We start from the raw sequence: 72,089 nt of genomic DNA on the forward strand, positions 1-72,089 counted from the left end.
GAGAGTTATGTTTGATATGAAATTTTTATGAATGTGATTATGGCTTGCTTTTTAAACATTCATGGATTATGATTTCGAGATTCATGCATGTTCGCAGGAGGGATGCACCTTATGTGAAGTAATTTTTTTTTTTTTTTGTATGCTAAATGTATCGTGGGCTTGAGGCTTTCCATTGTCTGTGGTAGCCTTTTCTGCGTGATGGAATTGCTTCACTGATGTAATGCTATTACTCATTGAATATGATAAAATAGTGTGAATTAGTATATAAAAAGTCGATTTCTATCATTTTTCAAAAGAATAATTGCATTTAGGGATCAAACTGGCAACCTTTATATGAGGTAAAAGACAAGTAAAATAATCAATAGTCCAAAGGTAAGATTGAATTACATTTATAATCTTAAAGTCTAACTATGAATTGAAGAAACAAGTCAATTGGTGAATTCTATCATTTATTCGTTAAAAAATGGAAATTTTGTCGAGAAGAGATGTAGTAGTGCAATTGAATTGTGGTTTATTAATATGATCTACACATTTTTTTTCCTTCAAATAAGATGTTTCGCTGATTCTAATCTTTCTTCACTTCTTTTAATAATAGCCTGTTTCGCCAAGCTTATTTTTTTTTCAAAAATGCTTATTTTTTCTAAGAAGTGCTTATTTTAAAAAAGTGAGGTGTTTGTCCAAGCTTTTGGACTATTAAAGTGAGATGTTTGACCAAACATTTTCTAATAAATGCTTATGAAAAGTTCTACGTACGCCATTAATTTTCGCTTGTCATGATGCAATGCAACTAGGGACCATGACAGGCACTAAGTGAGACCCGATTGCGGTATATTTCCATCTTCAATTTTCCAAAAGAGAAAGGAGAAAATGTTAGCGTCACATATTTTATCTAATCTACAACTTTTTTAGCCGGGGACTGTGCTATCACAAATTATGTAATCAAATTCCAAATATATAACTGAAGTATCAAGAGAATCAACTTGACTACTTGAGATAGGGGGGGACCATTGCCCTTTTTCAACTGTAAGCCAAAAACAAATTGAGGGGCTGTTAATTCGTTGTCAAACTGGAGCTTTTCAGTTTGAAACTCTTTAAGGATTTTTTTTTTTTTTTTGCTTTTTTATTTTTAAGAGACTAAGGTTTGATACTTGTTCTGTATTTTGCCAACCAAATAATTGGATTGATTCATATACTAATTGGTGTGGAGGGGAAAATTAGCTCCAGTTAGATTCTCCAGTTATGGTAAGGTAGCCACAAGCATTTGCTTTCTCTTGTTCAGTTGTTTAATGTTTATCATTATCAGGGGCGGATCCACCTTTGGGGTGGGGTGGCACGCGCATCACCGTATCGATAAATTTTTTATATACTTATTGCAATTCGCTTAAACTGGTTAAATATTCGATTCCGTCATCCCATTTCTGCAAATTAAACAAAGGTGTGTACGGGTAGACACGAGTTTGAATCTATCTTGAACATTTCCGGCTCCCATTTTTCTTTGTGCTTTTTAGTTCCCTTGTACCAATAATTCCCTTTTCGGCTCTCCTAATTTTCTATTTATCTTTTTATTATTTATATCTTCTTTCCTCTATTCTATTATTTTATCCGTGATCTCTAGCGAGACACACACAAATAGAAACTTCATAATCGCTTAAATTAAGCATTTTTCTTAATCTCAAATCCGTGAGTATTTAAATCGAAAAAACTTGGGTCTCAATGGAAATTTTGGATTGAGATCAAAATTCAATTTATTTTTATTTTTTATAATTTCTTTTGTTTATTACTCCCTCCGTCCATGTTTACTTGTCTATATTTGACTTGCGACACTCTTAGTAAGCAACAAATAAAATGAGAAATGAATTGGAGTACTTAAAAGTAAATTATGTCTTGATTCTTCAAACTATACAACTTACAAGTAAAAGTGGACATATATTTTTAGTATAGTGGACAAATAAAAATAGACGGAGGGAGTGTATTATAAAAAAATTGTGTTATTCTATAATTGTTAAATTCAATTTAAACCACTTTACTACTTAAATTATGGTGGAATTTTCACAAGCATTGCTTAGAAAAAACATGAAATTTATGATTTATTTTTGAGAACTTGTAGTTTATCTAATTTTACATTTACTTATGGGGTGTAATTACCTATTGAAGAATTTTTGTATTATTTTTCTTATTTTAATTGGTGTAATTCCCTTGTTGAAGATGTTATTTTACTTGTGCAAGTTGATCTTTTAATATACATAAAAGATGCAAGTCCCTTGGTGAAAATGTTGATTTTAGCTTGTTGTTAATGGGTGTGATTCCTTATTTAAGATGTTAATTATGTTCGTTTCTTGATTTTTGAGATGTAATTTTCATATTTGCAAGTAAAAAAAGGTCTATTAAATTGATCCGAATAAACTAAAAAGAGATGGACCCTCCTAACAAGATGTACATTAAAGAAAATTATGGCACCCGGCACCTTCAAATCCTAGATCCGCCTCTGATCATTATTGATGGAAACGAGAATGAGCTATGACGAATGAACACAGACAGGGGGTGGACTCGTTGGACTAGGACCCCCAAGAGTAAAATAATACTAGGAAAAAATATATTACCACTTCGTCACATTCATGTGACGGTATTTGACTGAACGCGAAATTTAAGAAAGAAAAAAAGATGTTTTGAGCTTGTGGTCTACAACAAGTATAGACGTTTATGTGGTTATAAATCATCTCATTAAGAGAAATTAAAAGTTAAAACTAAATAAGGAAAATATGACTTTTTTAAGAGAGCAAAAAAAAAAATGATAAATATATTCTCTTCTCTTGGTGCATATGAAAAAAGAATTGCAGGACACCAAAAGTCGGCTATAATCAAATCAATTTTCTTAAAATAAATTAAACTCATAGCTAGTAAAGCATCTGTGTCTAACACATGTACGCACACACACTTCAACTTTAAACTATTGTGTCAACGGTGCATTTTGATTAATTAAATATTGAAGTTTTAAATCCAAGAAGAAAAGATATCATTGAATAGAAAAATTAGTGTTGTTTAAAAGTAGTACGCCATCTGTTTCATAATAGGTGGTGTTTTTAGCTTATGTATCTCCTTAAAAAGTTACTCATTCCTAAAAAATTAGAAGTATTTTTACTAATTTACCCCTAATCAAATTTTACCTTTAGTTCGATCCAATTTCTCCCGTAAATGGCTTATTGAAGGTAGCCTTAATTACTCCCCAAAACACAAAATCCTAAGGTACCCATCAGAATCGGGATTTGTTGAACGAATAAGTTCCAAACCGTACGTGTTACTTCAAGTGCAGTCCCTGAGAACTGAGAAGATGAATGTATTCTTCCCAATTGAGGCAACATCTTGCATTAAAAACGAAGGTCCCAAAAATGTGGGATAAAATTTATAAATATCTACTTTTTAACTTCTGTAATTAAAAAATAGTTATTATTATGGCATTTTATATTTAACAAAATAAACTCAAAGGGTTCTTTGATTTGAAGACAAGTTATGTAGGATTAGTTATGGTGGGATTATTTTATTATTCAAACTTTACTATTGTATTAAAAAATAACATGATTGTGATAATTTCCAAATTAAGTCATTCTTTTTACGTAAAATACCATCCACCTTATTTACTAGAAAAAGTGTTCGAGAGACCTCATGGGTACTTTTGTCATTTTCACTATTTTTTCGAGGGATTATTCCATCACATGGCAGGTTGCCAAGAATACCTTATCTCAATACTATTTCTAATTGTGGTATAACTTATTCCAAAATTAGTAACCAAACAACGAATACTAAATTTTTATCTCAATATTATTTATGCTTGTTCATCATACAAAACGACCCTAAGACATTGACATTGAATTTCACTTTTAAAATTTAAAATTTGGCTATTTTTTCCGAAATTTGACCATTGAAGGCTACTGTATCTGTGACACTTTTTTTGTGCGGATTGCTCTTCAAACGCACTGATCTTTAATTTTTACCCCTCAAATTGCTGGTCTTTAATTTTTGTCCTTCGCTTAAAAAAAAAGTGGCGTAAAATATCCCGAGATTCCGGGGTTTGACCGCCCCCCCCCCCCTCTCCAACCTTTTAAAAAAAAATCGCAAGGCTAAGCTTTCGTGAAATCTCTTCCTTAAGGCCTAACATTTGCCAAAAATTAGGCCTATTCAAATGTTAGGCCTTAAGGTAGAGGTTTGTCTTAAGGCCTAATTTTGGGCAAACCTCCGATGAACCGCCGACTTTTGTCTTGACAGGTCTAGTTTTGGGAAAAAGTTTGTCTTAAGGCCAAACTTTTGCTCGAATGGGCCTAATTTTGCTACGAAACTCTGCACTGTGATTATTTTTTTTTTACTGAGCCGGGGTTCGAACCGAAAATCTCAAAGTATTACGCGAAGGAAAAAAATTAAAGACCTGCAATTTGAGTGACAAAAATTAAAGACCACCCCCGAATAAGCACAATCGTGCAAATTGCCCGATCCGGGATATGTGCTTGCTGATGAAAACCCAAAAGGCCAAAACTAAAGCTCCGGCCCATAGAATACCTGCTGATTAAACCCAAAAGTCCAAACTCCATAATTCTTGCTTCTGGATATTTCTCATTAAAAAAATTCAATTCATAAATCTCTCAAATGTAAATACAACTATATTCTAATTGTCTGTCTTTTGTTTTGATTATAATTATATTGATTAATCATAATAATATCATTTAATCACGTTTTGGAACTTAAAATGATTAATTCCAAAACTTGTTAAAATTACAGGAAAGTTAAAACTATAAATGTTGGTGAAGTTTAAGGACTACAATTGTAATTAACTTAAAATTTATTGTCATAATCTTAAGTGGTAAACTAACATATTTGATGTTTAGTTTTTTTTCCGAAAAAAAAAAGGTCAACTGATCTAATTGGTTTCATTAATAAGCTTGTAATCCAAACAAATTGCATTCATTTTTTCAAAATGCTCCTATGCAATGACAGCACATCATTGTTAAACTTCTGGCCTCAGAAAAATAAAACTACATGTGACGTTCTGCATGTTTCTAGCTAATAAACTCACAACATTAAATGTGTTATTCATATTTACACAAGTATTTGTCTGTATACGACGCGCTAGGTGTCAATAAAAATTAATCATAATAATTATTAACTTATTTATTTAATATAATAAAATTTGTCACATCACATTAACATATTTAAAATCAATAAATTTGTGAAATAATAAATATAACTATTAATATATTAAATTTAACATCCGATGTATGCTTAAATAGAAATTTTGTATTGAAAATTTAACCCGCCACTTAATACCATATCACGATTGCAATTACTTAATATCATAACACGATTGTATATATATTAAAGCTACATGTGTCGTTCTGCATGTTTCTAGTTAATAAGCTCAAAACATTAGTTATTTGTACACTAACAAGTAACATGTGTTATTCATATTTATCTTCTGTGTAACATGTGTTGCCTATACAACTTAATTATAACTAAGAAAACTTCATATTTTAATTTATGTGTCTTAATTTGACGGGTCACGATTTAATAAGTAAAAGAAATATTTAAATCTTATGAACTTAAACTAAAAATATATTAACTAACTAAATATAATTAATATGTTATAGTCTTAAAACGTTATGTATGACGTTGAAATTATATATATATATATATATATATATATATATAAAAACAGTGACCTTCTTTTTAAAAAGACTGTATAGGGTACTGGACACATGAAATTAGACTAATGAGTAGTTTGTTCATCGATCCTGAATTGTCTTTTCGATAGAGTTTTTATTTCAAAATATTTGGCGCATTAAGAAATACTAAATCATTTATTACTTTTTAAATATATATATATATATTATCTATATATACTAAGCGCGGTGGGGGTGCGAACACGGCTCCCCCCGCTTGTACCAAAAGCTGCACGAATTGTACCCGCATTAAATTCTTATACCATAAGCTATATAACTTAGGGGAGAAGTATTCAAAACACACTCCAACTTTGGCCAAAATTGCTATAACACACTCCAACTTTGCGGGAGTCCTATGACCCCCCGGACTATTTTTTTGTGTATTATTGAGGGTATTGGGTGACGTGGACAAAAAAGTGAGTCCCTCAATATTGGGTATTATTGAGTCCACGTCACCAATAATACCCTCAATAATACACAAAAAAATAGTTGGGGGTCATAGACTCCCGCAAAGTCGAGTGTGTTATAGCAATTTCGGCCAAAGTTAGAGTGTGTTTTGAACACTTTTCCCTATAACTTATACACTTTATCCAACTATTTTTATATCTCACGTAGACATGTGTCATAATACTTAATATTTATTCCCTTCTCATGTATAGACTTATGCACTTCAAATTTAATTCTCCGACATATTTATTTTCTCCATATACTTTTACTTGTTCACTTTTGACTTTTCGGGTTCTAGCTGAATATTTATTCTCTTCTCATATATAGACATATGCAGTTCAATTTTAATTCTCCTACACAAATTTATTTCCTCCATGCACTTTAATTTGTTCACTTTCGACTTTTCACATTCTTTGAGAATTAATAAATTCCACGTGAATGTATGTCATAGTACTGAATATTTATTCTCTTCTCATGTATACACGTGTGCACTTCTATTTCAATTCTCCGACACATAATTATTCCTCCGTGCGCTTTTGGGGGATGAACACGACTCCCCTCGCTTGTACCAAAAGCTGCACGAATTGTACCCGCATTAAATTCTTGTACCATAAGCTATATAACTTATACACTTTATCCAACTATTTTTATATCCCACGTAGACATGTGTCATAGTACTTAATATTTATTTCCTTCTCATGTATAGACGTATGCACTTCAAATTTAATTCTCCGACATATTTATTTCCTCCGTACACTTTTACTTGTTCACTTTTGACTTTTCGGGTTCTAGCTGAATATTTATTCTCTTCTCATATATAGACATATGCAGTTCAATTTTAATTCTCCTACACAAATTTATTTCCTCCGTGCACTTTAATTTGTTCACTTTCGACTTTTTACATTCTTTGAGAATTAATAAATCCCACGTGAATATATGCCATAGTACTGAATATTTATTCTCTTCTCATGTATACACGTGTGCACTTCTATTTTAATTCTCCGATACATAATTATTTTCTCCGTGCGTTTTTACTTGTTCACTTTTGACTTTTCGCGTTTTTGCTGAATATTTATTTTCTTTTCATGTATGAACACAACTGCCCAAACTTGTACCAAGAGCTTCACAAATTGTACACACAATGAATGCTTGTATCATAAGCTATATAACTTATACACTTTACCTAACTATTTTTTAATCCCACGTGGACATTTCTAATATGTCATAGTACTTAATATTTATTCCATAGACGCATGCACTTCAATTTTAATTCTCCGACATATTTATTTCCTCCGTGCACTTTTACTTGTTCACTGTTGACTTTTCACGTTCTTGAAAAATATAATATGTGTGTGTCCAAATTACTTGTTCATTTATAAAATCAAAATAAAATTAACCCTTTGTAATAAATGTTCTTAAAAATAGTCTATTGAGAGAGACTATGACAACTATCTAAGTGAGATAAAAAAAAAAAGTAGTTGGTTAATATGTGCAATTTATATAACTTTTGGTACCAATTTGCATTGCTATTGTTCGTCCTCTTTTATGTGTGTGTCCAAATTACTTGTTCATTTATAAAACCAAAATAAAATTAACCCGTTGTAATAAATGTTCTTGAAAATAGTCTATTGGAGAGAGAATATGACAGATGTCTAAGTGGGGTAAAAAAGTAGTTGGTTAAAGTGTGCAATTTATATAACTTTTGGTACAAATTTGCATTTCTATTGTTCATTCTCTTTTCACGTTTAAAGTATTAAGAAAGAAGAAAAACGGGGATAAAAGTCACTCCCTCATATCACGTTCTTTAAGAATTAATAAATGAAATATATATTTTATCATAATATCCATATTTATTGGTGTATAATCTCAAGAGCTTTACAAAATGATTTGAAAATAAGTAATTAATGTGAAGAGTAAAATAAGACGAAAATTCCTTTCTCTTCATATGTTAACGTAGAGAGACGAACACAGCTTCGTCAACTTGTACCGTGAGCTTCACAAATTGTACACGCAATGAATACTTGTACCATAAGCTATATAACTTGTACACTTTATCCAACTATTTTTATACCCCACGTAGACATATGTTATAGTACTTAATATTTATTCCCTCTTCATGTATAGACGTATGCACTTCAATTTAATTCTCCGACACATTTATTTCCTCCGTACTTTTATTTGTTCACTTTTGACTTTGACTTTTCACATTCTTTAAGAATTAATAAATCTCATGTGAATATATGCCATAGTTTCTATTATATATAAGCGTGGAGGAGGGACGAACACCGCTCCTCCAGCTTGTACCATGAGCTTCACAAATTGTATACGCAATGAATGCTTGTACCATAAGCTATATAACTTATACACTTTATCCAACTATTTTTATATCCAAAGTAGATTTATGTTATAGTACTTAATATTTATTCCCTTCTCGTGTATAGACGTATACACTTCAAATTTAATTCTCCGACACATTTATTTCTTCCGTGCACTTTTACTCTCCTTTGCATTCTCTAATAATTGTTTCTTTACATTTATAAAATGTATTACTTTATATTTTCATTTCGGAATTAAAATTTGGACACATCACATTTCTAATATATCATAGTACTTAATATTTATTCCATAGACGTATGTACTTCAATTTTAATTCTCCGACGCATTTATTTCCTCATATTTTTTTAATTAATTTAAAAAAAATATTTTATTAGTTTTGCTTTTAAAAAATCCAATATATACAACAATGGTTCTTATGTTTGGATCTGAACATTTAATTGATTGAAATGGATATCAACTTGTCAGTATACATATAAGATATTAAGCAATTTAAAAGAAAAAATCTAGAATCAAAATATTAATTTTCCCTCACCTTCTTACTAATTTTCTTTGTCACATTGATGAACAACTTTCATTGTCACGACTATGACAAATTTTTAAAGGTTATTTATAAAATACAAACCTTAAAGATTGGTTAATTAAAGTGAATAAATATATTCGGCCCGTGCATCGCACGGGCATATATGGCTAGTATATATATATATATATGATTCGAACTTAAAACATAAATGATATGAATCGAGGTATATATTCTACCTTAGATTCCAGTTCGGTCATTTTAATCAAGTGTTTAACTATAATAAATTATTATGACTTGGTATATGTAAAAGTTTTTTTTTTTTTTTGGGGAAAAAAGAAAAGAACAACCCCTAACGTCATTATATTGTCATCAAATGTAAATACCAAATTGATTCGAAAAGTACAGCTATCGGGCCTCACTTTATACTCTTCTCGGGAGCAGCAAAACCTTGAGTTGGACCTGTAGCACCCATCCCACTTAACAAAGCTAATTAAGCTTACTAAGTTAAAAATAGTTTCAAATAGATAAAGAGTTCAAGTATATCAAAAAGTTTGTAAGAAACTAATTTAAAACATAGTATTTATAACTCAATAGCGGAAGGTCCATATGTGTAAAGTTCAAAATACAACATCTCAACATAGTAGAATCTCATAAAACCCCCTTAAAATGTAGATATGCAATTAGGACAAAAATGGAAAGCACCTATTTTGAGTTAAATCAACACGAGTTAAATGAACACTTTAGAATTCATCAAACACGTAGTAGAGAAATATTTTTCGCGCTACAACATCCAAGGCTCATACCAAGCATGAAATTCAATTCTCAATCTCAATTACAAACTAATTAAGTTTCCCAAGTTCAACATAAGTACTGAATTTGAAATATTACAAGACTTGGGCATGGACACTCCCAAAATAGTCAAGTCATTCAGCAAAATCAAGTTACAAAATATTAGCATCGTGACCCAAATTTCATTCAAAAGTGCATATCTAAGTGTATCACATGGATTATGTACAAGTCCCCAAAAGTATTCAAAATAAACATGCTCATGCAAATGTGATCTTCATCTAAGCTTCTAAATAGTCTACTTCAAATGACCATCTTTAAGTCTCCCTCAGAACATTACCTACGATGGTAACAAATTATCACTAAGCATAAAGCTTAGTGGCACATAAACTTAACTAACATTTCATATAAAAAAGTATGCTATGTAAGGAGTACAAAAATAAATTCTAGAAATGAGCATATCAAAATCATCATCAAGTACTTAATGAAGGTACAATTGTTTCAAGAGAATCAACTATCAAATAATAAAATAGTTTAATATATCAATATTCAAAATCTCAAATGTCAAGAAGCTTTCCAAAGCTAATTCAAAAAGGTCCACCGATTAGTTAATTGAATAGTGAGCTATGTATCAAATATGAGTGCAAGAAGTAAATTCAAGACATAAGCTTCTCCGATTTATCATCATGCACTTAATCAATGTACGACATTTCAAGAGAACCACAAACCATAAGATAGTTCAAGATACTAATATTTCAAATACCAAGTGTCAAGAAAGCTTTCGAAGCTAATTCATGAAACGTCATTCAATTAGTTAATTTAATAGTGAGCTACGTATCAAAAATAAGTCCAAGAACTAAATTCAAGGAATAGACTTATCAAAGTAAGCTATATACGATATTCAAGAGGATCAAATATCAATCCAAGAAGTAGTTCCAAATAACAATATTAGAAGTAGTTCCAAATAACAATATTCATAGCTCTAGTGTCTAGAAAGCTTCCCAGGATAATTCGAGAAAGTCATTCAGTTAGTTAATTTCATCCAACACACACGTCATGCCATCATATCAAGCATAATCAAATAACAAAAAGGACCGAAGCCCAAATCAAGAAGGGTCGTCACCCAATAATTAAGAGAATGATGAGCCATGTTGAAAGTGGCTTTCCACTCATACTCGAAAATGGACAAAAGTTCATCATCAAGACGAAATGTAAATGCAAAGTCAAGATGAGCAAGATTTGAAATCAAGAAGTTTCGTCACCTAATAATCAAGAGAATCAAGAGCCATGTTGAAAGTGGCTTTCCACTCATACTCTAAAATGGACAAAAGTCCATCGTCAAGATGAAATGTAAATCCAAAGTCAAGATGGGCAAGATCCGAACAATACCATGAGGTATGTCATTATAAGTGACAAGGTCACTATCACAAGAAGGACAATGTCCCGACAAGAATGCAAAAATGCTCAAGCAACCCGTATGTGTGGGCGAATTAAGTCATCTTACAAAAATACTTCACATAACACCAATGTGATTTTAACATACTTATAACTCAATTACAAAATTATACCCTCAATGATAATGTTATCATATTTAAGTGTCTCAAGATATTCTTTCTCAACCAACAAAGCAAGTAAACTATCAAAATAGCAACAAAATCAATACGATAACAATTTAAAGTAGATACTAATTCACCAAAATTCAAGCTTCTCACAATATCTCAAACAAAATAAATTGAAAGAAAAGTTCAAGTTTAGGTGCAAACCTTGGAGCTTTAGTGCTTCTAAAGGTCAAACAAACATCAAGAAGTTATAAATCCTCAAAGCAACGATCAAATAAATATGTCGACTTCCTTAGCCAATTTCCCTTGGCTTGTACACGAGTATATATATACCTTAAATACACAATCAAATATCTATTTAAGTTCAATGGTTTTAGTACGTTGAAAATAAATATGATATTAGTGAAAATCACCTTGAACTATCAAAACAGAAATTCTAGACAGTACTACTGTCTTGTATTGCGGCTAAGTTTCAAAGGGGTAAACAACAAAAATAGACTTTGTGGTATTAATGAAAGTGGTAGATATATGTCTTGGGGTTCCATAGAAATTTAAATCACCCCTAATATCAATTTTGTACAAAATCATATGCTCAAAATACTAACAGTAGTACATGGAGGGTTTGTAAAACAGAATCTGGGCAGCACCTTCCCTGTACTTCATTACCCCTTTTCGAGTGAATACAAGAAAAACTAGGTTTTATAGCCTGAACAAAAGTTTTAGATCTATGAAATAGTTTTCCAGATCATCTTAGCTCACTTAAAATGAAATTTTATACAAGGATATATGCTACAAATACTAACAACCGTCCAGCTTAAAAATCCAAACGGGGTAAACTTACCTCAAAAGTGTGGAGTAGCTTGTGGCTCAACCAAAACAAGTCTTGTTAGTGATTTAGTGGGAGAATTTGATGAGAGGAGAAGAGTTTTAGGGTTTCCGTTTTCTCAAGAAATCGAAATAAATTAGGTGGAGAAAGATATTTCACATAGGTGATATATATCACCTTGGGTAGGTGTGAAACAAAAAGGTGGCTGCCCAAACTTTTACTTCTTTGGATAAATATGAAAAAGTGGCTGCCCAAAATACTAAATATCAATTCCATTTCTTAATTTACTTAAGATAATAATAGTAGGAGTAGTTTACATAACTATACCATAACACTTTAAACAAGTTCCAAATATCATCAAATTCACGTTTAGGAAGTGCGAAGTAAAATATACCCTTACTATCAAGATATGGTCAATCGAAAACTCAAGTGTTGGTTTAAAAATTTCTATGTTACAGGACCTTTGTGAAAATATATCATTTCTTATTTTCCCCTTTTTCTTTTCAGAATCATATAAAATGTGTATCTTCCACTTTTTTTTAAAAAAACTTTTTTCTTATTCACATTTTTTACCAACTCAGTCCGCTATGAGCGCTCTCGACTAAGCGAAGATTCAGATATTTTCTTACACTTTCAATCCCCCGATACAACGAGAAAGATGATTCTCTAGTAGCGAGAGATCGATTGAATGACTTATATTACTTTGTCAAAGTCGTCCTTGTATGTCTGCTCGATGAGTGGTAGCGACTACGCGAAGATTCAAAGGTGATCTCCTAATACATTTTTGTTTCTCTGAAAAACCGGTTGAATGATTTATCTTACTTGATTTCGATAGATTCAATTGAAGAAGTTCGTCTTTTCAACAATTGGTTTAAGTATTTCCAAATGCATGAAATGACCATCAATTTAAGTATAAGTGGTTCACGTGAAATTTTCAGAAGAGGTAAGTTACAAGTTTATTTAACTTTATTTTAAGTTATTTCCATGAATTGCATAATTACTTGATTTGTTTAAATTTGTTGGCGATTCAATTTTTTCAATCCTTGAAATTAAAGTATACATGGAGAAATTCAACATCTGAAAAAAATAAATAAAAAAAAATTCAATATTAAATTTGTGACTCATAAAATTAAAAAGATATTGGATATAAAATAACACAGAAAAAATTGAGATGGCAGTAGGAGAAAAATTATTTCAAAATGTGCCTCAATCTTGATTAAGGTTTCAATTAATTGGGTAACTTTAAACACTTATTTGAAGAGATACAGTCAGACCTTTTAATAACAATCATTATCTATAACAACATTTCATTATGACTTGTCTCAATTAAGCAGCCGGATACATGTTCATATTAAACACTTTTGACTCGAATTTTAGAAAGCTTCTGCACATGTTCTAAAGCGCTTAGTAAGTAGATAAGTTAAGCACGTAAAATATATCACACATCAGCCTAAATTTGAACAAACATGAAGTTTTACACGTATTGAGGCTAATGTGTATAATTAAAGGAGGTGACACATTTTAAGTGCTTAACTTATCTACGTAATTGGCGCTTAGGAACATGCGCAAAAGCTTTTTCAAATTTTGAACCGGAAGTACCTAATAGAAATACTTTATTATTTGTTCATGTGCTTAATTGGAACAAGTCATAGTTCAAGTATCTAAATTCTTGGCAAGATTAAAGGGTTGTTGATGTATTTCTCCTTGTTATAACTTCTAAAGTTGCTTGTCCTTTAGATATTACTAAAATAATAATTGGAGTATTTTAAAAAATATGTTTATTTATCAAACCCAGTCATTATTCCAACTTCAAACTTGAAATACGAAATTTCAAGCTTGAATACCATGTTTTAAGAGTTTTTCAAGTTTTCACTCGCGAAACTCAACTATGTTTTTATGTCTAAACATAATTTTTACCTCCAAATATCCTTTTCCCTTTAAATTCAAATACTACTTCTTTTTTTCAAATATCAACTAATTCATGTCCAAGCACCACATATTCTAATAACACAATAAGATTTCAGTAAAAAGTATTTCAAAAAAATTATGATATACATGTAAAGAAATATATTTAATGAGTTACTAGTGTTAGAATTTTCACTTTGCCACATAAATCCTAGTTGGGATTGGAGAAATTTTTTCCAAGAACTACCGTCTTAACTTTTTTCTCCACATACATATTCTTCATTTTTTCTTTCTCCCCTATTTGTTTTTCAATTTTAATACTCTTTCTTCAGAGGTATTCCACTAGTCTTCTTCTCTTTTGCCTCTTCCCACCCCCCCCCCCCGCAACCCCACTAGTCTTCTTCTCTTTTGCCTCTTTTTTTTCCCCTCTTGTAAGTAACGTTCTGCTGTTTTATTGTATAAATTTGCCAATGATTATTTTTTTCTTTTTGGATTTCTCAAAAATATTGATTTTTTTCTCTGTGATCTCTTTAAATGATCGATATACATTGGTTGGTTTTTGTAGGTTTTATGATTTTGAGTTATTGATTTTGGTATTGCTGTTACATATTTTTGTGAATTCTTCAATTTCTAACACTTTTTTCTTAGATTTGTTGGTCGGAAAACTTGAATGAAGTTCTATGACACTTCCTTTTATTACTAATGTATCAAATCAAAAGGCAAAAAGATATTTTTTCTTTTCTTTTTTGGATTTCTCAAAAGTATTGATTTCTTTCTCTTTTGATCTCATTAAATGATTGATATAAATTGGTTGATTTTGTAGGTTTTATTGTTGGGAAAACTACATATATATACATGTTGAGGAGAAATATTTACGAAACGTGACGATAGTTTTCCTTATTTACAAAACATAATGATATATTACGAAACATGACGAATTTTCATATATTTTTCATTTTTTTATTTTTTTCAGAAAATTTATTATTTTTAAAAAAAAATTATTTGAAAAAAAATAAAAAAATTAATTTTTTAATTTTTTTTAAAATTATTTTTTATTTTTTTGCTCAAAGGCTTAAAAAATTACCTAAAATTTTTGTGTATGTATGAGCGAAATTTTTAATATAATTTTCATACACAAAATTGTGAGCGAAAACTTTAAGCCTTGAATATTGTATGAAAGTTATTACAATGTTGTTGTAGTTGTATTAATTTTCCAGAAACCTAATATGAACATTATATACGAAAAATGTGAATGAAATTCTAAGTCTTGAGCAAGATATACACATTTCATACCATTCTCATGCATAAAATTTTGAGTGTAATGTTTAAGCCTTGATCGAGATATACACACTTCATGCATAAAATTTGAGCGAACTTTTTAAGCCTTGAGTAAGATATACACATTTCATATACAAAAATTTGAGCGATTATTTTAAGTCTTGAATGTTGTATCAAAGTTGTATACAATGTTGTTGTTGTTGTATTAATTTTAAATTTTACAGAAATCTAACATGAACTTTATACACAAAAATGTGAGTGAAATTTTAAGACTTGAGCGATATACAAATTTCATACACACAATTTTGAGCGAATTTTTAAAGCCTCGAATGAGATATACACATTTCATACATTTTTCATACCTTTTTCATACACTAAATTTTGAGCAAACTTTTTAAGCCTTGAGCGAGATATACACATTTCATACAACTTTCATACATAAAATTTTGAGCGAAAAAAATAAAAAAATATTTAATTTTTTTAAAATAAATAAATATTTAATTTTTTTAAAAAAAATATATATATATTTTTTAAAAGCATATTTTGTATAGGGTTTGTAATGTTATGTTTTGTAAATATAAAACTATCGTCACGTTTCGTAAATATTTCTCCTTAAGATATATATATATATATATATATGTAGTTGTCCCGTTATTATTATGAGTTATTTATTTTGGTGTTGTTGTTGCATCTTTTTTGCCAATTCTTGAATTTCTAACACTTTTTTCCTATATTTGATGGTTTTAAAACTTGAATGACATTCTATGATACTTCCTTTTATTACTAGTGTATCAAATCAAAAGACAAATTTTTTTCTTTTTTGGAATTCTTAAAAGTATTAAGTTTTATTTTTATATTTGATCTCTTTAAATGATTGATATATATTGGTTGGTTCTGTAGTTTTCATGATTTTGATTTTGGTGTTGTTGTTACACTTTTTTGCCAATTCTTCAATTTCTAACACTTTTTTTTAGATTTAATGGTTTTAAAACTTGAATGAAGTTGTATGATACTTTCTTTTATTACTAATGTATCAAATCAAAAGGCAAAAAAAAAAAAAAAAAAAAAAAGTTTTTTTCTAGTCCCCTGTACTGAATCAACTGCTTTATTTTTGGTACCAATAATTAAAAATTATCTTCCCCTATTTGCTACATCAAAAACTAAATCACAACCTTGTGATATAAAATGAGTCTTATGTCTCCTTAGAATTAGATAAAACCTTTCAATGGCTTTAATTTTCTGCTTGAAAAATTACAATTCAATAATTATTACACAATTACATTAAATTAAATTAATATACTCTTTCCTAGTAATAATTAAGGTTCAACTCAATATCAATTAACTAGATTTAACCATAACAATATACTAGTATACAAAACTATATTGTTAATTTAAACATTAGGCATGAATATTTTATTTTTTACAAGAAAAAAGGGGTTGGAGTGGGGGGTGGGGTATGAAGAGGCTATATTAGATCTTGTTGCCTCATTGTCTTGTCTGCGCCAAGCCCGATACTTTCAGTCCCCATTTTTATTTTTTATTTTACTATGGTTTTTTGTATTTTTTCTTTTATATTTTCTTTCTAAATTTTTGCCAATATTTCCTTGTTATATTTGAGTTGAGATAGGGTTAGAAAGGTGTGGATCCATCAAAGAAAGATCAAATCTCAAAAAATTAGGGTTTCCCACCTTTTACCATACGCGCCAGTTCCCCAATCTATTATACATACGATAATATATTTCATCTATGTCTATATCTGATTCTGATTTTTAGATCTTTTTGTTTTTATTATTCTATGATCCAAAGACAATTGTGCGTAATATATATATTTTTTTAAATCGGTCAATTGTCAGTTTCTTACATTTGGGGACTTTTTGATATTGGGCGCTAGGTTGGGTTTCTCCTTGAAAGTAGATATTTATATATAATCTTAGATTAGTCTAAGGTTTTTTATTTTGATTTGATCATTAATTAATTAGAATTGTGGGAGTAATGGATAAGAAGAAGGTTGTGGCCCCACTTGTTTGCCACGGGCATTCGCGTCCCGTCGTTGATCTGTCATACAGTCCAATCACTCCTGATGGATTCTTCCTCATCAGTGCCAGCAAGGGTAATTAATTTCATTGATAAATTTTATGCCTTTTTGTTAGTTTTGATAATATATTGAAGCATTGAGTGAATTTGGTACAGCTATGTTACATTGTTATAATTTGAACATTTTCTGACTGTCATGAATGAGCTGGTTTGTTTCGAATTGTGGAGCTTTCTTTTACTGACTTTTGTGTGTGGGGCATATCGTATATTGAGATTGAACTTTATTTAGAATGTTTATGGTATTTACATTCTTAGAACCAGTGGCGTAAGCGAAAAGACTATCGCACACACTAAACAACATAACGGTGAAGAAGAAAACCCTATTCCTTTGATGGCCAACTTGGTCGATAGATTAGGCAGGCCAAGTTCTTGATGAAGATTTTTGCAAAGGATATTACCTTGTGCTCATAGCCGAAGGAGATGAGCCCAAGACCATGTGCGTAAGAAGTATGGAGCGTTCAAGTGGCTCATGATGCCGTTCGGCAAGGCACCAGCCACGTTTTACACTCTTATGAATAAGATTTTCCAGCCATACCTTGATGAGTTCGTGGTGGTATACTTGGATGACATATTCATTTATATTAATACCCGGAGGAGCACGTGGAATGAATAAATCACAATAACGACATCATATTTTAGATAAACATAATTAAAGTATTATACTACAACTCCCGTCGATGAGTATTCATTTCTTGAAATGTATCCATAGTAGACTCATTAAAACAATTGCTAAATACTTCTTAGTTACTCCTTTTTAGGTAAAGTGTAGGATTAAATTAGGAGTAGGAATTTAGGGATCAAAACCTGGCCGCTTCAATAATTTTTCGGAATAAAGCTCTAAAATTTTAAGAGTAATTGTCAGCAACAAGATTCAAACCCTTGACCTCAAAGGTAAAAGCACCCACCCCCTCAGATGGCTCAACATGCCTACACCTCTGCTTAGACCCACCCCCAATTTCTAGCTTTTGATCTTACCATATAAGTATGAGCCAGTCACAACCTTAATTATGGGAGATATTCTTGGCATTATGGTTGTAACATATTTGGGAAATGTGTATTTTACAAAGTCTAAGGCGTTGATGTGAAATGCATACTTCATTTCCATGTCAAAGTAAACCTTAATTCTTTCATCTGCATTCAATTCAATCAAATATCTTACCAAGTTCAATGGATTCTATCGTAGGTGTGGGCATATATTATCATCTTAAGTATTTTGCATGCCTTGTGTGTTCACCAAATGCTCTAATTGGTGGTAAATAGAATGATTAGCATACTGCAGCATATGGTATAGTTGTTGTCAATAGCCCTTGGGATTTTATTAATATGTTGTCAGTGTTCAGGCAATTCATCACATGTATGCCAATTATTCTCTAGCTTACGGCGGCCAGAATGATAGGTTAAATCTCATTTGATTTCTTAATAGCCTCAGATTTTCACCACCATGTCACAGGAGCCTGGTAAAGCAGAAAATAACATAAACTAAGATGTTCTTTAGTATATTACACCATTGTCAAAAATATTCCAATTTGATCTTTTTCTTCTAATATTTGTTGATTTAATGCTTTTGTTTTTTCGCCAAGTCCATGCCGACTTAGCATAAATATAATGGACAATTTATGAAAAGGATTTGTATAGGTGATACCAATTAGTTGGGAATATGTTTAAGTATGTTAATGCATTTACTTCAGGTCCTATGCTTTCTAGGAGTCAGTCATATCAAAGTATTTTATGTAAGTAGAAAATATAGAGAACTTTTAGTGCTTTTTTTTTTCTTTTTGTATAATGTTTGCTCGGGATGAATTTAAACAGAGAAACATGGTCAGTAAGGATTCATATACCCTACACTACTTGTTTGGGGGCTGGGGCATAGTAGTTGTATTTGTTCATTCGCTGCAATAAGTTTTCATGTCCTGATGTGTTCTGAACTTCTGAATTGTTTTCATCTTGTAAGATTCTACACCAATGCTGAGAAACGGAGAGACTGGAGATTGGATTGGAACATTTGAAGGGCATAAAGGAGCCGTGTGGAGTTGTTGTCTGGATAAACATGCTCTACGTGCTGCATCTGCATCTGCCGATTTCAGCGCGTATGTTATCTAGCGGCTTTACTTCAGTACTTTGAAAATAAGCATTTAAGTGACATTTATATGGTGACTAGGGATTGCAAGCAATGTGGGGTGGTGCGGTGGCGGGGAAAACCCGTGCAAACTCGCAAAGACTTCAGCCTGCCTCGCCCAGCATATTTTTTCTTTAAACTGAATTTGATGCTAAATATGAAACTCATAAAATTCTTTTTCATTTCCGGCTAGTAGTATTAATTTAATTTACCCTTTTGTGCTCACATTAGATTTTTTTTTTTTTTTTTGTAGAAAAAACCTCCGTTGTCGAGATCAATTAATAGACTTTTCCTTTGGTTAATTTTGTGATAATCAGTAGTCTTGACTCACGTGTCTCTGAGCAGAAGTTATACTTTAATACAGGAAGTTCATAACTAATTGAGAATTGTGCGTTAAATATACATTTTCAGAACTTGTCACAAAAGAATTAGGATTTACATGCAAGTATTTATTTCAAATATAATGAAACTTCTATATTTATTTTGATTTAATATATTTTGTGGAATCAATTTCATCTCCCGAGAGGTAGAAAATAATTTTCCTTCTTTTCGTGATTTTTTTTCCCATATGAAATACAAAAATATAATATCCTAATAAAAAAGTCCTCGATCACCTTAGATACAGCAAGAAATTGTATAAGAATGAACGATACCTTACCGTTTACACGCTTTCTACCTCAGCTCATTCTAGCAAGATTAATAACCCGCACCCGCACCTACACAGATTTATTAACTAATATCTTATAGAATATGGTAGAAGCTCTGGCATCCTTTTTTAGAATCTTCCATGGCCTAATATTGTCCTTTTTTTGCTTTGCATATTGTGATTTGTGTTGGTTCTTTCAGAAAATTGTGGGATGCATTGACTGGGGATGTATTACATTCATTTGACCACAAGCACATAGTTCGAGCATGTGCCTTTTCAGAGGTATCTTTACAACCATATTTCCTTTACTTCTATTAAAGTTCCTTCAGATTAGAGTTTTATAACTTCAGTTCTAGTAACTAAGTTCTGATCTTTATTTAATGGAATACTATTGCACTGACCGAGGGTCTTTCGGAAACAGCCGTCCTACCTTGGTACTATTGCACTGACGTTGTGGGATTTCACTGGGTTGTTGTTGTTGTTGTTGTTGTATTGCACTGACCATTTTTTTTTTTTTTGGATTTTGGTTGACACATTGTAAAGGGGCTAACAAATGCACTTATGTTCTTTTGCAACTCTGCATCTCCTTGAAGCCTCAATTATGAAATATCTTCTTAAACAATAGACTACTGTGAATGTATATGCCCCTCAATTCTTATGCATATTGGAAGAATCCCACTTCATTGACCGGTTGGCCACTCTTGGGTGCTTATATAGAGTCCCCTTTTTTAGGTCGAAAATAAGAGCAGAGAATTCCAATTTGAATTATTGCCGAGTCATAAGATGCTACTACTATTGAAAGGCAAAATCTTTCATTATTAAATCGAACATACTTTGTTTCAGGCTTTGAGTTAAATTCTCTAGTCAATCCTGTGTGATGGGAACTTTTCTTTCTTATCTTTTCTGGTTCTCTTTTTTTTTTTTTTTTTTTTACTCTTAATCGGTACAACGGGCCAAAGGGACTTCAGTCCATATTTGTCTTACCCATTCATTTGCCTTTACATTCTGATAATTTATATGAACTATTGTGTGATGACTTTGCAGGATACACATCTGCTACTCACTGGTGGTTTCGAAAAAATTCTTCGGATATTTGATTTAAACCGACCAGATGCACCTCCAAGGGAAATTGACAGCTCTCCTGGTTCAGTTAGGACAGTTGCTTGGCTGCACAGTGATCAAACTATATTGAGTTCCTCTGGAGATGCTGGTGGATTGAGGTAATCTTTCAAAGTCTGCTGACTCTATTTGTATATTTTGTTCATCTTTTTATTGCTGGTTGCATTAGTAATGTGGCTAGTGCTCATGGTCACTTAAATTTAGCAGGTAATTACATGACTTGGTTAAGTTTACAGTTGCTTGTGATCAAAGCTTAGATGTTTGATAGATTGGGTGCTCATTGTCTAGCCAATACGATACTTCGATTTGTAGATCAATTCATTGCGAATATTACTGGATACCTAATACAAAGGCCTCCCATATGTGGTTCATATTTCTGTCATAAACTTTGGCTCCCCCGGACTGTTCACTATCTTTAATTGGTTTTGATTTAATCGTTGTAACCTAGGTTATGGGACGTGAGGAGCGGCAAAGTTGTTCAAATTCTTGAAACTAAGTTTCCAGTAACCAGTGCTGAAGTAAGTCAGGATGGTCGTTACATAACAACTGCTGATGGTTCCTCTGTCAAGTTTTGGGATGCCAACCAGTATGTATTATTATTAGCTCTTTAATGGCACGACAAAATTGTAAATAAAACGATTTTTCCAGGGTTTACATTGCATTTTAACTTTCTTCTTTAAAAACAGCTTTGGATTGGTGAAGAGCCACGACTTGCCTTGCAAAGTTGAATCTGCTTCCCTGGAACCAAAGTTCGGTAATAGGTTCATTGCTGGAGGAGAAGATATGTGGGTTCATGTCTTTGATTTCCACACTGGAGAGGAATTGGTAAGTTGTGTGGGGCTCGTAAATACTAGAATCTCTAGTTTTCTGATCAATGCTTTGTTTGTGTGTTCCTTTTTCTGGTTAGTTTTTCCAGTATTTGCGTTTTCTCAACTTAACTAGGGGTTTATGCTTCTTTTTTCGTTCAATTAGGTTCAAGCTTTAACCACATGCTATATTCTATTTTTGTACAACATAGGATGCAACAAGGGACACCATGGTCCTGTGCACTGTTTGCGGTTCTCTCCAGGAGGTGAATCCTATGCCTCAGGATCTGAAGATGGGACTATTAGAATATGGCAGCTGGGCCCTCTTGGTCAGAATGAGGACATTTCCACAGCAAACGGGTCTAAGGATGGTCTGGGCGAGGTGACCCAAAAGATTGACGAGTTGGCTGTTTCAGAAGCAAAGAAGACTGAAGAGACGCAGGTCGATGGTGTGGAGGAGAAGGTAGCTGATGCCTGATTAGGAATTTAAGGGTTTTGTATGGTTTCACCTCTTAGAGAGCTGTAACTGGCTTGACTTTTGAGTTTTTTGCTTATGAAATAAAACTTAAGCTTTTGAGAGTGCTGGGTACTTGTTTGCTTGGCCGCAATCCTAATCATATTTAATGAATTTGCTTCTAGAAACCAGTAGGAGATCCGAGTCAGAGTTGCCGCAGACCAAGAGCCTTTATAGTATGAAAAAGTAACTCTGTAACAAGGCTAAAATCCATGGAAATGCGAAGTTTTGAAATTTCAATTTTGTGCCTGCTTGTTTCAACGTGCAGCAGATTTGATACGTGACGGTTTGTCTTTGTGCATTGCTGGGCTTTGAGATTTAATTTTCTTTTGGTAAAGAAATATTCTCAGAACTTCCATTTGTTCTTTTTGGGGAAGAGTGGCTGGGAATCTGTAGTTAGTTATTTAACCTGAGTTGGGGAGGTGTGTTGGGTTTTTTAAATCTCAGGGATCGAGTTTTGGGTCAGAGTAATTTACTTGAGTCATGGATTTTTTTAGTTTAAACGGAATTGGATGATGTCCAACCAAGTTCATCAAAATGTTGATCATTTTCGTGCAATTATACAAGTTGGTTGAGTGGCCTATTATTAAAACCTACTTGCCTTGTAATTTTTTTAATTTATTTAGAGGAATAACAGTAGACTTTGTCGTTGTTTGATACTCAAAGAAGGGCAATCCGCGCAAAAAAATGATTTACTTGAGTCATGGATTTTGTTAGTTTACATGGAATTGGATGATGTCCAACCAAGTTCATCAAAATTTTGATCATTTTCGTGCAATTATACAAGTTGGTTGAGTGGCCTATTATTAAAACCTGTTTAGAGGAATAACAGTAGACTTTGTCGTTGTTTGATACTCAACTCAAAATAGGTATTGTACATTTTTATGATTGGATATTTCTATTTTTTTAGGAGATTTCTTTTAGATCCTACTATATTGAGATGTCGTATTTGAAAACTTATTCACATGGGCTTATTTCCGCTACCACATCATAAAGTCATTATTTTAAATTTATTTTTTCTACATTTTGTGGTACGTTCAAATACATATGTATTTATTATTTGTTCTATTCATGAACATGTTGTCAAATAAATTTTATCCTTAAATTTAGTTATTAATCTATTTTACAAATATACTTTTGGGATAAATATTTAAATTAGCTAATATGGATAAATTTCAATGAGTAGCATCCTTCCTAGGAGGTTGCCAAACATCTAAAAATGTCTTAGCAACAGTGATAAATATCTGCAATGAGCATGCAACAGTAGATGAATCATAAATGTTGGAATGCAGAAAATGACAATGAGACATAGTACATCAAGAATAGTGCAAAGAAACTCGTGCGAAATTATAAGAAAATCTAAACGCTCAGTAAAATTGGAGAATGTGAGGTTTACTTTTAGCAGGCGTTGAGACATGCGATTTCATGATTTGTTATGATTTCAAGTCATGAGATGAAATTAATATTTGGACGTACGATTTCAGATGAAATCTCAAATCATCTAAAAATGCATGATTTAGGATTTCAAATCATGATTTTAAAATTTTTAAATGTAAAACTTGACCCATAAGTTTATATTTTGTAAAATAGATATTTTTTAAAATTACTCCCAACCATTTACCAATCTCATTAACTTCTACCAACATTTATTTATGTTTTTATCATGTGGGAGGATTATATTAAAGAGTAGTTACTTTATTATACATGTTAAATTTTCCTTTTTATTGAAATAAAGTTTGATCAATTGATGTTGTATTTTTTAGAAAAGCTTCTAGTAGTTTATTAATTTTTTTTATGAACTATGACTTGCTCATTTGGTAAGATTGTATAAGAATTGAGAAATTTTTAATAGTTTTCACAACTTGTAGGGTTTTTATGTCTATAGAAAAAAATACAAATTAAAAAATTCAAATTGCGTGTCCAAATATATGATTTAAATCAATGATTTCAAATTATAATTTTAAATCATGTCCAAATGGCTCCATAAAAAGAAAATAGTGGCATAGATTATTAATTAGTTCACATGCATGTTTTGTCAAAGGATATAACGAGAATGAACAATGACTCTTGGCATCTTTTACGCAATTTTTATCCTCTCTCCCAAGTTACTGTACTACTCAAGATGGAGGACATGATCTGAAAACAACAATTGATCTGAAAACAATAATAGCATGCGTGTACGTCCAAATACGCCCTCGACATGAGCATAAATAGGCGAACCTATTAACCAAGGGTAATAAATAATTAAATACTAATAAATTTCGAATACTTTAGGTCCATCTTTTGGACCCTTTTTCCGTACAATATAATACATAGTATATCATATCATATGTTAATGAAAAACGGTGTTGGAAGAGAGATTCAAAGGTCTCTGAACTCTAATCATCAAAGCTAGGAACTCTGTTTCTTCTTCATCTCGCTTGAATCGAGAAAAAGAGAACCCAGAACGAGACCTTCATTAGGTATTTTTGATTTCCTGTTCTGTAAAGGATTATTCATGACAAATCGTTTATAGTATTCATTGACACCTCAAAATTGATTTCTCACAGAATAGAGAAAATTATCTATTGCGCCATGGATTCAGGTAGTAGGTCGATGTGTAACAACATGACACAGGTTTTTCATTTTTCATCTGGAAACCCTCGTATCGAAGAAACCAGGGGCGTCATGCATCTCTTCTCCAACGATCTTTCTTCTCTCTTACCTGTATGTATCGAGCTTCTTATTATTGGATTACACTCATTTGTTTTGTTGAAACCTACCTGTAACTGTGGACTCACTCCGCATTCATTCTTATTCCAATCCTTCATTTTCTGCTTTTAGTGATCGTACAACTTGTTATAATTGGATTACACTGCAGGACTATTATATTTGTGTTTGTTTGATTTGTTTCACTAGTTTCTGGTTGATGTATTAATTGTCTTTCGCGCTTGATCTGATAATAATATTATGCTAACAAAGAAAATTCCTTTCATGGTCAGATAAAACCCCTGGGGTTTAATTTACTCTCTTCTATGCCTTGAATATGCATATACTAAGTTAATCTACCTATAATTCTGACTCTTATTATTGGGCAATCTCGAAGTTTGGATTACCTCTAATTTTTTTTTTTTCTTTTGAGAAGTAATAACAATTGCTCTAAATAAAGTGCAATTTGCTAAGTTGGGTTTAGAAGGTTGGAGGCTTTATTTATATGTAAAGTTTCTTTACTTATTCGTGTCACCTAGAGGGAGGTTATCTCATGACACCTGCAATATTTGAAATCCATGTGGACTTGGGAAGGATAGAACATATTGTGAGCAGAGTTTCTGTATAGGCGATACAATTAGTTGGGAATTGGAATTAAGGTTGGTCGATGTCTTTTTGATGGTAGTATTTTTAGTTTGTTAGACATTGTATGACAGTATAAGGATATCTCTGAAATTTAGAAAATCCCTTGTAGTCGAATCAAACTGGTTCAAATGAAGTAGAATGGATATAACCTAATTAGTTCACGTTGAGTGTTGTTATTGTTTGGAGCTTTAGGTGGTAATGAACTGATTGATTTGTAGTGCGTTAATCGGACAATCTTGATTAGTGACAGGGAAAAGTTGAAAGAACCTTAATATCCGGTAAAGGAGATCCAATTGCTGACCGATGAGTGAATTATGAAAAACTCTTTGCTTGGATTTTGCATTGTAACTACTTATGTTTCCTAGTATATGTGAGAATTACATGTAATTCTGTGGCATATAACTGCAGTTTTGCTTAAAATTCTTCTACTATGTATGTTGTGGTGAGGATTCTGAAAATCTGGGGAAGGTTGTAGAGGCCATATGAAATTAACAATTCTGTTGATAATTCTAAACTTCCAAACCAACATGAATTACGAGAGACTTGTTTGATTGCTGCGCTTGGACATGTTAGTAAGAGAACATTAAAGAATCAGATAAACTTAATTCTGGCTAGAGATATAGCTTTGGTTTGATTAATAGGAATTTGCTTTTATTGCTCTTAAGGCTCGAATTCAGCAACATTTTGACTGTACATGTGTAAATTCACCTGATAGCTGCTTGATCTGTACGCAACTGTCATACAGTCAAATTCTAGTTGCTTTTGAACTTTGAATGTTCTTGTTGCCCCTAGTATACTTCATTTTGATCTTTTTTGTTTTGGAACTGTAGATCAATAATAGGTCTAAATTTTGTAATTAACTAAAGGTCAATATCTGCGAATACAACAATAAAACGCCCTGGGATTGACTATTTGAATCCTCACCATCCCAGTTGATCCTTTAGAAACAAAGTCCAACAACTTACTTAGTGCCATTGCTATTGTCTCTAGGTGGAAAGAAAGCCTCTCCTCTGTGTGCTTAAGGTTCCGAATCACATGACATATGCAGATTTTTGTCAGTTTTGTGGTTCATTTGTCAGTTAATAAGGATCATTTATTAGATCCTTATTAACTGGTTGTCTGTGATTCCTTCTGAACTTTGGTATCTTGTGTGTACTCCTCTAGGAATGATGGAATGGAAGATTGTTACAGTATATTGATTAGGTTTGATGAGCAGAAAGCTGCAGATACTTTTCACAAGCATTTTAATGGTAGAAGATTTTCATCTCTTGAGGTATGGTTGCTCAATAGTTCTCTCCTGCTTTGGCATCATATTAGGTATCTCATAACATCAATTTCCAGGTTCTTTTCATACTTTCTTGTTTATTGTTTCTTTGCTTGCAGGAAGAGACGTGCAATGTCTTTTTTGCTGCTGATGTTCATTACACCGGTTCAATTGAACACACGCAGTCCATACCTGCAAGCTCGACAGAGCAACCGTTTTGTCCTGTTTGTCTTGGTATTTTTCCTAATCTAGTTTCAAATGCTTAATTCCTTTTTTTTTTTTTTTTTTTTTTTTTTTAGAAGGTAACAATTCAAATGCTTAATTCTATTTTGGAAATGACATCATTTTGGAGCTTACTTATTCAACCATTGAGCACATCTGAAGTGAGACTCACTCCAAAATGTTAGAAATCTCCAACTTCATTCATTCACTTTCCTCCAAAATGATTGTATCTTTCATTTAGCATCTAAACTTAAAAGTTTACCATTTGCTATCAATTAAAGCATGTGGTGATTTAGGCCATGAGAATATCATTTTAGCTTTCTTTATCATATAGCTGGAGAGTATGATCATAGGGATAAACTTTGTTGTTTAGTTGCCTTGGAGCAACGGTAAAGTCGTCTCCGTGTGACCTATAGGTCACGAGTTCGAGCCGTGGAAGTAGCCACAAAGGCTTGCATTAGGGTAGGCTGTTGACATCACACCCCTTGGGGTGCGGCCCTTCCCCCGGGACCCTGCTAACCTGGGATGCTTTGTGCACCGGGCTGCCCCCTTTTATCTTTTTGTCAAATATAGAGATCTAGACATCTAGTAGGTTTTAAGAGTTCTAATACTCAGTCCTCCTTGAGTTCTCCACTAGAGCAAGGACTAGTATCAATGAGGAATGGTTTAAGAGTTCTAATTTGTTTGGAACTGTCTTTCTTAGAAATGACATCATTTACTTATTTGGAAAACTGGACTAATGCAGATCAATTGATTTGGTATTGAAATCTCCTTCTTTATTCTTTCTTTCTCTCTCTTTTTGTCGCTTTTCTTTCTTTTTGTCTCTCCATCTTTCTGTCTCTTTTCTCTCTCTCCATCTCTCTGTCTCCCATTTCTCTTTTTAACACCTTTGTCACAACCCAAACTAGGGGCCATGACCAACATCCTGTGGGCTTGTCCCGCAAGTGAACCAACTCAAATTTAACTCAATGTCACATTAAACTAATTATTACTCCCTCCATCCCAATTTATATGATACTCTTTCCTTTTATAGTCAATCCCAAAAAGAATGACACCTTACTATATTTAGCAACAATTTAACTCTAAAACTCCCATTTTACCCTTGAAATGATTTCTAGCCACAAAAATATCTTTGGCTTATTTTAGACCACAAGATTTAAAAGTATTTCTTTCTTTCTTAAACTTCGTGCCCAGTCAAACACCCTCATATAAAGTGGGACGGAGGGAGTCTAGTTGTTCCATCTCATGATTATAACTAATATCCAGTATGGTGCAAGTATAACATCAACTTATTTAAATTTGACAACAGCTGCTCAAAACTCAATACAAAGTACAAACTCAATACTTGGAGTGATTTTAGAGTTAAATTTACATTGTAATTTGACTCATTAAAACAAGTGGTAGGAACATCATAGGACACCTCCCATGGAAGAATGCATGATGGCTTAACATGAAGCTAACTCATCAGCAGTGCCACTTAACTCATATACTTCAAACTCCCATATCTCATTTAATGAATGAAAGTGTTAATTAATCAGTATGTCTTCGTTTGGCATACGGGAATTCAAAATATTGTAGAAGTCCTTGTTATTACTGTTTTGAGTTTAACCTTGTAAAATAGATTGGTACGTATGAGGATGTGCAGCCAGAGATTTCCAATGTTTAGCTGGGAAATATATGAGTTTAAACTCATATGTATCTTAATTCCTGTGCAATTTGCAGAGAGACTGGACCAGGATACAAGTGGAATTCTCACAACCATTTGTAATCATTCTTTTCATTGTTCATGTATTTCAAAATGGACAGATTCTTCATGCCCCGTAAGTAATACCATACTTTTATTTTCCCACCATATGTTTGAGCTTCAACTTAGACATGTCTAAGAATTTATTTTTTTTTTTTCAAAATTCTCAAAAAAACTTGGACATGGTCTGGAAAAATGAATTAATCTTGATTCCCTAGTATTCATATTCATGCAATTGCCATGGACCATAACTTATACAGTTTTTATGTGCTTGCCTTCTCAATGTTCCAACCTGTAAGTGAATATCATGTTGTTATTGATATTGTTTACCATGTCATTAGTAATGTTTGCATTACCCTGTTGTTAGATTACCATGTCTTTAGTAACATCCATTGTTCTGGTTGAATAACTGCTTATAACTTGAGGTAGTGCCTTAGATGCTTGTCATAGGTCTTTAATTACCTCACAAAATAACACACATCCATTGATTTTCTGAAGTATTAGTCGAAATATGTATTTCATCTGAAGTATTAATAGAAATTAGCTGACTCAACTTATATGCATTCACTCAGGTATGCCGATATTGCCAGCAGCAGCCTGGAAACTCAACATGTTCTATCTGTCAATCACCAGACAATCTATGGATGTGTGTTATTTGTGGTTTTGTTGGGTGTGGAAGGTAATAATACTATCTTCTTGTTATCTGACCAAATTCTATTTGAGGATGGATCTTCTTATACCAAAATAATTTTGAGGGTGAAAATCATTTACACCCCCAACTTTGCTTCAAGAGTCAAACTCCTCCAAGTTTAAACAATAGAAATTTCTCCCTTATATCTTAATTGGGGTTTTTATTGTACCCTCTATATTATCAACATTTCTCTGTTTTCTTTTTAGTTTTAAATATCAAGATGTTTTTCTCTTTCCTAAATCTTTGTTATTGTCTCACCTGTATAGTAAACATATCTCATTTTCAAAATGAAGAAAATGAAAAATAGTTATCAAGAATATAAATTAATTACATTGAATAATGAAAAAAATGAGCGGAATAAAAGAATATAGAATTAAATAATTTACTCGTATCAGTAGTTTTAACAAATAGCAATCAAACTAGAAAAAATCTATTTACACATCTGGGGTTGGGGTTGGGGGTGGGGTTGGGGGGGGGGGTGTTAATGTTGAGGGGTGTAAATGATTCTCTAATTTTGAAGATCTATCATCATGTTGATTTTGTTATAGATACAAAGAAGCTCATGCTACAAGGCACTGGAAGGAGACACAACATTGCTATGCACTTGAATTGGAAACACGGCGTGTCTGGGACTACGCAGGGGATAATTATGTTCACCGTTTGATTCAGTCTAAAACTGATGGGAAGCTGGTTGAGCTCAACCACCATTGTAATCATGATAATGATGGCTGCTGCAGCTGCGAATGTGGTACAGATCCTGGATTCAGTGAGACTATTTTAAACAGCAAAGTTGAAGCTGTACGTCTCTCTCTTCATTTATATTTATTCTCTTGTTTACTCTTTTTCATCTAGTCAAATGCTTAATCTTTGGATTGCTTTGGTCATTCTGCCACTTTATTTGGGAATCATTGGTAATCTTCAAATTTTTAACTGACAGATTGTGAACGAGTACAATGAGCTCCTGACTTCGCAACTGGAGGACCAAAAAATGGTTAACCTTCGTACTTTTTAACTATAGTATAAGTTTTCCTTTATTTGTTGATTGAATGTCACGAATGCTTTCTAGACTGGTTTCTCATTTGAATCTAATGATATTGATTAATAGTTTAGAATAATTACGTTCTATTTACCGTATTAATAGCTTCTGCTTTGATCATAGTACTTTGAGTCCTTATTGCAAGAGGTTGAAGAAGAAATTGAAAGGGAAACTAAGGAAGCTGTTGAGAAAGCTCTATGCCAGAATCCAAGGTTAATGAAGTTTAAAGTTCGTTTGGACAAATGCATTGAAGAGAAGAAATTTCTTGATGATGTGAGTTCTGTTGAAGTCTATTAATCATTATTGATGCTGTTACCAGTTTAGCATCATTTAATCCACATCTCTTTTTTAAACCATTTGATTCTTGCTGATTTTGAACCTGAATCATTTGGTGTTGAACCCTCTAGATCAATGACAATCTTACGAGCAACAAGGAGATATGGGAAGCCAAGATATTGGAAATTGAAGAAAGGTATCATCTTTCCTTGGTTGTCTGTGTCATCTTCTGAGGCAATGGTAGACAATATATCTGTCAGAACTCTTTCATCCCACCAACCTGCTTTTCTTCAAATGTTTGCTCTTTTATTCTCCTATATAAGAAGCCATGGAGTGGCAGCTGAAGCAGGCTACACTCAGTTGACATGCCTTGTTGGTCACAAGGGCATTTCTGGTATTTTACTGATTTTTGTGCTTTAAACTTATTGTACTTCCTGCTGTATTGGGTGTATCTCTAACAGATGTAGTGTTTGTGAAACTGGGTCCCATTCTTTCACTTGTTAATAGGGAGTTCTGCCAGACATGCATAATGCTAATAGCAAAGTGGGCCTCATTCAACATTTTACACACGTCATTCTCATATGGCAGCTACACAGCTTCTGCACATATAGTACTCTTGAAATGACCCACTACAAATTGCATAAATTTCATTTTCTTTTTCTACATAAAATAAGAAAGCTTCAACTAACCTTTAAGATTTTCCAATTTGAAGCCATGTGTACTTTTTCTTTATAAAAATAAGATTTAGGTAATTTTATGATATTTACAAAAGATACTTAGGCAGTAAAATATTTTGCAAAATTTCCTTTAGGACCTGAAAGAATGATAAAAAGTATTTGAGCATATCAGGCATAATCTTATGATTCAAGTGTTATTCAGAAGCAGCTAATACATGGACTTGTATATATGCACATAATCAATTTTGCATTGATTATATTTTTGTTGTTCATAATAAGTAATAATTATTAGTTTTTCATTTTATCCTTAATGAGATGAGATGATTTACTACAGCATAAATATATAACTTATGTTAGATCACAAGTTTAAATATTAAATCAACACTGCTTAAAAAAATAAATTTTTAAATACATATTGGGCCCGTGCACAACACGGATTTTTCTCACTAGTTTTCTACACAAATGCTAGTATCTTCAAAATTCCCGCACAACAGAAGTGCTATTATTGTCAAAATTCCCGCACAGGTGGATTACAAGAACTACCTTTTTGTACCAAATGATATCAACTTTCTTTTTGCATGTTGCTTCATAATGATTGTTAGAAGGATTCATTCACCACAATTTCTCTGACTAGCAGATGAAACTAGCAACATCACATCATATATAACATAACAAGAAATAAACTCCATGACACAATGGGTGTTTCTTTCTTATCACAAAAGATAATCATATTCTCTCGATGTTCCAAATCTTGCATAGGTATAGATTCTTATCTTTTAAAAAAATTCATCTCTTGCCATTAGACAGGAGGCTTTTAATAATTTTTTACAAGAATTGCTTCTTTCAGATATGTATTGGTTCGATGAACTTGTTTTTGTTGCTTTTGTGATAACTGCTTCTCAAAGATCTGGTTCAAGGAGAAAAGAATATGCCGCTAGTGTAAAATTTAAGATTGGCTTGGTTTTCTTGCAAAGTTGATGTACTCAATGCATTGTGGTTTCTTACTAGGAAAAGTTGCACTCAGCAAAGGGCAGAGTTCTTGTTTTTTAAGAGTTATTATTGTTCATGTAATGGATTATCGATTACTTCAGACCAACTTCATGTGCATCCATCCATAACTGCTAAAATACTTCCTAATCTTGTCAGGAGATCTCATGCTGCTGCTTTCATGTAATATCTTATTTTATCTTTTAACATCTAACTTTAGGGAGAAGAGGACGAGAGCGCTGAAAATGAAGGATGAGAAGATAGCCGAATTGGAGGAACAGGTAAATTTGACATCATCTATCTATTGGATTCAGTCAACTGGAGTTGTTGCATACTTTACTTGTTGTCTATGCGTAAATGTGATTGCTATTATGTTTGAGCTGCAGATTGCGACTTTGATGGCATCCATCGAAACATAGAAAGCATTTCAAGGGATGCAATAGTCAAATGATGAAATGAAGGACAAGATCACCTTTAATATCAAACAATTTCATCAGATTGACAGAAACTAATTGAACTGGAGTAGATGCCTCTGCAAAGAGACCTCGAAGTCGAGTGTCAGGGATAGCAGCCAGTGATCTACAGTAGTATTATACAAAGTGCAAATGTGAAAATACCTTTTCCTTGTATATAATACGAATAGTAGGTGCTGTACAGAAAACCCTTTCGCCGCCATCTCAATCGAAAGTAGTTCCCAGCTTTTAGACGATTTCATTAGCCTTCTTTTGTGTATGGATGTGTGGTGAATTATCTATGTGATTCGCTTCTCAAGTTCATGTCGTACCTTGGATATGAAATTTCTTTGAGGAACCACTCGGAACTCCCGAGTATAAAAAGGTAATTCCGTAACAAGGCTAAAGTTCAGGGAAATACTAAGTACTAAAAATTCAATATTGTGCCTGTTTGTTTCAATGAGCAGCAAATTTTATGCGTGACGTTTTGTCTTCGTGCATTGCTTGGCATTGAGATATAAACATCTTTTGGTGAAGAATTATTCTCTGCACACTCATCTGTTTGTATAGGAAAAGAGGTTGGGAATTTTAGCTACTTAACCTCGGTTTGGGGAGCTTTGAAGGAGTGTTAATTTTTTTAAGGCAAAAGTCATAGGCAGCCCCCTAAACTTTTTCACATTTTTCTCACGGCTACCTAAACCTAAGCTTATTTCAATTTGATACATGAACTACTCCGAATTTGTGCCACATAGACACCTTTTTTCCAATCAGCAAAAAATATAAAATGTTTGTATTGCACTCGCGATGATGTGGCAAAATGACCAATTAAATGACGACATGTGGCAAATTAGTCCATGCAGACTTAGCATAAATATAATGGACAATTTAAGAAAAGATTTGTATAGGTGATACCAATTAGTTGGGAATATGTTTTGGGTATGTTAATGCATTTACTTCAGGTCCTATGCTTTCTAGGAGTCAGTCAAATCAAAGATTTTTATGTGAGTAGAAAATATAGAGAACTTTTAGTACTTTTTTTTCTTTTTGTATAATGTTTGCTCGGGATGAATTTAAACAGAGAAACATGGTTAGTAAGGATTTATAGACCCTACACTACTTGTTTGGGGGCTGGGGCATAGTAGTTGTATTTGTTCATTCGCTGCAATAAGTTTTCATGTCCTGATGTGTTCTGAACTTCTGAATTGTTTTCATCTTGTAAGATTCTACACCAATGCTGAGAAACGGAGAGACTGGAGATTGGATTGGAACATTTGAAGGGCATAAAGGAGCCGTGTGGAGTTGTTGTCTGGATAAACATGCTTTACGTGCTGCATTGCATCTGCCGATTTCAGCGCGTACGTTATCTAGCGGCTTTATTTCAGTACTTTGAAAAGAAGCATTTAAGTGACATTTATAAGGTGACTAGGGATTGCAAGCAATGTGGGGTGGTGCGGTTGCGGGGAAAACCCGTGCAAACCCGCGAAGACTTCAGCCCGCCCCGCCCCACCCCGCATATTTTTTCTTTAAACTGAATTTGATGCTAAATATGAAACTCATAAAATTCTTTTTCATTTCCGGCTAAGTAGTATTAATTTAATTTACCCTTTTCTGCTCACATTAGATTTTTTTTTTTTTTTTTGAAGAAAAACCTTCCGTTGTCGAGATCAATTAATAGACTTTCCTTTGGTTAATTTTGTGATAATCAGTAGTCTTGACTCACGTGTCTCTGAGCAGAAGTTATACTTTGATTAATACAGGAAGTTCATAACTAATTGAGAATTATGTGTTAAATATACATTTTCAGAACTTGTCATAAAAGAATTAGGATTTACATGCAAGTATTTATTTCAAATATAATGAAACTTCTATATTTATTTTGATTTAATATATTTCGTGGAATCAATTTCATCTCCCGAGAGGTAGAAAATAATTTTCCTTCTTTCGTGATTTTTTTCCCCATATGAAATACAAAAATATATTATCCTAATAAAAAAGTCCTCGATCACCTTAGGTACAGCAAGGAAATTGTATAAGAATAAACGATACTTTACCGTTTACACGCTTTCTACCCCAGCTCATTCTAGCAATATTAATAACTTGGACCCGCACCTACACAGATTTATTAACTAATATCTTATAGAATATGGTAGAAGCTCTGGCATCCTTTTTTAGAATTTTCCATGGCCTAATATTGTCCTTTTTTTGCTTTCTATATTGTGATTTGTGTTGGTTCTTAGCAGAAAATTGTGGGATGCATTGACTGGGGATGTATTACATTCATTTGACCACAAGCACATAGTTCGAGCATGTGCTTTTTCAGAGGTATCTTTACAATTCTATTTCCTTTACTTCTATTAAAGTTCCTTCAGATTAGAGCTTTATAACTTCAGTTCTTGGAACTAAGTTCTGATATTTATTTAATGGAATACTATTGCACTGACCATTTTTTTTTTGGATTTTGTTTGACACATTGCCTAACAAATGCACTTATGTTCTTTTGTAACTTTGCATCTCCTTGAAGCCTTAATTATGAAATATCTTCATAAAATAATAGAATACTGTGAATGTATATGCCCCTCAAGTCTTATGCATATTGGAAGAATCCCACATCATTGACCGGTTGGCCACTCTTGGGTGCTTATATAGATTCCCCTTTTTTAGGTCGAAAATAAGAGCAGAGAATGCCAATTTGAATTATTGCCGAGTCATAAGATGCTACTACTATTGAAAGGCAAAAATCTTTCATTATTAAATCGAACATACATTGTTTCAGGCTTTGAGTTAAATTCTCTAGTCAATCCTATGTGCTGCGAACTTTTCTTTCTTATCTTTTCTGGTTCTCTTTTTTCTCTCTTAATCGGTACAACGTGCCAAAGGGACTTCAGTCCATATTTATCTTACCCATTTATTTGCCTTTACATTCTGATAATTTATATGAACTATTGTGTGATGACTTTGCAGGATACACATCTGCTACTCACTGGTGGTTTCAAAAAAATTCTTCGGATTTTTGATTTAAACAGACCAGATGCACCTCCAAGGGAAATTGACAGCTCTCCTGGTTCAGTTAGGACAGTTGCTTGGCTGCACAGTAATCAAACTATATTGAGTTCCTCTGGAGATGCTGGTGGATTGAGGTAATCTTTCAAAGTCTGCTGACTCTATTTGTATATTTTGTTCATCTTTTTATTGCTGGTTGCATTAGTAATGTGGCTAGTGCTCATGGTCACTTAAATTTAGCAAGTAATTACATGACTTGGTTAAGTTTACAGTTGCTTGTGATCAAAGCTTAGATGTTTGATAGATTGGATGCTCATTGTCTTAGCCAATACGATACTTCGATTTGTAGATCAATTCATTGCGTATATTACTGGATACCTAATACAAAGGCCTCCCATATGTGGTTCATATTTCTGTCATGAACTTTGACTCCCCGGGACTGTTCACTATCTTCAATTGTTTTGATTTAATCGTTGTAACCCAGGTTATGGGACGTGAGGAGCGGCGAAGTTGTTCAAATTCTTGAAACTAAGTTTCCTGTAACCAGTGCTGAAGTAAGTCAGGATGGTCATTACATAACAACTGCTGATGGTTCCTCTGTCAAGTTTTGGGATGCCAACCAGTATGTATTATTTTTTCACACTTTAATGGCATGACAAAATTGTAAATAAAAAGATTTGTCCATGGTTTACATTGCATTTTAACTTTCTTCTTTAAAAACAGCTTTGGATTGGTGAAGAGCCACGACTTGCCTTGCAAAGTTGAATCTGCTTCCCTGGAACCAAAGTTCGGTAATAGGTTCATTGCTGGAGGAGAAGATATGTGGGTTCATGTCTTTGATTTCCACACTGGAGAGGAAATTGGTAAGTTGTGTGGGGCTCGTAAATACTAGAATCTCTAGTTATCTGATCAATGCTTTGTTTGTGTGTTCCTTTTTCTGGTTAGTTTTTCCGGTATTTGCGTTTTCTCAACTTAACTAGGGGTTTATGCTTCTTTTTTCATTCAAGTAGGTTCAAGCTTTAACCACATGCTATATTCTATTTTTGTACAACATAGGATGCAACAAGGGACACCATGGTCCCGTGCACTGTTTGCGGTTCTCTCCAGGAGGTGAATCCTATGCCTCAGGATCTGAAGATGGGACTAGTAGAATATGGCAGCTGGGCCCTCTTGGTCAGAATGAGGACATTCACAGCTGAAGAGAACGATGGTGTGGAGGAGAAGGTAGGATGCCTAAGGATAGAGAGTCTGGCTTGTAGTTACTTGTTTGCTTGGCCGCAATCCTAATCATATTTTATGAATTTGCTTCTAGAAACCAGTAGGAGATCCGAGTCAGAGTTGCTGCAGACCTAGAGCCTTTATAGAAAAAGTAACTCTGTAACAAGGCTAAAATCCAAGGAAATGCGAAGTTTTGAAATTTCAATTTTGTGCCTACTTGTTTCAATGGGCAGCAGATTTGATACGTGACGGTTTGTCTTTGTGCATTGCTGGGCATTGAGATTTAATTTTCTTTTGGTAAAGAAATATTCTCAGAACTTTCATCTGAGAGTGGCTGGGAATCTGTAGTTAGTCAACCTGTGTTGGGGAGGTGTGTTGGGTTTTTTAAATCTCAGGGGTCGAGTTTTGAGTCAGGGTAATTTACTTGAGTCATGGATTTTTTTAGTTTAAATGGAATTGGATGATTTCCAACCAAGTTCATCAAAATTTTGATAATTTTCGTCCAATTATACAAGTTGGTTGAGTGGCCTATTATTAAAACCTGTTTAGAGGAATTACAGTAGACTTTGTCATTGTTCGATACTCTTGTCAAACATCTAAAAAATGTCTTAGCAACGGTGATAAATATCTGCAATGCGCATGCAACAGTAGATGAATCATTAAATGTTGGAATACAGAAAATGGCGATGAGACACGGTACATCAAGAATAGTGCAAAGAAACTCGTGCGAAATTATAAGAAACTCTAAATGCTCAGTAAAATTGGAGAAGGTGAAGTTTACTTGCGTTTGAACATGCGATTTCATGTCATAAAGAGATCAGCGTTTGGACAATTGATTGTTGTATTTATTAGAAAAGTCTTCTATTAGCGTATTAATTTTGTTATGAACTATGACTTTCTATCATTTGGTAAGATTGTATAAGAAATGAGAAAATTTTGATAGTTTTCACAACTTATAGGGTTTTTATGTTTATATGAAAAAATAGAATTTAAGAAATTTAAATTGCATGTTCAAACATGATTTAAACATGATTTCATCTCATGATTTCAAATCATGTCCAAACGGCTCCATAAAAGGAAAGTAGTGGCATAGATTAGTAATTAGTTCACATGCATGTTTTGTCAAAGGCTATAATGGGAAGGAACAATGATTCTTGACATCTTTTACGCAAATTTTATCCTCTCTCCCAAGTTATGTACTACTCAAGATGGAGGACATGATCTGAAAACAACAATTGATCTTCTACTCTATCAAGTTGTTACACAATTGCAGTCCAAATTAATACGCCCTCGACATGAGCATAAATAGGCGGACCTATTAACCAAGGGTATAAATAATTTAAATATAATAAATTTCGAATAATTTAGGTCCATATTCCTTTTCCGTACAATATAATACATGGTATATACATATGTTAATAAAAAACGGTGTTGGAAGAGAGAAAGGAAAGTCTCAAGTCTGATCTTCAAAGGTCTCTGAACTCTGAGTCCGGGGCCAAAATGGATTGTTTTTGGAGCTAATATCCCAAAATAGGATGCGTTTTTTTTTTTTTATACCAAAATAGGTATTTCGTTGGTTATCCAACGAAATATCCACAATCAATACTGTTTCGGTCCGGATATTGTTGCATTTCGCTACACTTGTAGCAAAATGTAACAAATAAATTTTTTTGTTTTTTTTTTGTTTTTTGCATTTCGTTTGTATTCCAACGAAGTAGGATTTTTTTTTTTTTTTGTATTTCGTTTAAAAAAACGAAATAGGAAAATATTTTTTTTATTTCGTTTATATAAAAACGAAATAGGAAAATATAATTTTTTTTTTTGGTATTTCGTTGGTATATGAACGAAATAGGATAATTTTTTTTTTTGTTTTGTATTTCGTTTATAAAAAAACGAAATAGGAAAATAATTTTTTTTTATTTCATTTATATAAAAATGAAATAGGAAAATATATATATATATATATTTTTTTTTTTTTTTGTATTTCCTTGGTATATGAACGAAATAGGATAATTTTTTGTTTTGTATTTCGTTTATATAAAAACAAAAATAGGAAAATAATTTTTTTTTATTTCGTTTATATATATAAATATATATATATATATATATATATATATATATTTTTTTTGTATTTCGTTCATATACCAATGAAATAGGATAAATTTTTTTTTTTTTTTTTGTATTTCATTTATATAAAAACGAAATAGGAAAATAATTTTTTTTTTTCGTTTATATACCAACGAAATGTTTTGTTCCATTTCGCAGGTATATAACGACCCCCCCCCCCCCCCCCCCCTTTTTTTTTTTTTTACCGTTTTTTTCGCTCTCCATATCGCCGTGATTTTAATTTTATTTTTTTGTTCATTTCGTTGGTTCAATCGATTTTGACGAGTATTGAATAGTTGTCAAAATAATATCTTTTGCATTTCGTGACTTAATTTGCGAAATTTTTTACTTTTCTCCGTTTATAAATATTGTCCTATCTTTACTTATGGTATATCCTTCGTCTTTCAATTTTCTTTTATCCATCTCATATCTTTCATCTATTATTTTTCTCTTATCTATTTCATATCCTTCAACTTTTATTTTTTCTCTCATATATTTCATAAAAGATGACGGAAACTCATGTTAAAGTGTATTTATTTTGGGGTGGTGAAGTTGTGTATGAAGTAGTGTTCGGTTAGATACGGCGTGGTCCTGAAATAGGGCAAAGGTTTCCAATTTTCCTAAAATATGATCGTCTGCAACTCGTCTTAAGGAGTAAAATGTTCGTAAATGATCCTGAACTATCGGTGGTTATAATCGGTCGATGTCCAAGTTCATTTACAGCCGATGGTTCACCAATTTATGGTGAGATGCCAATTACGGACGATGAATCTTTAACGTCATTTCTTCGTTGTCCTGAGATTTTTAAAAATCACATATGCATAGTGGCGCTTGACATGTATACTACGGTCAACGCTCTACCCAGGTCGAAGTACCGACCGACAATGAGTTCGATTTTGGAGGTACTACCTATCTCCCAAGTTTGAATATTGGTTTTTCAATGGGTGTAGTTCAACAACAAACAATTGTAGGATTTGGTAGTCAGTCAAATGATACAACTAATTATGGTACACAGTATGATGGTGTGGCTTCAACGCACGATCATAACTTTGATTGGAGTGGACAGAATCGTGAGACGGGTGGACCAAGTAATGCTACTACGCAGTTGTATAATTTGAATTGTAATGTACGACACCCTTCACATCCTGGTCCAAGTGAATTGGACAGTAATAGGTAAATATAATCATATTTTATTCACTTTATTCATGGATTGTATAATTGTGTTTGACTTGTAAATTCTATGAATTTTTCTTATTTATAGGCATACCGATTTTGAAAATAATCCCACATTGACGCAGCTCACACAAATTGTGAGCAATAACGATTTAGCTAATGATATAATAAATGAGTCGGATAGCGATAGTCCATTAGATCATGAAGGGACGGACGATGATCAATCGTCTGCTGACTTGTCCATGTAAAAAGAACAGGAATCCGTTTCCAAGTGAAAAAAAATTTGAAAGCTATTGACTAGCTTCTTTTTTTAGCTTCGACTTGTCCATGTAAAAAAGCAAAGGAATCCGTTTCCAAGTCAAAAATATCTTGAAAGCTATTGAAATTATCATTCAAATGTAAAAAGAAAAGAAATTCGTTTCCAAGTGAAAAAAAATTGAAAGCTATTGACTAGCTTCTTTTTTAGCTTCTGACTCGTCCATGTAAAAAGTTTAAGAATCCGTTGACAAGATTCTTAAAAAAAATTGAAAGCCATTGACTAGCTTCTGTTTTAGCTTTTGACTTGTCCATGTAAAAAGTTTAAGAATCCGCTGACAAGATTCTTAAAAAAAATTGAAAGCTATTGACTAGCTTCTTTTTTAGCTTCTGACTTGTCCATGTAAAAAGAAAAGGAACCCGTTTCCAAAACAAAAAAAAAATTGAAACCTATTGACTAGCTTCTTTTTTAGCTTCTGACTTGTCCATGTAAAAAGAAAAGAAATCCGTTTCCAAGTGAAAAAAAAATTGAAAGCTAAGTTATCAAATCAAGATTCTTAAAAAAAAATTGAAAGCTATTGATTAGGTCGACTTGTCCATGTAATTTTTTAATAATATATTATTTTTGAATTTTGTGATTTTAGATTTGACAAGTCCATGTGAATCCGTTTTCCAAGTGAAAAAAAATTTGTTCGCCGCACTTTGGAGTAATCCTAAAGTTATATTTTTTGTACTAATTTTTTTAATAATATATTATTTTTGAATTTTGTGATTTTTTTGGTGTAATTAGGAATTGATATTTTTTCTTGTACATGCAAATAGGTATGTTATTTCACAACAAGAAGCAAATGAAAGGTGCGGTGAGACTCTATAATATAGCCCACAAAAAAGAATATAAAATAGATCAAGCCAAAGGTACATTTTGGAAGGTTATTTGCAAGCGTCATGAGGAGGGTTGTAATTGGATGATCCATTTTTCGTTGATCGGAAGTGGTATGTGGAAAGGTGAAAATGATTGAGCCACATAATTGTGACACGGATGATTATACGGAGGATCATTTCAATTTGAATAGCAACATGATTGCTACTTCGTTGATACCATATGTTATGATCAATGCACAAATCAGTATTAAGTTTGTTCAGAAAACTATAAAAGGCATCCATCACTATACTCCTAGTTATAGAAAAGCACAAAAAGGGCGTAAGAAAGCTTTTGAGATGGTGTATGGTGATTTCGAAGGTTCTTTTAGGGCATTGCCTCGATACATGGCTGCCCTAGAACATTTCAATCCGGCACTATTGTTGAGTGGACACACGAGTCAACTACAATGCAAGGCGAACACATCTTCAAGTATTTTTCTCGGGCCTTTAAACCAAGTATCGATGGATTCAAAAGTTGCGGGCCGGTCATCTCAATAGATGACACCCATGTCTATGGTAAGTATGAGATGAAATTGTCGATTCTTTGTTGGCATTGATGCAAACGGAAATATTTTTCCACTTGCAATGCTATAGTTGCACGTGAGAGCTATGAGTCATGGACTTGGTTTCTCGGTTTATTATGGAGACATGTTGTTTGTGATAGAAAAGGCATTGGACTAATTTCTCGACCGTCACCAAGGGATCTTGCAATTTGTAATGACACATGAATGGTTACTGACCACCCACCACACATCATAGATTTTGTGTTCGACATTTAAAAAGCAACTTTAACAAAAAGTTTCTTAACTCGATCTTGAGAAGCTAATGTGGTTGGTCGCTACAGAGCACTGTAAGAAAATACCAAATGAGGATGCAACAAATCACAACTTTGTCACCCGCAAAGACATATGTGGTTAAGCAAGCTTTCGAAGGAAAATGGACATTGTATAAGGACGGTGGTTATAGGTGGGGGGCTATGACGACAAATGTCTCGAGTCTTACAACGGTTTATTGAAGAAAGCCCGTGGATTTTTCGTTATCGCCATGAGTCGCTTGACCTTTAAAAATCTTGTTGATCATTTTGTTAAAAGAAGCGCCATTGCTGCTCTACTAATGGTAAATAAGAAGACTTGGCCGCCCGGTGTTGATAAGAAGTTCCATGAATATTGGGATAGGGCCGCCATGCACACTGATATGATGAACTACAACATTGTGACTGGGGTCTTCGAGATTCTGACATTTGCACACGAAGGTAAGGGTGAAAATGTCCATAAATCCTCTGACAATGGAAAAAAATATTCGTGTGAGAAGTGGAAAAACTACCACATGCCATGTTCCCATGCAATTAAATTCTGTCGGATCCATAAAATTCAGCCTAACGACTATGTTAGCAAGTACTACAGTTGTAGGTATTACAAGCAAACATACAAAGGGAAAGTTTTCTCCCTTGGGTGATGAGGCATATTGGCCCTGCAAGTCCCTTCGTTTAATTGCAAACACGCATACGAGCGAACTTCTAGAGCCCGCAGAACAACTAGAAGGAGGAATGAAATGGATATTGCTCCCGCCGCATGGCTAGGAGGTGTGGAACTTGCAGCAAACGGGTCATAACAAAAATCGTTGCCCCAATCGTACTCGTAGTTGTTGTTGCTTGTTTATCGTTAAGTTTATTCATGAGTTCTATGTTGTTGTTATCTTATGTAATCTTTGTATCTTATGTAATCTTCAATAATATGTTGTCGTCCTTACTTTAAAATATAAACGGTTCGTATTGTAGAGTTTAATTTTGTCTTTAATTTAACAGTTATTGTTGGATTGAACTTACACAACACTTTATTGAATGAACATAAAATTACATTATAATTGAAAATTAAGACACATAACACATAGTTGGTCTAAGGGCGTTCTTTAGACATGTCATCATCCGATTTGTAAAGTTCGTGTGCTAAAACACTTGCTCTTTCATGTTCTGTTAGCATGCGATTTGTTGTCGTTACTTGTTCTTCAATGAGCTTAAGGATATAGTACCTACAACGTCTTACCAACATCCTATTATTCTCCTTTGGAATTTGTTTCATGACTATCTCATATTCTACCATATCCATGCGTTCCATCCACACAGAATCGACGTGGCTTGGGTGTCGGGGTGTCATTGCTCAAGCTCATTCATGAGCATATTTGACTCATGGTACCTATGCTTCCATTCACGGCGTAATCCGCAGTAGTACTCATATGGATCTGATTTTTTTAGCATCCGAAAATCATCCTCTCGTTCATCAAGCATGTGCGGGTTGTACATGTCCATCTCAAAATCATATGGATCCCATGTTCCCCAAATATTCGTTGGGTGACTCGAACTTGAGCTATCATTTCGTTATCCGGAATGCCCAAGCAAAGGGTGAGGAAGAGCTTCCAGGAGTGTTCTCTTTATTCTTCGACATTTTTTGGATAGTAAATGGATTGTAAATGCTCAGCCGAAGCTTTTGGATAATTTGCGAAATGCAAAATTAAAAAAATGGCTCTTGCTTGTAAACGCTCACCCGAAGATAACAATGACCGGTTAGAGTTCTTTATAATGTAAATTTTGTTGTATTTTGTTGCATATGCACCGAAATGTAAAATAAAAAATTGGAGTAATCCAAGTTTATAAATAGCTTTTCGTTATGGACTTGTCAAATCTAAATTTTTTATATTTTGTTGCTGACCTTGCGAAATGTAAAGCTAAAAAATTGTCAGAAGCTTGTCAATAGCTTTCAATTTTTTTTTTCTGACTTGGAAATGAATTCCTTTTCTTTTTACATGGACAAGTCAAATCCAATTTTTTTTTTAAGAATCTTGTCAGTAGCTTTCATTCATTTTTTTTTTACTAGGAAACGGATTCCATTTTTTTTTTTTTTATATAGGGACAAGTCAAATCCATTTTTTTTTAAGAATCTTGTTAGAAGCATTGTCGCAGTTATCTTTTCCAAGCTTTTATATTTCGTTGCATACTTTGCGAAATGTAAAGCTAAAAAATTGGCTTGGAAACGGATTCCTTTTCTTTATACAGGGATAATTGAGTTCCAATTCATCATGGACTTGTCAAATCTAAGCTTTTATATTTTGTTGCTGACCTTGTGAAATGCAAAGATAAAAAATTGTCAGAAGCAAGTCAATAGCTTTCAATTTTTTTTTTTACTTGGAAACAGATTCTTTTTCTTTTTACATGGACAAGTCAGAAGCTAAAAAAGAAGCTAGTCAATAGCTTTCAATTTTTTTTTAAGAATCTTGTCAGCGGATTCTTAAACGTTTTACATGGACAAGACAGAAGCTAAAAAAGAAGCTAGTCAATAGCTTTCAATTTTTTTTTCACTTGGAAACGGATTCCTTTTCTTTTTACATGGACAAGTCAGAAGCTAAAAAAGAAGCTAGTCAATAGGTTTCAATTTTTTTTTTGTTTTGGAAACGGGTTCCTTTTCTTTTTACATGGACAAGTCAGAAACTAAAAAATTGGCTTGTCAATAGCTTTCAATTTTTTTTTTCACTTGAAAACGGATTCTTTTTCTTTTTACATGGATAAGTCAGAAGCTAGTCAATAGCTTTCAATTTTTTTTGACTTGGAAACGGATTCCTTTTATTTTTTACGTGGACAAGTCAGAAACTAAAAAAGAAGCTAGTCAATAGCTTTCAATTTTTTTTAAGAATCTTATCAGCGGATTCTTAAACTTTTTACATGGACAAGTCAGAAGCTAAAAAAGAAGCTACTCAATAGCTTTCAATTTTTTTTTCACTTGGAAACAGATTCCTTTTCTTTTTACATGGACAAGTCAGAAGCTAAAAAACTAGTCTGTCAATAGCTTTCAATTTTTTTTTTTTGGAAAGAATATTCTTTTTACATGGACAACTCGTGAAGCTCAAAAAGAAGCTAGTCAATAGCTTTCAATTTTTTTTTTACGATTCTTTTTCTTTTTACATGGACAAGTCGTAAGCTAAAAAAGAAGCTAGTCAATAGCTTTCAATTTTTTTAAGAATTTTGTCACGGATTCTTAAACTTTTTACATGGACAACTCGAAGTTAAAAAGAAGTTAGTCAATATTTTCAATTTTTTTTTTTCAATCTTTTTTTAAACTTTTACATGGACAATTCCTAAAAAAGAAGCTAGTCAATAGCTTTCAATTTTTTTTCACTTGGAAACGAATTCCTTTTCTTTTTACATGGACAAGTCAGAAGCTAAAAAAGAAGCTAGTCAATAGCTTTCAATTTATTTTTGACTTGGAAACGGATTCCTTTGCTTTTTACATGGACAAGTCAGAAGCTAAAAAAGAAGCTAGTCAATAGCTTTCAATTTTTTTTTTTTTTAGAAACGGATTCCTTTTCTTTTTACATGAACAACTCAGAAGCTAAAAAATTGACTTGTCAATAGCTTTCAATTTTTTTTTTCACTTGGAAACAAATTCATTTTCTTTTTACATGGACAAGTAAGAAGCTAAAAAAGAAGCTAGTCAATAGCTTTCAATTTTTTTTTACATGGAAACGGATTCCTTTTCTTTTTACATGGACAAGTCAGAAGCTAAAAAAGAAGCTAGTCAATAGCATTCAATTTTTTTTTGAACTTGGAAACGGGTCCTTAAACTTTTTACATGGACTAGTCGAAGCTAAAAAAGAAGCTAGTCAATATTTTCAATTTTTTTTTAAAATCTTGTCGAAGCATTGTTACACTTATCTTTTCCAAGCTTTTATATTTCGTTGCATACTTTGCGAAATGCCGGGACAAATCAAATTTTTTTAGCATAGACAAGTCAAATCCCAATTTTTTTACACTCACACTAACACTCTTGGTCAAGTCGAACCCTGAAAACAGCTAACATTTTTTAATAATTGCATTCATCCAATTTATAAATAAGACTATTTCAACCAAAAAAACGACTTCTAACAAGACTAAGTACAAGAGCGGATTCTAAGGAGTTTACGAACCCTATATAGTATGAGAACTTAGCCACTCATACTGGCTCGATACCATTTTAACTTGGGATTGTCAATAGCTTTCAATTTTTTTTTTGACTTGAAAATGAGACTTTTCTTTTACATGGACAAATCAAATCCAATTTTTTTTTTAAGAATCTTGTCGCGAGCTTTTTTTTTTTTTTTTTTACTAGGAAACGGATTCCATTGTTTATTTTTCCATAAGGGACAAGTCAAATCCATTTTTTTAAGGCTCGTAGGTATCATAGGCTGACAATGGTTGTTCACGTTTATTTTTTTCAAGCTTTTATACAAGTGCATACTTTCGAAATACAAAGCTAAAAAATTTGCTTGAAAATAGATTTCTTTTCTTTATACATAGACAATTGAGTTTCAATATCTCATGAACTTATCAAATCTAAGCTTTTATATTTTGTTACTGACCTTGCGAAATGCAAAGCTAAAAAATTGTTAGAAGCTTGTCAATAGCTGTAACGACCCATTTAGTCGTTTAACAACTCAATAATTCACCAATCATTCCTAAAACAGAGAATGTGGTCTTATTTTAGTGTTTAACAATTCATAATGGGTGCAATGGTTATTTAATTGACGGGAAACAATTGAATACTTATTTATTTATTTATCGTGTGTTAATAGTGTATTTATAGGAATATGTATCTCACACATATAGGATATAAGTTGGTAAATAAGGAACTTAACGGAATGATTATATTTTATACAAATGGTTAAGTGAATAAGTAAATTGTAGAAATTATTGAAATAAATTATGGGGCTTAACCCATTTATTATGGCCCATATATCTTAGAAGCCTAGGGTTTAAAAACAATTCATTTACTTTGGACAAAGAAAGAAAAATAAAATAAAAATAGAAACCTTTTTGCACAGTAGCGGAAGAGAACTACCATTAACTTGTTCGTGTGCAACAGTTGAGAGGCGTCAGAAGGCATCAGGTAGTGGCCTTTACATTTGTTATTCTTTTGGTTGATATGCACTGTAATCATTACTACAAAGTTATCTTCTTGAAAATTTCTGAGTTGCCAAGTTGTTATTTATTTTTCTTTTGTTACGACAATTGAGTGTTTTATGGCCCTAGCTTTTGGTGCTATTAGAATATTATGAGCATGGTTGGATTCATCATGGTATAATGACTACACGATCATATGAGGGCAAGAGAGAGAGAGAGAGAGAGAGAGAGAGAGAGAGAGAGAGAGAGAGAGAGAGAGAGAGAGAGATTATTCCTATGTAATTTTGTTTCTTGGTTTGAAGTACTGTTTCCATCACTTAGTTCAGGTTCCAAATTTTCCTATATATATTATTATGTTACAAATACAACTGTAGCATATTAGGTTTATGAAATTAAATACTAGATGCATTGAATTGTATGTACACCTTTAAATTCATGGTATTTGAGTTGTGGAAGTTAGATTTTATCCGAAATTAAGATTTTGGGGTAATTAAAGGTTTCAAGTCCTAGTATTAAGAATTGAGAATTTATGACCCTTAAGTTATCAAGATTATTATTATTACTATTATTATTATTATTGTTATTATTATTATTATTATTATTATTATTATTATTATTATTATTATAAAGAAAGTTCCATTTTTTTTCCCTTGTGGGTCCGTGATCACTTTTCGGGATATGTTTTTAAAAATCATTTTACCCATAATATAGGTGTCCTATATTCGTATTCTAAGTAGATCACACATTTCATCCAGATTTGGATCAAATCATAAGTTCCTACTTCTTAAGACTAGGGCTCAACACTTTCAATTCCCCCAAAATCTTAAAGATTACCTTTTTGGTTCTTCGATATCTCAAACATCATGTATAGTTAGAAATTATACATATAATCCAATACACCTAATATTAAATTACATATACTCAATATATCAAAATTTGAATTATAAAGTGATAATCATAAGAAAATACGGACTAAAACCAAAGTGACGAAACAGAAACTTCAACTCTTAGCAAAATATGTAGAAATCCACTAACAAATAATCCATTTAATCATTTCACCTAATGAGTAGCTCATTATTATTTTATCATTAGCATATTATCCATTCAGAATCATTCCTCATTATCAACTCTATCATTGGCACAATTATTGTCCAATAATTAAGAACACATGAGAGCACTAAGAACCAAATTGTAAAGAATACTACATTTTGTTTGCAAAATTTAAAAGTACAAAAGGTTTCTTTCTTGTATGGTGTAGGATTCTTGATAATCATGTATAAAATAATCTGGCGGAAGGAAAGAGTGCGACTTACATTAAATTAGAATAACACTGCCAATGTCCTCAAATCTCTTCAGTTGTTTGCCCTCAATTGTTGTCGGTACGGTCGTGGTTTGTCTTTCTCTAGTATTTCATGTTATAGGGTATTATTGAAACCCTCGACAACGAGATATGTGGGTCATAAGAAATTGGTCCGCCACCAATAACTTATTATTTATACTTTTTCCCAATTTATTTACACCACCTAATCATTTGAATATGTTTATTCCGAAAAATTATGGCTCTTGTACGTCAAATACTTTATTACGACCATTTTCCTTATATAAAGGCAAATAAAAATTCCTATGAATAAACTATTCACATTTATTAAATATGATAAACTCTTTATTTATCCGTCAATTATAATTAATATCCCCGCAAGTCAAGAATATCTTACCTGGGAAAGGGTAATTTGGGGGAAAGGCATTTGAGCAAAACGCCTAAATGACCAAACGACTTGGAAATCAAATCCCTTTTTTTTTACATGGACTTGGTCAAATCCAAATTTAGCATTTTCTTACGAATCGCATTCATCCAATTTATAAATAATTTTTTTTTTTTAACCAAAAATTCCATTTTTTTTTAACGGATAAGAACATGATTTAGATTTTAAGAATCTTGTTAGATAAGCATTGAGAACTTAGTCACTTTTCCAAGCTTTTATACGTTGCATTTTAACTTGCGAAGCTTGTCAATAACTTTCAATTTTTTTTTTGACTTGGAAATGAATTCCTTTTCTTTATACATGGACAAGTCAGTTCCAATTTTTTTTTAAGACTTGTCGTAAGCTTTCATTTTTTTTTTTTTTGCAAAGATAAAAAACGGATTCCATTGTTTATTTTTTTTATAGGGACAAGTCAAATCCATTTTTTTACATGGACAAGAAGCTAAAAAAAGAAGCTCGTCAATAGCTTTCAATTTTCTTTTCCAAGCTTTTATATGTTAAACGTTTTACATGGACAAAATACTAAAAAAGCTAAAAAATTTTCAATTTTTTTTTGAAAACGGATTCCTTTTTACATGGACAAGGACAATTGAGTTTAAAAAGCTAGTCAATAGGTTTCAAATCTTTTTTTTGTTTTGGCGACTTATTGCGAACAATGCAAAGCTAAAAAATTGGCTTGTCAATAGCTTTTAATTTTTTTTTCACTTGGAAATGAATTCTTTTTCTTTTTACATGGATAAGTCAAATCCAAATTTTTTTTAAGAATCTAGTTAATAGCTTTTTTCATTTTTTTTTTTTTACTTAAAACGGATTCCATTTTTTTTTTTTAGTGACAAGTCAAATTCATTTTTTTTAAGAAATCTTCTTTTTACATGGACAAGCATTGCTAAAAAAAAAGCACTTTCATTTTTTTTATCTTTTGAAAAGCTTTTCTTTTTATATTTCGTTGACAAATCGAAGCTTAAAAAATGTAAAGCTTTCAATTTTTTTTTTTAACTTGGAAACGGATTCCTTTTCTTTTTACAGTCGGGAAATTGAGTTTGTCAATTCATAGCTTTCAATTTTTGTCAAATCTGGAAACGGATTCCTTTTCTTTTTACATGGATTAGTTTTTCAATGTTTTTTGACTTGGAAAAATGCAAAGATAAAAAATTGTAAAAAAGAAGCTAGTCAATAGCTTTCAATTTTTTTTTGACTTGGAAACAGATTCCTTTTCTTTTTACATGAATAAGTCAGACGCTAAAAAAGAAGCTTGTCAATAGCTTTCAATTTTTTTTAAGAATCTTGTCAGCGGATTCTTAAACGTTTTACATGGACTATTTCAACCAAAAAAGAAGCTAGTAATATTTTTCAATTTTTTTTTAAGAATCTTGGACGGATTCTTAAACTTTTTACATGGACAAGTCAGAAGCTAAAAAAGATACTAGTCAATAGCTTTCAATTTTTTTTTCACTTGGAAACAAATTCCTTTTCTTTTTACATGGACAAGTCAGAAGCTAAAAAAGAAGCTAGTCAATAGCTTTTAATTTATTTTTGACTTGAAAATGGATTCCTTTGCTTTTTACATGGACAAGTCAGAAGCTAAAACAGAAGCTAGTCAATAGCTTTCAATTTTTTTTTCTTTAGAAACGGATTCCTTTTCTTTTTACATGGGACTTTCGAGCTAAAAATGAGCTAAAAAATTGGCTTGTCAATAGCTTTCAATTTTTTTTCCACTTGGAAACAGATTCCTTTTCTTTTTACATGGACAAGTCAGAAGCTAAAAAAAAACCTTGTCAATTGCTTTTAATTTTTTTTGACTTGAAAACGGATTCCTTTTCTTTTTACATGGACAAGTCAGAAGCTAAAAAAGAAGCTAGTCAATAGCATTCAATTTTTTCTAAGAATCTTGTCAGCGGGTTCTTAAACTTTTTATATGAACAAGTCATAAGCTAAAAAAGAAGCTAGTCAATTGCTTTCAATTTTTTTTAAGAATCTTGTCAGAAGCATTGTTACACTTTTCTTTTCCAAGCTTTTATATTTGGTTGCATACTTTGCGAAATGCAGGGACAAATCAAATCCATTTTTTTAGCATGTACAAGTCAAATCAATTTTTTTTACACGGATTCCTTAGTCAAGTTGTTGAAAAGTTTTTAACATTTTCTTACAATTGCATTCATCGAATTTATAAATAATCGGACTATTTCAACAAAAAAAATCTTACTTCTTAACAGTATAAGAACATGACTAGATTATAACAGGATTTCGACTGAACCCTAGGATAGTATGAGAACTTAGCCACTCATACTTGGCTCTGATACCATTTTAACTTGGAAGCTTGTCAATAGCTTTCAATTTTTTTTTTGACTTGAAAATGAATTCCTTTTCTTTTTACATGGACAAGTCAAATCCAAATTTTTTTTAAGAATCTTGTCAGTAGCTTTCATTCATTTTTTTTTTTTTACTAGGAAACGGATTCCATTTTTTTTTTTATAGGGACAAGTCAAATCCATTTTTTTTAAGAATCTTGTTAGAAGCATTGTTGCAGTTATCTTTTCCAAGCTTTTATATTTCGTTGCATACTTTGCGAAATGTAAAGCTAAAAAATTGGCTTGAAAACGGATTCCTTTTCTTTATACAGGGACAATTGAGTTTCAATTCATCATGGACTTGTCAAATCTAAGCTTTTATATTTTGTTGCTGACCTTGTGAAATGCAAAGATAAAAAATTATCCGAAGCAAGTCAACAGCTTTCAATTTTTTTTTTTGACTTGGAAACGGATTCCTTTTCTTTTTACATGGACAAGTCGAAGCTAAAGCTAGTCAATAGCATTCAATTTTTTTTAAGAATCTTGTCAGCGGGTTCTTAAACTTTTTACATGGACAAGTCAGAAGCTAAAAAAGAAGCTAGTCAATAGGTTTCAATTTTTTTGTTTTGTTTTGGAAACAGATTTCTTTTCTTTTTACATGGACAAGTCAGAAGCTAAAAAACTGGCTTGTCAATAGCTTTCAATTTTTTTTTTTTTACTTGGAAACGGATTCCTTTTCTTTTTACTTGGACAAGTCGAAGAAGCAATAGCTTTTAAAAAAGAATTCCTTTTCTTTTTACATGGATAAGTCAGAAGTTAGTCAATAGCTTTCAATTTTTTTTGAATTGGAAACGGATTCCTTTTCTTTTTACATGGATAAGTCAGAAGCTAAAAAAGAAGCTAGTCAATAGCTTTCAATTTTTTTGACTTGGAAACGGATTCCTTTTCTTTTTACAATAGACAAGTTAGAAGCTAAAAAAGAAGTTAGTCAATAGCTTTCAATTTTTTTTTAAGAATCTTGTCAGCAGATTCTTAAACTTTTTACATGGACAAGTCAGAAGCTAAAAAAGAAGCTAGTCAATAGCTTTCAATTTTTTTTTTTAAGAATCTTGAATTGATTTTAAACTTTTTACATGGACAAGTTAAAAAAGAAGCTAGTCAATAGCTTTCAATTTTTTTTGACTTGGAAACGGATTCCTTTTTTTTTTACATGGACAAGTCAAAAGCTAAAAAAGAAGCTAGTCAATAGCTTTCAATTTTTTTTTCACTTGGAAACGGATTTCTTTTCTTTTTACATGGACAAGTCAGAAGCTAAAAAAGAAGCTAGTCAATAGATTTTAATTTTTTTTTGTTTTGGAAACGGATTCCTTTTCTTTTTACATGGACAAGTCAGAAGCTAAAAAATTGACTTGTCAATAGCTTTCAATTTTTTTCCACTTGGAAACAGATTCCTTTTCTTTTTACATGGACAAGTCAGAAGCTAAAAAGGAAGCTAGTCAATAGCTTTTAATTTTTTTTGACTTGAAAACGGATTCCTTTTCTTTTTACATGGACAAGTCAAAAGCTAAAAAAGAAGCTAGTTAATAGCTTTCAATTTATTTTTGACTTGGAAACGGATTCCTTTGCTTTTTTACATGGACAAGTCAGAAGCTAAAAAAGAAGCTAGTCAATAGCTTTCAATTTTTTTTAAGAATCTTGTCAGAAGCATTGTTACACTTATCTTTTCCAAGCTTTTATATTTCGTTGCATACTTTGCGAAATGCAGGGACAAGTCAAATCCATTTTTTTAGCATGGACAAGTCAAATCCCAATTTTTTTTTACACGGATTCATTGGTCAAGCTGTTGAAAGAGCTAACATTTTCTTACAATTGCATTCATCCAATTTATAAATAATCGGACTATTTCAACCAAAAAAATCTGACTTCTTAACAGTATAAGAACATGACTGGATTATAACAGGATTTCGACTGAACCCTAGGATAGTATGAGAACTTAGCCACTCATACTTGGCTCTGATACCATTTTAACTTGGAAGCTTGTCAATAGCTTTCAATTTTTTTTTTTGACTTGGAAATGAATTCCTTTTCTTTTTACATGGACAAGTCAAATCCAAATTTTTTTTAAGAATCTTGTCAGTAGCTTTCATTTTTTTTTTTTTTACTAGGAAACGGATTCCATTGTTTATTTTTTTTATAGGGACAAGTCAAATCCATTTTTTTTAAGAATCTGGTCAGAAGCATTGTTGCAGTTATCTTTTCCAAGCTTTTATATTTCGTTGCATACTTTGCGAAATACAAAGCTAAAAAATTGGCTTGGAAACGGATTCCTTTTCTTTATACAGGGACAATTGAGTTTCAATTCGTCATGGACTTGTCAAATCTAAGCTTTTATATTTTGTTGCTGACCTTGCGAAATGCAAAGTTAAAAAATTGTCAGAAGCAAGTCAATAGCTTTCAATTTTTTTTTTTGACTTGGAAACGGATTCCTTTTCTTTTTACATGGACAAGTCAGAAGCTAAAAAAGAAGCTAGTCAATAGCATTCAATTTTTTTTAAGAATCTTGTCAGCGGGTTCTTAAACTTTTTACATGGACAAGTCAGAAGCTAAAAAAGAAGCTAGTCAATAGCTTTCAATTTTTTTTTTTTGACTTATTGCTTTCAATTTTTTTTAAGAATCAATTTTTTTTTAAGAATCTTGTTACACTTTTTTTTTCCAAGCATTGTTTATTTTTCGTTGGGACAAGTCAAATCCATTTTTTTTAAGAATGCGGTGGAACAAATCAAATCTTTTCCACGCTTTTATATTTCGTTTTTTAGCATGGACAAGTCAAATTCCAATTTTTTTTTACACGGATTCCTTGGTCAAGTTCGTTGAAAGAGCTAACATTTTCTTACAATTTCATTCATCCAATTTATAAATAATCGGACTATTTCAACAAAAAAATATAAACTTTCAACCAATATTCATCGTATTCGATTATCTATATCTCAAACTAACTAACTTCATTAATGTCTAAAAAACCTTTTTTCAGCGGATGGTTTTAAAAAAAAACATAAAGGAGAGGGGAGTTGGACTACGACGCTGTGAACCGTGGGGCTTGGACTACGACGCTCTCGGATGGGAGGGGGAAAATCGCTCACTCGATAATGAAGATGGACGAGATGGAGAGGAAGATGAAGATGAAGATGAATACGATAGCATTAGCGTCGTTCCTGACACTGACGAAGATTAGAATATTTACATTAATAAGATATCGTTTATATTTTTAATGAAGTCGGATTTATTTACTTGAAATTCAAATTGAAATAACATTGAAAAATGAAAAAGGTACAAATACAACACTTAACTAGCCGACATAACAACAAAAATGCTTATGGAAAATCATCTTCATCGACATTTGGCGTCCGAGTTCCAATCGGGGTAACATATAACCCCAATCTGTGTCCCTCCAAACGCAACCATCGCAAACGCATCCTATTATTTTCTTCGCGAATGCGGTTCAAAGCAAGATTCAGTTCTTGGGGTGATGTGAGCGGCATGCCTATTGCACGGCGTTTTGGACGATGTAGGCCACGACTTCTTAAATCGGTCTCAATATTATGAGCTTCATCCAGGCAGTAGTTCCATTCTCTCCTCATCTTGCTAATGTATTGTCTATTGTAGCGCTCGCTCGGATTAAGCGAGTACTCAAATTCACGTTCCAAAACCCATTGACTGAAAAATGTCACCTGGGTGATATGTCATTGGGCCGCGTTGCCAGAAGAATGGATTCCACGATGACATTTTGAAAGAGTTTGTTTTAGCGTGATGAGATGAATGAGGTATTATGAAAGACTATTTATAGAAAAATACATAGTGCAGAAAGGTCTAAACCCCACATGCAATTTTCGTATTTATTAAAAAAATAATTCATATAGAAGTCTAATTAGTAAAAAATACACCATAATTCATATTGACGGAATATATGTCGCTATAATAAGTCATATATAAGTCTAAATAGTCATAGATACACAATAAATTTTCAAAATAAGTTGTTAAAGCTCCTCATGCATCCCTACATGTGCATCCTTTCCTCCCACCAGTGCCACATTGTGTTGGCCGGCGATCCCTATGAGATCTGCGCGGAGGAACCCCCTCATGCATCCCTTCCGCACCCTATAAATATCATACAAAATAAAAGTTACTTTTTAATGCGAAACTTAAATTATATACATAAAAATTTAAATTCAAAACGAACCTGTGCCTCTAAGTCCCGAACATCTGGCGTAGGTGCATATGCATCATTAAAACTGAGCCTTCTTCCATCACAGGGAAAATTAGCTGGAGGTCGGGATGAGGTACTAGTCTGAGGAACTTGGAAAAGGAGGTTCTCCAAAGCCTGTTGGCTCCAAGGTTGTGAGGAATTGCTAAATGGGGTGAAACCTTTTAATTTTGATGATGCTTGTGGAGTGACCATATTAGACGAGTTATATGGAGCATCAGACGGAATCATAAATGGGACAGATATATCCATAGTCGGATAGTGGAAACTATGTATATCCATAGAAGAGTGACATGGAGCTTCTGGAGCAGTCATAGATGGGTCGGAAAAATCCATCGACGGATAATATGGGCTAGGTAAATTCGTATGTGGGTCATGTGGACTAGATGGGTGATATGGGCTGGGTAAATTTGTATGTGGGTAATGTGGACTAGATGGGTCATATGAGGTGGGTAAATTCGTAGGTGGATGATACGAAGCAGTCATAGATGGGCCGGAAAAATCAAATGAATGATCCATACCTGGGTGTGGCTCTAGATTATCAACTTGATCGTCATCAACAAGCTGGTACGCTACCTGACCTCGACCCCGTGGGTTACCAGCACGACGTACATTTGCACGATCCCAACGATCAGTTGGCAACTTAGGCGATGCCACATAATCTGCTGGTGGTATATAATCGGGATCAAATTTCAACCTCGTCCCCATTGCAGCAGCATTCAGAGACTTAGTCGACATGTTAATAAACCTTTACATCAATGCATTCATACCCTGAGAATCTGAAAGCCACTCTGACGGATCTTCCTGAACACTGTAAGCCAAATGTCTAACTCCATGAATTCCACGAGCCTACAAAAAAATATATAACAAACAGTGACGTAAGAAAGCCATTGATTGGCAAAAAGAAATTAATATGTATCATATACGTATAGTTATTAATATTACTATAATATTTAATACATATGATACACATGTATATGTATGTAAATCGATTCCAAATCCTTTATATGATGATTTAGTTAGAAAATATAATTAAATTACTTTCATAATCATGGTCAATGTATTATTATACATTCTTTTTGCTAAATAACAAAAAGAGATAAAGTATAAAAATCAAGCACCTAGGTTAAGAGAATCATGGTAAATTTGCTCGAATAATGGCATTGGATGAAATCTTAGTAGTAAGTTAAATTCTTAGACTATTTTTCAAGATATATTAATTAGTACTAGCGTAATTTTGTTTCTACTCAAATGTTAGAAAACTATATAGTACATCATTAACTCCGTCTATTTAACTTGACATGCACCAAAAGTTCAAAAGATTGAAGACTTTTTATTCAAACATTGAAAGCACACATGGAAAATTTATAAAACAAACCTAGACAAAATACTAATTATGAGAACACAAGTTTTTATTATTAAATTAAAACAAAATCAACCCAGAGTTCCAAAGCATAAAAAATTAACTATTTTAATGATCTTTTTACCGCTAATATAGTAAAGGCTATCAACCCAAATTATCAACCCATTATCAGAGGACGGCTAATATAGTAAGTAAAATAATTGCAGAATTTAAAGGAAAATAGTTACAAAAGTTGAAGACTTTTTATTCAAACATTGAAAGCACACATGGAAATTTACAGAGAGGGAAGGGGAAAAGGCTATTTCGAAGTCGGGGGTGAATTTCGAATGCCTTACTAGTTACAACTTGAGAGTCTTATATAGACCTCGAAAATAATTAACATCTCTTGGATGATTACAAGTGGACGGCTATCTTTAAAGATGCCTTCTGCTTTTGCTTTTGAAAAGTTGGACGGCTGCTTTTGTAAAAGTTTGTCGGCCACTTCTCTTTTTGTAAAGTTGGACGGCTACTTTTACTTTTGGAAAGGTTCGGCCATCTTGCTTTTACCTCTTATTTTTTCGAAAGGGTAAATTTTTTAACCTAATTCTTGATAATGGAGATATGCTTGGGCCATTCCTTGTGGGTCCATCATGTCGCCATTATCTTCTCGATGAAGATGCTTGTATCCGGTAGTTCTTGGACATCTCGGGTCGTATCATCAATATTACTTAAAGCTTCTAGAGCTTCTTTTTTTAATTCCGCCTTGATTCGGTTGATCCCGTTTCGTCGCCGGATGGCTTTGGATTCTTAATTTTTAAATTCTTAGATTCCGTGTCCATCCTTTGATTTTAATGGTTTTGACTAAATACTTAATCCCGGTTATTTCAAACCGTGTCAAAAGACCAACCGATGATATAAGAAATCCTTTTTCTTATGTAATACCGCATAACTTAATATGATCCGGTAAGGTGGAAATCTCTTGTTCTTTTTGGAACCTTTCGTAATGAATTTGGAAACTTTTGGGCATTGTTAGCTCATTGCCCCCAAATCTTACCCACCAGCTGTAGAACCACCTTGGGATTATTGATTTGGACATTTGTTCGCTATATTTTACGAACCATGTATGGGAAATGGGTCGAACATACAAAAAGTTGTACCATGCCCATTCATAATCATAGTAGTTATAGGTTTGTGGCCTATGTTGCTTTGACAATACGATTGGGGTATGTAGGTGATCAACTTTCTAATCAAAAGGGTCGATAACCTTGTTTATGGTGACCTTGGAGTATGAAATACCATCTTGGCCGTATTTGTTATTCATCGTATGTTCAATCGTTATTGATCCTGTATCTGTCAGGATGAATTCACAATATCTCCTAGTCTTGATAGGATCGTTGGTTTCAATGTAGTCAAAATTAGTATAGCAAGGTCTGAGTAGATCCTCAACCTTCCAGTTTTCATAATGTTTGTCTAATGCTATCACAGGGAGCATTGCTTTGTTAATGATCTTGAACTCTTCAGAGTTGCCTATTTTTCTTCTTCTTTGAGGGAGTGTTGGGATCAACTCGCCCGAGCAAAAAACTCTGGGGTCTTCATTTTGTAACAATCACTGGTTTGGATTTTTCCTTACCTGTTGTTGAGCTGGTAGAAGGCTGCATCCTTTGAAATGGTGATGATGGTTCTGTTTGGGGAATAGAACCGGGAATGGTTAATTTTTGATTTTGGATTGGAAATGTGGGCCTCATGGGCCTAGTTAACTTTGGGAATTCAGCTAAGGCTGAATACCTGTTATCATTGGGCTTTTTATCGGGTTTTTTCTGGAAAGGGGAGGTTGGGGCTCCTGGCCTCATGGTTACCCTGTAAAAATTCCCTTGTAAGAAAATCTGGTAAAGAGTTTAAATCACCTTTTATAAATTCAATTTCAAAATCAAAACTTGATAGTAAAGCTTGCCATCTGGCAAAAATTTGTTTAGAAACAAGATTTTTAACATCTTTTTGTAAAATCTCTTTTGCTGATTTGCAATCAACTCTCAATAAAAAATTCTTATTTATCAAGTCATCTTGGAATTTTGTAATACATAGTACTATAGATAAAATCTCTTTTTTAATAAAGACTATAATTCTTTTGTGCAGGATTCCAGATCCCTGATGTGAAACGAACTAGTTGTTCTATAGACTCTGGAGAGATTCTTTGTTTAAGGATTCCACCGTATCCTTCGTTAGAAGCATCGGTTTCTACTATCATGAAAGCATCTGGGTTTGGAATACCTAGACATGGAAGTTTTTTGACAACAGTCTTGATTTTCTTAACTGTTTTTGTTTGTTCTAGACTTCATGGGACTGGGCTTTTCTAAGACGCTTGTAAAGAGGTTCACAGATTTTCCTAATATTAGGGATAAAGTCTGCAACATAATTAAGACTTCCAAAAACCTTCAGAATCGGGTTTTGTCAGAATTTCATCCGGAAATTTAGAAGAGAACTCTATGGCTCTACAAATGGGTTTATAAGTACCTTGGTATAAGTCGTGTCCTAAAAATCTAATTGTTGTTTGAAACAATTTAATCTTTTTAGCACTTACTACTAAACCATGATGTTTAACAATCTTTAAGAAAGTATTTAAGTGTTTGAAATGAGAATCAATGTCCTCAGAGAATATTAATACATCATCTATATAGACTATAGACATATTGCTATAAGGATTAAAAATATTATTCATAATATTCTGGAATTCAGAAGGGGCGTTTTTTAACCCAAAAGGCATAACATTCCATTCATATTGTCCAAAAGGGACATTGAATGCAGTTTTGTATTTATCTTTTTCAGCAACTTGTATTTGCCAAAATCCTGATTTCATATCAAACTTACTATAGACATTTGCTTTGTAAGTTCTTTTTAATAAATCTCTTTTATTAGGTATCGGGTATCTAATCCATTGTAATACTTTGTTTAAAGGTTTATAGTTAATAACTAACCTGGGAGATCCTCTTTCTTTTTCTGCATTTTTATTTACATAAAATGCTGAGCAACTCCAAGGGGATCTAGAAGGTCTTATTATCTTTTTTTGCAAAAGATCATTGATTTCATTTTTACAGGTTTCCATTAACTCATGGTTCATTTGGATAGGCCTTGCCTTTGTAGGGATGGCCTATTCATTGAATCCATCGATATATGGTAGCTCAACAATGTGTCGCTTTCTTTCCCAAAAAGCATTTGGTAATTCTGAACAAACTTCATGTTCAAGTTTTTCTTGAAAACTTGCTATTTTCCTTTCTATCACCGGGGTTTTTAACGTTTGTTCAATCTTTTAATCTTAATTTCATCTTTTAAGTATGAAATCGATTAGACAATAAACATATTTTGAAAATGGTTTTTGATTTAACAAAATCACTTTCATCTTGAGAAATGGTAGATAAATAAGGAAATCTAATTTCCTTTCCTAATACGGTGGTATAGATTGCATCTAATCCAAAGCATAATAAGGTTTTATCGAGTTATAAATGGGGTTCCTAAAATAACTTGTTCATTTATATCTCGGGTAACCACAAAATTATTGATAAAACAAATTCCATCATTACAAATGTGGGCTTTAGATAATTTGTAATCTATTTTCAATTTTTCTCCAGTGGCGGAGTATAACTTAGAAGTACTTTTTTCCAAATATTTAGTAGGTATTAATCCTTCCATGATGCGATTTTTATCTGCTCCTGAATCTATTAAAGCCAACTTATTAAGCGTTATGTTTCCTACTTTCAAAGTAATAGGAACATGCCAGCTTTGTGATTTGACTATTGCTACAGTTCTGCCTGTATTGTTATTATTAGATGTTTCTATAATTTCATCATTTTCTTGATGATCTACAGAATCATTATTGTTGGAATGATTATCTTCACTATCTTCTGCAAGAGTTTCTTTTCTTGTCCGAGATAATACCGATCGATTAGATAGTCCATTTCGACTTTATTAAGCCTTGATTTAACATTTTTAATCTCCTTTTTTACCGAGATTAATTCATATTGTAAATCTTGGATAGTAGGTTTCTCATCCTTGGAAGAAAACCTATTCATAACATTTTTCATATTAAAGGGTTCAATCGAAGGTTTTTCCTTGGATTGATTAATGATAATATTTTTTAACTCAATTAGATATTTCTTTCTGGCCTCTTCATCAGTGATATGAGTGACAAGGTCAAGAAGAAATTCTTTTGATTCCTTAGTAACAACGTTGATTGAATTCTGGCTGCAGGTGCATATAGCTCCTGTACAGTTACAATCTTCAGATTCAGAAGTGTTGGAACTGTAGTCTGATTCAATTTCGATGTCACTAATTTCACTGGAAGAAGATGAAGTGTTGTCATTATCTTCTAAAATAGTGTAGAGTTCATTTTTTATTTTATCATCAACTTCGAGAAGATTTATCTTCTTCTTCTTTCTATTATTGACTCGACACTCATTAGATTTGTGGGTTCGTTTTGCCACATGTCCAAAGATGTATCTCCGGAAATCTTTTTTGGTGATCTTTTAAACCTTTTCTTTTTATAAGAATTATCTACATTCTTCTTTTTCCTATAATGAGGTTTTGAAGTAGTAGATTTCTTTGCTATTTTACTCGATTTTTTGGATGGAGCAGAGATTTTCTCAAAACCAAAGTCTTGACAAAAGCTTCCTAAATCCTTTCGAGACTGTTGTTGATCTTTTTTCAAGAAATGTTTTAGTTTTAAATCGTGCATAGATCTAATCCCGTTACATTAATATAACTAATTATATCTCCATAGGTAAGATTTTCATATGGGATTCTTCCATTGAACCTATCCTTGATTTTGGTTCTAACCTTTTCGGCGAATAATGAAGGTAGACCGCTAATAAATCTTTCTTTCCAGAAATCATTACCACAGTCTTCTCTTATCATAACTTTCTCTAAGAACATATCTTTATACCACCTAAAATCATCTAATTTGGGGCATTTAAGATTGTTTAATAATTCTAAACTTCTATCTTGGAAAAGTTTTGGTTCTCCAATGAAGTGTTTAGCAATATCGTAAATTAGTGTTTCCATTTTCTGAAGCATCTTCCATTGCTTTCTCAACGACTACTTGGTTATTTCCTTCCATTTTTAATTCAGAACCTATGGTTATGGCTCCTAAAATTTGGGCTCTATTATCTTCAGAGAGATAATTATCCCACCAATTTTTTAACATTCCTGTGAAACCAGAAATAATTAAAGAAGCAGCATATCTATCTCCAGCATGCTTAATTTTGTAAGCTGTAATAGCCATACCCATTTCGTGTAATGTTTTATAGATTTGGCTTTCTGCTAATCCATCTATGTTCCATTCAGATATATCGTTTCCACTATGTGATGTACTAGTGCGAAACTGATCTTCCTCAAATTGGACATCTGGGAAGGAGGGTCTTTTGTAATAATTCTTTTTCGTAGAATATCTTGGGTTAATGGTTAACTTATGAATTTCTTTGTCATTAGTACTTAAAGTTTTAACTTCACTAGTACCAGTTTTCTTCGAAGTCTTTGCTTCAGATATTTTTAACTGTTTATTAATCTTATCCAGAAAATCTTCTTCAAGATTAAACTTATCAGGTAATTGAGGGATTTTTCTTTAGAAAATTCCGGGTGTTTAAAAATTGGATGTTTCTCCAAATTAGTACTAGTTGTAGTTTTTGAAGGAGCTAATTGTTTATTAGTATCTCTTACTAATTGATTTGATACTACATGTAATAATTGGTTTGTATAATTACTTTGCTGAATCAATTTGTTAATGTCCTTAGTTTTAGGATCACTATCAATATTGGTTCCTTCCCTTTTAAAAGGGGTTGCGTAATTATTTCTTTTCCTACTGGAATAAAGATGTCTTCTAATGGTGGAATAGTTGATTCGACTATCCCTTTGGCCTTTGTGTGCCATTTGTTGACTAACATGGACAAAGATTCCTTTTGGTTTGGAATTTGCCTTGTTAATTCAAACCATTTGAAGAATTTTATATTACTCTTACACCTAGTTATGTCACTAATCCAATTAGCTTTAAAATCTATTCTAGCTTCAAAGCTATAGGTATCTATGTACCAATCTAATTTCTTTTTGTTCCTTGGACTTTTCATTTCTTTGTCTAAGGCTAAAAGATCTGGTTTAAAGTTGTTGGCTCTAATCATTCCTAGGGAATCTCCTTTTACTTCTTTTTGTAAATCCATATCACTAGCGGTTGGGCTTCCTGAATTAACTTCAGATTGTTGTGAATGATAATAAACTTTAGGGATAGTTTTCGTAAAATCTACTCCTTTAAGTCTTCTATTAATTTCATCTTCGAAATTATCGTGACTTTCGCCTACTTCCTCCGGGGGTTTAAAAGAAGAAGGTCTTGAAAAAGACTTTCTTTGACTCGACGAAGGTCGTGAATACGACATCCGACTGCCAGAAGATGATTCATTAACCGATGTAGATCTAAGGAATTTTAAGTCAATAGATCCATCTGGATATTGAATAACCTGTTCAATAGCAGAACTTTCAGGTTCAGCTTCTGGTTGAGTTATGGCATCAAAGTGCCATTCATCTTTGGATAAAATTTCATTCCATTTTATCATTCTGGGTACAAAAGTACTACTATGTTCTTGGTTTGATTCCATGAGCATAGTAACTCCTTTTGGACTCATTATCTTAGCTTTTGGGGCTAAAGTTGTTTTCATTAGTCTGTAATATACTCTATATATGACAGCTATTTCCTTTGTATTAACTTTGCTATTCATGTTTCTTGTTTTAATATTAAGAGTTAACGTATCCAATATATTCTGGTCATTGATGTCAACCGAATAATTTGGATAACAATTAAAATAAACTAGGCCATTAGCTAGGTTACTTTGTAAAACTCCTAATAAAGAATCATCAAAGTTTAATAACCTATCATCTCTTAGTAAGAGACATAAAGGCGTGTCTAAACCTAATCTGTAAAGAGGTTTGACAGCAACTTGGACAAGTCCTATGTGAAGAAAATTATAATTTTTCTTATATCTATTTATATCTTGGATAGATAATAATTTAATAGTTTCTGCTGAACTATTGATAGCAACTGTGGATTCACAAGTTTTGATATTATAGTTTGTTATAAAATCAAACTTTCCTGTTTTATAAATTTGTCGGAATGGTTCTCTTGGAATATTCCAATTTTGTAAATCATTCTCAACCTTAGCTATCTTTGTAGCTTCCGTTGACATGTTAACATTATTTAAAATATTCATATTATCAAGACTCATGATTAATATTGAGCAGTTATGTTATCAAGTTGATTTTGACACCACTTAATACTATCTTCAACAAAAGACAGATTTTCTTCACTGGCTTCTAATAAGCGTTCAGCTGCTTATATAGAAATTAATACTTCTTCTAAAGTAATATTTCTATTATCTCCTTTATTATAGGCATCAAGAACTCTAGGGTTCTTTAAGGAATTTTGAAATGATATTTCTTTTTCAAAAAATCTTTTATAAAATAATAGATCTCGTTTTTGAAAATAGAATTGCCATTTGAAACTGTTGTAACGTCTTAATCTTTTAAAAGAACGGAGGGTTTTCATAAACTTTTTCTTTCAAAAAAGAGTTGTATTTTGGGGATACTATCCTATGTGGGTACGTCTACTATCTCTGTTATGTTTTATCCTACTTGTTCTTGTATTGTAATTAGATAGTGGTCTTACTGTTTATCTTTCTTAATCCTTATTAACTTGTTTCTCTAATGTCCTAATGTGTCTACCCTTTCTTTCTATGTGGTCTTGGGGACGGGAACACCTAACCTTGGCTCCTAGCGGCACTCTTAGCCTTCGAGCGACAACGGTCTATTCAGGCTTGCCAACGTCTTAGCTGAAAATTAATCGACGACCTCACACTAAGACTCAAAAGGGTTTAACAGTGTTAGACTTTAGAAAATAAAGTTACTAAGCTCTAAGGAAGATCCTTTTTCTTTTTACTTGGACAAGTCGAAGCTAAAAAAAGAAGCTAGTCAATAGCTTTTAATTTTTTTTGACTTGAAAACGTATTCCTTTCTTTTTACATGGACAAGTCAGAAGCTAAAAAAGAAGCTAGTCAATAGCTTTTAATTTTTTTTACTTGGAAACGTATTCCTTTTCTTTTTACATGGATAAGTCAGAAGTTAGTCAATAGCTTTCAATTTTTTTTGACTTGGAAACGGATTCCTTTTCTTTTTACATGGACAAGTCAGAAGCTAAAAAAGAAGCTAGTCAATAGCTTTCAATTTTTTTTTTAAGAATCTTGTCAGCGGATTCTTAAACTTTTTACATGGACAAGTCAGAAGCTAAAAAAGAAGCTAGTCAATAGCTTTCAATTTTTTTAATTTTGGAAACGGATTCCTTTTCTTTTTACATGGACAAGTCAAAAGCTAAAAAACTAGCTTGTCAATAGCTTTTAATTTTTTTTTACTTCGAAACGGATTCCTTTTCTTTTTACATGGACAAGTCAGAAGCTAAAAAGAAGCTAGTCAATAGCTTTCAATTTTTTTTGACTTGGAAACGGATTCCTTTTCTTTTTACATGGACAAGTCGTAAGTTAAAAAAAAAAGCTAGTCAATAGCTTTCAATTTTTTTTTTTAAGAATCTTGTCTGCCGAATTTTAAACTTTTTACATGGACAAGTCAAAAGCTAAAAAGAAGCTAGTCAATAGCTTTCAATTTTTTTTTAAGAATCTTGTCAGCGGATTCTTAAACTTTTTACATGGACAAGTCAGAAGCTAAAAAAGAAGCTAGTCAATAGCTTTCAATTTTTTTTCACTTGGAAACGAATTTCTTTTCTTTTTACATGGACAAGTATGAAGCTAAAAAAGAAGCTATTCAATAGCTTTCAATTTATTTTTGACTTGGAAACGGATTCCTTTGCTTTTTACATGGACAAGTCAGAAGCTAGTCAATAGCTTTCAAATTTTTTTTCACTTGGAAACGGATTCCTGTTCTTTTTACATGGACAAGTCAGAAGCTAGTCAATAGGTTTCAATTTTTTTTACTTTTGAAAACGGATTCCTTTTCTTTTTACATGGACAAGTCAGAAGCTAAAAAATTGACTTGTCAATAGCTTTCAATTTTTTTTCACTTGGAAACGGATTCCTTTTCTTTTTACATGGACAAGTCAGAAGCTAAAAAAGAAGCTAGTCAATAGCTTTCAATTTTTTTTGACTTGAAAACGGATTCCTTTTCTTTTTACATGGACAAGTCAGAAGCTAAAAAAGAAGCTAGTCAATAGCTTTCAATTTATTTTTGACTTGGAAACGGATTCCTTTGCTTTTTACATGGACAAGTCAGAAGCTAAAAAAGAAGCAAGTCAATAGCTTTCAATTTTTTTTAAAAATCTTGTCAGAAGCATTGTTACACTTATCTTTTCCAAGCTTTTATATTTCGTTGCATACTTTGCGAAATGCAGGGACAAGTCAAATCCATTTTTTTAGCATGGACAAGTCAAATCCCAATTTTTTTTACACGGATTCCTTGGTCAGGCTGTTGAAAGAGCTAACATTTTCTTACAATTGCATTCATCCAATTTATAAATAATCGGACTATTTCAACCAAAAAAATATAAACTTTCAACCAATATTCATCGTATTCGATTATCTATATCTCAAACTAACTAACTTCATTAATGTCTAAAAATCCTTTTTTCAGCGGATGGTTTTAAAAAAAACATAAAAGAGAGGGGAGTTGGACTACGACGCTGTGAACCGTGGGGCTTGGACTATGACGCTCTCGGATGGGAGGGGAAAAATCGCTCACTTGATAATGAAGATGGACGAGATGGAGAGGAAGATGAAGATGAAGATGAATACGATAGCATTAGTGTCGTTCGATTAATCGACGAAGATTAGAATATTTACATTAATAAGATATCGTTTATATTTTTAATGAAGTCGGATTTATTTATTTGAAATTCAAATTGAAATAACATTGAAAAATGTAAAAGGTACAAATACAACACTTAACTAGCCGACATAACAACGGAAAATGCTTATGGAAAAATCATCTTCATCGACATTTCGCAGTTTGAGTTCCAATCGGGGGTAACATGTAACCCCAACGTGTCCCTCCAAACGCAACCATCGCAAACGCATCCTATTATTTTCTTCGCGAATGTGGTTCAAAGCAAGATTCAGTTCTTGGGGTGATGTGAGCGGCATGCCTATTGCACGGCGTTTTGGATGATCTTAAATCGGTCTCAATATTATGAGCTTCATCCAGGCGGTAGTTCCATTCTCTCCTCATCTTGCTACTGTATTGTCTATTGTAGTGCTCGCTCGGATTAATCGAGTACTCAAATTCACGTTCCAAAACTCATTTCCTACCCATTGACTCAAAAATGTCACCTGGGTGATATGTCATTGGGCCGCGTTGCCAGAAGAATGGATTCCACGATGATATTTTGAAAGAGTTTGTTTTAGCGTGGTGAGATGAATGAGGTATTATGAAAGGCTATTTATAGAAAAATACATGGTGCATAAAGGTCTAAACCCCACATGCAATTTTCGTATTTATTAAAAAAACAATTCATATAGAAGTCTAATTAGTCAGAAATACACCATAATTCATATTGACGGAATATATGTCGCTATAATAAGTCATATATAAGTCTAAATAGTCATAGATACACAATAAATTTTCAAAATAAGTTGTTAAAGCTCCTCATGCATCCTTACGTGTGCATCCTTTCCTCCCACCAGTGCCACATTGTGTTGGCCGGCGATCCCTACGAGATCTGCGCGGAGGATGTTATATCCCGTATTTCGCACGTCGGGATAATTCGGGTCAATTACGAAAAGTTGGGGACTAGACCATTCCGAGATGCGAAGTAGAGATTTTTGCTTGTCTTAAAAGAATAAGTTGTGCATGATTTTATTAGCATGGAAATATTAAAGAAACATTTGGGGTCAAATTCCATTCTTGGAGAATATTCTAATTTTGGAAAGGAAATTAATTCATGAAACCAAAAAAAAAAAAAAAAAAGGGGGAAATAAAGGCCATGTGGCCGGCCACCCTAGGTGGGCCATGGCCACATGGTTGGCTAGAATATGTGATTAAAAAGATGACTTGGTCATCTATTTCCTCACTTCACCAAGAAGTTTCAAGAAAACTTGAGAAGGAGAAAAAGACCAAGCCATATTCGGCTATGGCCATGGAGAAGTGAAGCTCAAGAGTGATCACCAAAAAAATAATTTCTCCTAGTTTTCTTACCAATTGAAAGGTGCTCTTCAACGTGGGATAGTTGTTGGAACAAAAGAGACTCTTATTTTTGCAAAACAACTCTCTAGCCGAGTGGAAGAATTGGAGTGAAAAAGGTATGATTCAACTTTCTCTTTTATATGTTATGCATGGCTTATGTATGTTGTTAAGTGTGGAAATGAATGAAAATTATGAAAACATAATTGTTGGAGGTGTGGCCGTGGGTTGAGGTGGTTGGCCGTGTATGTGTGTGTGTGTGTTGTTAAGGTGATGACTTAATGAATTTAGCATGTTTTTGTGTTGTTGTAATGCATAGAAAATGAATGAAACCCATGGAATGTTGTATGTTGAGGAATGGCCGAAAATGGGGCTGTTTTGTGTGTTGAAGAATGGAGAAATGTTACTTAGTGTTTGAGTTATGTCGTTGTGAATTCTATGTTGATCATAAGATTTTAATAAATCAAATTGAAGTTGTGATCGTTGTGGGGCTGTTTTGGAGCCAATGTAATTCCAATGTAAATTCATCCATTTGTGAGAATAATATTGTTAACATATAGATTATTGATGTAATTTATGAGTTTTGGAAGAAGGAAATAAGTTAGCATTGTTTTCGGGTTTGGAGAGCATTTCGGGTAAGGTGGTGGTGTAGTTGGTTTGTTTGAAACATTGTATGGATTGTTTATAGTGTCCTTGAATATTGTTTGAATGATTTCGGACTAGTAATTGAACATGTGAGTATTGATGTTAGTTTGATTTTACGCGGTTGAATTGAATATAAGTGAACATTGTCGCATTAGGAGAAAGGAGGTTGTTGATGCTAGAATGCATCTTGAATCAATGATTGGTGTTGTATAATGTTTTGTTGGTATTGTTGTTGATGAAATTGGCGAGCTTAATTCTCGGGGTGGTGTATTTATGGGGAAGTCTTTGCGAAATTTCTGTAGAAGTTGGTGTGCGCTTGGAATCGGATTTCTAAATGCCTTTAGCTAATGTTGAATATTTAATGACGTATTGTAGATCTTGGAGAGTTCGCAACGTAAATTTGGATTAGCTTGGAAAGCAGGCAAGGTATGCAAGGCTTACCCTTTTCCTTCCTTGGCATGTCTTAGGTACGCTTAAGTTATGATATGTTACGAATTTCGAGGCGATTCCATTCCTGTGATCCGAGCAACCATATGAGTTTATTCATCTCTTGATGTTCGCAAGTCATTTGGTTAAACTAAGGTTCTTATGTTTTTAAAGGATTAGATTTTTAAAGCCTTATTAAGAATTTCGCTACAAAAAGGTTCCGAACTTCAAACGTCCGTAACTTTTGCATACGAGCTCGGAACGCCCCAAAACATAATAGGTAAACTCATAAGACATAACTTTCCCCTAACTCTTGTAGTCGGGCTCGGATGGGGGTCGGCACCCGTCCGTGAGGCCCGCGGCTCTTTTGTACTATTCATAATGATTTTTGAGAAAAATTTAATACTATTTCATTTCGATCTCCGCATATGGACTTCCTACTTATTCGATGAGATATGAATATGATTTTATACATATGGTTCCTACGATTCCGTGATATGCTTAAGATATTTGATACGATTCCGAAGGTCGTCGAAAGACATTTGACATGACTAAGTCTTGATCCTTAAACGATAATTTGTTTTGATTTTTCCATTATATTTTTGGAAAATGTTTTAAAAACTGCATATGGTCTCTCACGACTCGTCGTGCACTATGGTCACTTCTTTCACCGAGTCCCGGCCGGATGCCATCGTGCTCATTATGTTGTATCCCGAGTATGACGTGTCCGGTTCGCCGAGCCCCTTGGCCGGGAACCGTGGATAATGGAGTTATGACGTGTCCGCACGTCGCGCCCTATCTGGCCGGCACCGTGGTATATATATATGATGTGCGGACGGGATACGGAGACATAAAACATCGGAGAGTATGATGTGTCAGGCGCCAACGACGGGCGGCGACCACGGTTCTCTAAGACCTTATGCATGATCTATGTTTTAGAGTAAGCATTTTAATATTTTGAAAGCATTTTTTTTTACAATCCGACTATTGCATTTATTTCTCGCACTTCGATTCGATTACGACTCGTTTACTATATTCAAATCATGCCTTGTATACTCGGCACATTGTTCGTGCGACCCGCACTTTCTTCGGGTCGTCCCCGCGAGTATAGGTACACCAACGCAGGTCCGTCGGGTCTGGGACATACGTTCGTCGTCGAGTGCCTCTTTGATCGGGAGCCATACATTTTGGCACCGACATTTCCTATTATCCGTACATATGTTTGTTCATGGGTACGGTGGGGCCTGTCCGTCATATGGTCCCCCATTATGACTTCTTGGGGTGCCGTAGACATATACGTGCGGGTTATGGGTAGTTACCGTTTCATTGTGTCGTGTGATCCGGGTTACACGCCCGTACGATGTTGGCCTTCGGCTCCGTATGGTATTCTCCGTGGATGTTGTGAGCGCGGAATGTATATATGTATATGTATTTGTGATAGTTACGGGGCGATGTGTCACCAATTGTAAGTATGAGATCCGATTACGTCACTCATAGTCTGGAGTTGAACTCTGTATATGCATAATCTGTTTGTATGTTGATTATGGTTAATAGGTACGTACGGTGCCAGCTCGGGTACCCGATCACGGCCTACGGGGTTGGGTGGTACGTAGAACCCCCTACATGCATCCCTTCCGCACCCTATAAATATCACACAAAATAAAAGTTACTTTTTAATGCGAAACTTAAATTATATACATAAAAATTTAAATTCAATACGAACTTTTGTACCTGAGTCCGAACATACGAGCGTGAGTGCATATGCATCATTAAGCGAGCCTCATTGTCCACACGGAAAAAAAAATTAGGCGGAGGTCGGGATAGGGTACTAGTACGAGAACTTGGAAAAGAGGTTCTCCAAAAGGGCTTGGGTTGTGGGGTTTCTAAATGGGGGGAAAAACCCTTTTTAATTTTTATGTGTTTGTGGGGTGAATATTAGGCGGGGTTTTGAAACCTCGGACGGAATCTAGATGGCCGGGTATATCTTGGGGGATGTGAAAACTTTATATCCGTGATAGTAGGAGCAGGCGTCGTATTGGGTCGTTTCCTCGACGGATAATATGGCAAATAAAATTGTATTGGGGCGTGATAATGGGTGATATGGGGGGGAAATTTGTATGTGGGGAATGTGGTAGATGGGGCATATGGGTGGGTAAATTCTATGTGGATGATACGAAGCGGTCATAGATGGTGGAAAAAACAAATGAAGATTCCCCG

General features: G+C 33.1%; 2 protein-coding genes and 1 pseudogene across 2 annotated transcripts; all 3 read left to right on the forward strand.

Annotated features, from left to right (window-relative positions):
• Positions 1 to 16,853: 16,853 nt before the first annotated feature.
• LOC132045928 (uncharacterized) lies at positions 16,854 to 22,937 on the forward strand. The gene is made up of 7 exons (XM_059436498.1): positions 16,854 to 17,473; positions 19,409 to 19,544; positions 20,420 to 20,501; positions 21,264 to 21,439; positions 21,787 to 21,924; positions 22,025 to 22,160; positions 22,353 to 22,937. The coding sequence occupies exons 1-7, from the start codon at positions 17,356 to 17,358 to the stop codon at positions 22,620 to 22,622; spliced, it is 1,056 nt and encodes a 351-aa protein (XP_059292481.1). The 5' UTR covers positions 16,854 to 17,355; the 3' UTR covers positions 22,623 to 22,937.
• A 2,077-nt stretch (positions 22,938 to 25,014) lies between these two features.
• LOC132045926 (BRAP2 RING ZnF UBP domain-containing protein 2) lies at positions 25,015 to 33,597 on the forward strand. The gene is made up of 13 exons (XM_059436497.1): positions 25,015 to 25,120; positions 25,208 to 25,364; positions 26,982 to 27,073; positions 27,129 to 27,264; positions 27,375 to 27,489; positions 29,200 to 29,297; positions 29,794 to 29,900; positions 30,461 to 30,710; positions 30,850 to 30,903; positions 31,072 to 31,221; positions 31,356 to 31,420; positions 33,109 to 33,169; positions 33,275 to 33,597. The coding sequence occupies exons 2-13, from the start codon at positions 25,233 to 25,235 to the stop codon at positions 33,305 to 33,307; spliced, it is 1,293 nt and encodes a 430-aa protein (XP_059292480.1). The 5' UTR covers positions 25,015 to 25,120; positions 25,208 to 25,232; the 3' UTR covers positions 33,308 to 33,597.
• Positions 33,598 to 34,556: 959 nt separating this feature from the next.
• Positions 34,557 to 37,539, forward strand: LOC132045927 (uncharacterized; annotated as a pseudogene).
• Positions 37,540 to 72,089: the final 34,550 nt, after the last annotated feature.

This window comes from Lycium ferocissimum, unplaced genomic scaffold (genome assembly GCF_029784015.1).
Source record: "Lycium ferocissimum isolate CSIRO_LF1 unplaced genomic scaffold, AGI_CSIRO_Lferr_CH_V1 ctg8599, whole genome shotgun sequence".
In the NCBI taxonomy this organism is placed as follows: domain Eukaryota; kingdom Viridiplantae; phylum Streptophyta; class Magnoliopsida; order Solanales; family Solanaceae; genus Lycium; species Lycium ferocissimum.

Coding starts and splice junctions, on each gene's coding strand:
- LOC132045926 (XM_059436497.1), top strand. CDS start 25,233: ATGGATTCAGGTAGTAGGTCGATGTGTAACAACATGACACAGGTTTTT. Junction 27,490..29,199: donor GTTTTGTCCTGTTTGTCTTG/GTATTTTTCCTA, acceptor TGCAATTTGCAG/AGAGACTGGACCAGGATACA. Junction 31,421..33,108: donor ATATTGGAAATTGAAGAAAG/GTATCATCTTTC, acceptor ATCTAACTTTAG/GGAGAAGAGGACGAGAGCGC.
- LOC132045928 (XM_059436498.1), top strand. CDS start 17,356: ATGGATAAGAAGAAGGTTGTGGCCCCACTTGTTTGCCACGGGCATTCG. Junction 17,474..19,408: donor CCTCATCAGTGCCAGCAAGG/GTAATTAATTTC, acceptor TCATCTTGTAAG/ATTCTACACCAATGCTGAGA. Junction 21,925..22,024: donor AAGTTTTGGGATGCCAACCA/GTATGTATTATT, acceptor CTTTAAAAACAG/CTTTGGATTGGTGAAGAGCC.